This window comes from Notothenia rossii (genome assembly GCF_949606895.1).
Source record: "Notothenia rossii genome assembly, chromosome: 7".
Classification (NCBI taxonomy): Eukaryota; Metazoa; Chordata; class Actinopteri; order Perciformes; family Nototheniidae; genus Notothenia; species Notothenia rossii.
Genome location: NC_136905.1, coordinates 68,598,945 through 68,671,033, shown reverse-complemented (window position 1 = coordinate 68,671,033; position 72,089 = coordinate 68,598,945). Strand labels below are relative to the sequence as shown.

General features: G+C 42.5%; 1 protein-coding gene across 10 annotated transcripts; it reads left to right on the top strand.

Moving 5' to 3' along the window:
• The first annotated feature begins 27,691 nt into the window (after positions 1–27,691).
• On the top strand, positions 27,692–70,461 carry esrrb (estrogen-related receptor beta). 10 transcript variants are annotated; one of them, XM_079692628.1, is made up of 9 exons: positions 27,692–27,882; positions 29,544–29,801; positions 34,943–35,011; positions 43,978–44,411; positions 50,760–50,885; positions 56,814–56,924; positions 57,416–57,577; positions 66,241–66,510; positions 69,418–70,461. In XM_079692628.1, the coding sequence occupies exons 2-9, from the start codon at positions 29,794–29,796 to the stop codon at positions 69,660–69,662; spliced, it is 1,425 nt and encodes a 474-aa protein (XP_079548754.1). In that variant the 5' UTR covers positions 27,692–27,882; positions 29,544–29,793; the 3' UTR covers positions 69,663–70,461. The 10 variants fall into 10 exon arrangements, with proteins under 10 accessions (XP_079548754.1, XP_079548752.1, XP_079548760.1 ...); XM_079692626.1 differs by lacking the exon at positions 29,544–29,801 and having other exon boundaries at positions 27,692–27,877; XM_079692634.1 differs by lacking the exon at positions 29,544–29,801.
• The last annotated feature ends 1,628 nt before the right edge of the window (positions 70,462–72,089 follow it).

The following is a 72,089-nucleotide window of genomic DNA, read 5'->3' as shown; positions in this document are numbered from 1 at the left end:
ATGTCTCACTGAAATCTGGAAAAGGACCAGGAGTAAACCAAAGAAGAGACGGAGTACAGCTGGGTCCAGACAACAGAGCTTTTGGAGGAAATGAGATAAATGCCGTGTCTCCCCTCTCTAACCATGGGCACCATAAGATCACTGGCTAATAAAATGGACAAGCTAGCGGCGTTAGCTTGTCCATTTTAGACGGAATATATGGAGTGTAGTTTGTAATTTGCTTTATGGAAACATGGCTGCAGCAGGATAGACCTGACGACAACGTTTCCATTCATGGCTCCCGGACTGTTCGGGCCAACAGGGATTGCATTTCTGCACACATTTTTTTCAACTTCTTATTTTTAGAAAAAATATACATTTATTTTATTTTAAAATGGTAAAACTGTCATGGAACATAGTTTCAAAAGCCAAAACATTACAGTGTGAAGGGACACCTGGACGTCCTGGCTCCAGCTACTCAGACTGCGGTGGTATTTAGTGTAAGACTGGACAGTAGTGGATGACAGTGATCCAGCATGGAGCCTAGGGCCTATAAATGGTAATGCCCTCCACTTGCCTTCCTCATAAAGCATAATAAAAGGAGGTTATAAATCCTACCAATTAGCTGCGTCCATCAGTCGCCTTAATTGGAGTGTCGTGACTGGCTAGGGGATGACCTTGTGTGCCAGAGAGCCAAGACAGACGAGGGGGCCAGGGGGGATATCTGTGTGGATGTAGAGGACTTAGGCTTCTTTAAATCAACTGTATCTAACAGGCCATACTGTAGTTAAGGGTCAAGCCATATTGCCGTAAAACGTTTATGCTGACTCGTCGTGTTGATGTCGTCTGTGTAAATGTGTAGGTTTTTTAAACGCTTATGAATATGCTTCAGGCCAAGAGCCGGTAATGGTCAGAACAAAAAAAGGAAAAGGGAAGCTGAATAAGATAAAACAGCGAAAGAAAAAGTGAACTGGATGTTTATTCAAGTTGTGATTATACAAAGTTAATACAATAATGTTCTGACAGCAGTTTCCTTCAAGAGCTGGTTCATAAAGGCCTACATTGACTAATTATGACCTGTTTCTACAGTACTATTACTTTGTTTTCTACATACTCTTCTATGACGGGTTTTCTGAAAGTCTCAACATACTATACAATAACTTTTCAAGTATTCTCCAAAGAACTATACAATGACTTTGAAATTATTCTCCAACAAACTATACAATGACTTTTTTCTACACACTATAGTATACTTTTTACTAGATTTTAACTATTTCTTATGCTTGCATCATTACTATCTAACCTGTCCTTCACTGCAAACATCGCTGCTACAACCCGCTGCTGCAGATACACTACATCAGGAAGATACGTCCCCTCCTGACCCAGAAAGCGACGCAACTTCTGGTCCAGGCTCTCGTCATTTCATGCCTAGACTACTGCAACTCCCTCCTGGCTGGTCTACCTGCATGTGCCATCCGACCTCTGCAGCTCATCCAGAATGCAGCGGCTCGTCTGGTCTTCAACCTTCCTAAATTTTCCCACACCACGCCGCTCCTCCGCTCCCTTCACTGGCTTCCGGTAACTGCTAGAATCCACTTCAAGACACTGGTACTTGCGTACCATGCTGTGAATGGATCTGACCCTTCCTACATCCAGGACATGGTTAAACCATACACCCCAGCACGTGCACTCCGCTCTGCATCGGCCAAACAGCTCACTGCGAGGGGACCCAAGTTCCCATCAGCAAAAACACGGGGGTTTGCTATCCTGGCTCCAAAATGGTGGAATGAGCTCCCCATTGAAATCAGGACATCAAAAAGCTTACACATCTTCCGGCGGAGACTGAAAACTCCTCTTTTTCGACTCAACTTCGAGCGATAGAATTACTAACAAAGAATTACTAACAAAGCACTTATATACTAATAAAGGGCTGGCTTATCTAAAGCTAGTTGAGTAGCACTTGAAATGTTTTGGCTCTTTGAAACCTGATGTACTTATATGATTCTGTTTTCTTCAAGTTTGTATCTTCTTGGTCGAATGCACTTATTGTAAGTCGCTTTGGATAAAAGTGTCAGCTAAATGTAATGTAATGTGACACTCTATTATGATTTTTGTTCTAGTTTTGAAACTCTAATTGAATGACCCTATGTCATTAAGTTTTTATTTTTTGTCAGATCTCTCTCACCCCTTAGTGTCTGTGAGTGTGCAAGGGCTGCCTGCTGATTGGACCAGTTATCTGATTGGATGCCTGCTTCCTGATTGGAGCCCCTGGATGACATCAAGAAGTCATGGGCCGTTTCTCAATCTTGAGGATGCTGGCGTGGTAGTCGCATACTTCCAAGTCACTTCCTTCAGAAACGAAGCATGTATACTTCCAAGCCACGGCTTCGAAAAACGAAGAAGGATGGAACAGGCTAACAAGTGTGCCACTCTCTCTAACGGTTTCAACATAAACTGTACCGAAAATAAATACCACATGTCTATCTAATTATGAACTTGCTTTACTTTCACGGAACACATTTTTGGTGATAACAAATGTAACAAAGTAACATATTTACCAACAGATGTTCTACGCAACTACATACTTACATTTAAATGTGTGCTGCGTCGGTTCAGCCATTCTCCGCAAGGGTTTTTGAAATTGGTCCGTGCGCAAAGCATTGTGGGGATTTTAAGGACGCGAAGTCTACCCATGTGCAGCCTCGGAATGTCCACCAAACCAAGGACGCGGCCTCGGTGGAATTCCAAGTATGCTGGACATTGGAACAGTACTTCAGCGGCACTCAATGACGTAGCATCCTTGAAATATTGGATTGGAAGCCAGTATCCTCGGAGATTGAGAAACGGACAGTGACTGTCCTGTTCTACTTTTTGACGCATGTTGTATGTTCTGTGATCTGTGTGAGTAACCAGAATGAAAGAAATGTGTAAGTGATGTTGTGCTGTAGATCTTTTGGCAAGTGGGTTTTTGAATAAAGATTAAAGTAAATGTTTTCTGTGAAATTGTATACATTCTCTTTCAGTTAAAATGTTCTTTAACAAATCAGTAGTAAAAGTGACAAGCCCTTTTTTTTTTGTTATACTGTAAATGAGTGTTTTCTCCTGTTTTTCAAAAGTAGGAGCCCAGGTTAAAAAACGTTTCTTTCTGTACATTTTGTAAGTGGATCTCTCTGACTTATTTGATTACAGCTACTAACTGTTAACTTCAGTGGAGACAGAACTTATGAAGGTACAAATAACTTCCAAATAACTTTTTACCTAATTGAGCTTAGACAATACATAACTGTGATTATGGAAACAATATTGCTGACACTGCAATGTACCCCGGACACACATACATGGCCTTTGATCATTGTCCATTGTGTTCTGTGTTCAATAGGCTCCACTCATCCTGCCGCGCTTGTTCTTTCTTCCTCTCAGCGCAGCAGTTCAATCTACCCTCCGTCCTCCCGTGGGCCCGGCCGCCACACCTTTCCTCTCAACACCTCAGTCAAGCACTCTCTGTGGCCACTCAAACCTAAGACCTCCGCTTCCGCTCTCAATATGAACATCCACTATCTCATGACACCGCTCTCCCCCAGAGGAAACACAGTAAAGACCAGTTAACCAAGCAGCTGTCGGGGGAGAGCTTCTCTCCGGCTGACTGAGGGCTGCCGACAGTTGTTTCCTTTCCCTCTTACCGTCCGGAGATAATTCAGTCAACAGGCTTTGAACTGTAGATAAGAGAGGAAGAGGATGATCCTGGGGATGGGCCTACTTTATATGGGGCAGGGGCAAAGGAGTAGAGGGGCAGGACAGGCAGAGGGGAGCAGTGGCAGGTGTATGGGAACAGGAGAGGGCCAAAAAAGACAAGAGAGAGAGGCAACTGTCCAATGTACAGTCCACCACACAATAACCTCTTAAATGAAATGCTAATACTTTTTTTCTCATATTTATTACTACAGCGTCGTACTTGTTGGGCTAAACTTTTGATCACATGGCACACAACCCTTTCAACCGTGTAAATATAAAGTATTCAACATCAGAAATATTTATCAGGCGGGCCAGATCTTAATCACAACTTGGCTCCATTAAAAGACCAATGAGTTTTGTATTTTTCCTAACAACTTATTGCTGTTACGCAATCGTGTCTCCTGTGTCAGCACATGACTGATCGCTGCCCCACATAATCCTGTTCTTTTCCTTCCTGCGTTTTATGAATGCAAAAAGATGTGGGAGAGGAAATTAATTTCCAATAAACATTTGACAGAGTGGCTTTTGTTTTGTCTCCAGCACGTGGGTTTTGCATACCTGCCAGGTGTTGTCGACTCAAACCTTCCCCGGGGCCCCGTGCTCCGTGGCAAGGTGCACGATGAAAGGCCTCGGGTGGCCCATCAAAGGGCCCATTGAGATCCAGCCACGAGCAGGACAGAGGGCCACAGTGTGGGCCCTGGAAATGTGACACCCTCTGACAGAAGCTCCATACAGCCCACTCAGGGCCACGCTGACAGCATCGCTCGCAGGAGATCAGGCGCTCCCTCGGTCACTTCTACTGACGCGCTACCTGCTGACCCAGGGAGAGGGATGATACAGTCAGGGAGGGATTGTGCTGAGAGAACATAGATTATCTTAAAATTAAAAATGTTGTTCATTTTGGGTTAAACAATTGATGATACGTAAGATAGATATTGGAAGCAACAGGTATTTTTGGAAAATAATATTTTGTGTACTTACTTTGACATGTTACATGCAATGCAAAAGTATATCTTGTTATACGTTTTCTAAATAAGACTACTCCTACTACTTGTAAACAACGCTTAACGATAAAAAGACTCAATACAGTGACGGTGCCCAAAAGCCAACATTCACCCAGTCGTTTTACCAGGTGTAACATCTTAGTTTAGCTAGTCAGCATGCTAACTTCGGCTAATTACTATGCAAAATAGAGTTAAGGCTTAAGGTGATAATCATAAACTGAACAATGCGATAGATTTAACAGTTAGTTCAACCAAAGTTATCCACACTTGTTCTGTAGGTGGAATTTTTTTACCACCACTTCATGTCAATCCAGCAAACGGTTGAGAGACCAAAAGTGGTGGACCCAGAGAATCAAAAAGCAACTCATTGATTCTGGAATATGCTCAGTAAAAAAAAGGAACAGCACTGGGAGAAATCTACCAGACGTCTTTGCTCAACTGAGGTTTACGACTACACAGCCCACGTCAAAGTTGAGGGTCTTTCAGCAGAATGATCTTATTAACCAAGCACCTTCTGAATGTCGTTCCCACACAGATAAAAAAAAGAAGAAGTGGCTTTTAATGAACTGTAATATAATTTTAACTGTGAGTCTCTCAAATTAGCAGTGGTTGGGTCACGACTGGGCTGCTGCTCTCATCGGTGCCCTCAAATAAGCCTCACCTGTCGGGGCAGTAAAAGAGCACAGAGGGTCTTCAATCAACAGAGAGTGAGCAGGGGACAGGTCTCTGCACTGGACTGTAACCACAGGTATTAATAGACAGGCTGAGGCAAACAGAAACGTATGCTGATCAACTAATGGGTTTGATAATTTCATATTTTATCAATTTAATATCTATTTGCTATTTCTATCGAGAAAATGTAACCATGTTTTAAAAAAGGTGTTTGCTTTCTAATAAATCTTGATGAATACGAGGTGAACAAAAACGAATTAATCCAATGTATCACCCCCTCAGTTCCTGTAAACAATGCAACCAACATACAAACCCCCACCCTGATTGCACTGTCCTATCCATTGAAGCTCATCACCTTTAAAAGACACAGCCTTAAATAATAATAGGAGTTGTTCATGTTGACACCCCGGCTGATGTTTGTTGCTCAGAAATATATTGCCTCGGCAGAGCGGAGCAGTTGTCTGTGATGTGCACCTGCACCAGCCATTCAGCAGGAAGTCAATAAATCCTGCAGAGCTGAAATGTTCCACTGCCGGCTCACTGGACCCCGGGTTCGCCTCCTGTCGCACTGTGAACCCTCAGATATGTGTTTTTGTTAGTGTGCATTCATGTTAGAGTGTACATTGGATCCTTTGCAGGCGGCGGTGCTTTGATTATCTGCCCTCACCACACGAGCAGGTCCTCCCCCCGCCTTCTTCTACGCCGCCCCAACCCCCAACGCCACGTGCCAGCGGGCTGTGCATATACAAATCACTACAGCCTTGTTAGCATAGTTTAGTGAAGATGTCAGCTTTACGAGGGCCTGGGATGCTTGCTATGCGTCTCAGGGACAGCAGGGGAGGGGCTGACCCACGAGGTGGGTACAGCGGGGCACACAAGCCCTGCACTGTAAATTTAGGTCTGAGGTACGGGAGCTGTGAAACGACAGGCCCGGATCCCGGAGGAACAGCGTGAACCCACTGTGTGATTTAACAGGGACACACACAGCGGAGCAACACTGAGAATAAGATCCTCGCTTCAAATAAAAAGAGCCCCCTGTTTTCTGATATAGCATCAATAATAATTTGATCATACATCACTGAGGCCTTTTCCCGTGCTCATAATCAAAGCTACGATGAATGGACATTTGCTTATGAGTATTGTTTTGTGTGTGCGAGTGTGCGAGTGTGTGTGTGTGTGTGTGTGTGTGTGTGTGTGTGTGTGTGTGTGTGTGTGTGTGTGTGTGTGTGTGTGTGTGTGTGTGTGTGTGTGTGTGTGTGTGTGTGTGTGTGTGTGTGTGTGTGTGTGTGTGTGTGCGTGCGTGCGGGGGGAAGCTGGCATCATTAGATTGTTAATCTCATTTCCTTTCTGATGATTGAAAATGGAGAGAGGCTCTGAGTTTATCAGGCAGATAAATGGACGGCCCATCCTGTGAGGAGATCTAATCTGTCATGCGCCGAGGCTAGGGTTCACCTGCCACCGGATAATAACCATGTCGAAGGGCACAGATGATTTAGGAGAGCCCGGCTCTTTGTTTGGCTTTCCAAACACCTGATGGTTTCATCAATTAACCGGGCACAATTAGCGGCCCACGTCACGCCAGGTAGACTCCTTCAAGAGAAATATGAGATATTAAAAAGCAGGGAGGAACTCCATTAGAGCTGACCTTTTCGGTGAAATTACTGATATTTGAGATTTAATTCAGAATTCAATGAAAACTTCATCTTTATTCTTATGGCTGAGGCCCCTTCTGTCTCCAGTCTGAAATGGGGTCTCTTGCAGCCTGCTGGTCGTTAATTATGATCTTTATAAATTAAATTAAGAGGATGTCACTGCTTGATTTTTTTATCTTCCTGTCCTACAGGTTAAAGAGTAGATAAGATATTTATCACCTCTTGGCTGATCTCCTACATATTAATTATAAAACGCAGCACATTTCCAATTGGCTTTCAGAATGCTTTCAGTTATCAAGTAAACATTTATTACATATTACCAGAATACGTTGTGAGTATCCTTGTGAGTTTATTTGAACAAATGGCCTTTTCTCCCTCTGAGGCTGAAAAACAATCTCAGCTATTCACCTGATAGTTGGGTAAAATGCAGCCGCCTCTGACATGTGACAGATATGGACCCTGGGACAGAAAAGACAATGTAATTCTGAGGGTATCCATCCTGATAAAAATGCCTTTGGCAAGATGAAGCGCGGTGTGTTGTTACACAGTAACGTTTTGAGATGTGTAATAGTCCAGATTATGTTATACTCACTGAAGGAGAGTGCTGTCCCTCCTCTTTTCTCTGTCAATACATACATCACATTTCTATGTTATACTTTCCCCCCCCGCACTGTCGGTCTTTTACTTACTTTTGAACACAAACACATTAAAGCAGAGACGACCACCACACTCATCTCTCTAAGTCTCTTTCCCCCGTCTCTTACTTGCTGCTGCCGGCTCTCATCTCATTTTATCTCTCCCTCTCTCCCTTTCTTTCTCTCACACACACTTCACATACACAAAAACACACAGCCACTGCCAGCCGCATGCATTTATTTATTCGTTATATTTCCTAATTCAGTTTGACGAATGAGTGACAGCTTGACACTTCATTCGGCAAGATTAATAGAACGACACAATATTTACGTGGCAGAGACAGCCAATTATCCCACCATCTATCATCCAGATTATCTTTCTGATTGAAAACTACTCGTCCATGTAATCGGAATTATTTGGAATTAGAAGGGAATTTATGGCTTCTTGTGTCACTTTTCCTGGACGGTGGTAAATTAGAAATATTAGATACATAAAGAGAGTATAGGAAATGGGATAAATAGAGGCCCGGAATTGATGTCACACATTTCCATTTTATTTTTCTGCCAGTGTTGGCCCTCTTCAATAAACTCCATGTTACCTAACGTTTCAGAGATTATCTTCACAAATTATTGACACACATTGTGTTCTGATTATACCAATACAATGATGTAGATATGTTTGATTAAGCAATGAGCTGTTTTAATGAGAAAGCAGAATGAAATGTGTTGAACTTTGAAGACAGTAATGGATAGATCTTATCAACAGAGATAGCCTTGTGTGTATTGATCTCTGGCTATGGTTTTAAATGTCCATCTCACTCAAGGCAGAACTAACGTTAGTTTACGCCTTCAACCTCTGTCCTTCAGCCTCTGTTGATAGATTTTCCCGACTCTTTCTATCTCACCCTACAATACTTTGTATTCTGTTTTCATACATCACCTTTTTGTACCATTCTCTCGTCAAATTGTTCACCACTTGATTCATTAACATAATCTCTGAGCTCTTCCTAATGTCTTTGAGTATCTACGTTTCATACAAGAAGCCTGTTTCTATTATACTTATAATGAAAAACCTTGTGTGTGTGATGTGGTTGTCAGATCAGTTGAGACACAATGGATGGACAGGACTGACAGTAAAAGCTCCACACTGTAGATATCAATTCCCCCCCCCCCCCCGCCGAATATGGACGTTGTTTTGAATCAGCTATACTGTAAATTAAAATAGACCTCTAATGTAATCTGATGCCGAAGTGGTCAATAGCCGGACTAAAAATAAACGCACCTAATATTTGTTATGGTACATGAATTGACTGAGCATTTTTCGCTGTAGGTCTTTAGTAATGAAATTTGGAAAGTGACGTTTCATCCATTTAGTAAATCCTGGCAGTCTAAAAGCCGAGCACTCAGTCATTTTTCTTTTAGAAATGGTGAAAATTGCCACATATAACAATGTTGCTGGGGTTTGATTGTATTGGCCAGAGTGCGTTCAGACTTGTAAATGGGATTATGCCATCCCAATATAGTGCTTCAACAACTAGCTTGTTTATTTTTATCCTCTTATTAAGAGAGTTGAATCCTTAAAGGGTGCCAAAATTATCCTGCAAATCGCTGACAGGGAAAAATGAAAGGTCTCTAACGGTTATTATAAGCAATCTGTCTGCATTGAAGCACAATGTGACTGCTGCGCTTGCGATACCAACGAGGTGACCTCCGTGAGATGGGAAGAGAGACGTGTTGAAAGTCAGACACACCGTCTGGATGGGACCACTAGGAATACACACACCTCACACAGCACGTTCATACCACTGCCACCCTCAAAGACACTCAGCATGGACTGTTTTACACAAAATATAACCATAAAAGTTTTGTGTCCTACTTTATATTTTACAAATATGTGTTTAACAGTATGTGGTGCATCCAAAACGTATGCATTGTAGTATATTTAGCAGACAAGCTATACTAAAACTAAAAGTCTGTGATTTAACATTTCAAAGTAAAAATACAGAAGGATCATCACAACGTACTTAAAGTATCAAAAGTAAAAGTACTAGGCACTTTAAAAAGTGTTATGCTCTTATAGAATAATATATTATCCTGTTTATATTACAAACACATAAAGTAGATGTACAGTAGGAACATTTTGATGATGAAGGTAATCAAAGTGGAGAACATTTCAAATGCCTTTTTTACTTTTTATAGTATTATGGTAATTGCTAGTATGGAAAATGAATATTTTATAAGCCTATATGTTTTATGTGAAAAAAACAACTATAAGAATATTCCTTCTGAAATGAACTGTCGTACAAGAAAAATAAAACATACAATGGAGATAGCTAATTAAAGTTAGACAAACCCCTACTTTACTACAGTACTTCAGTCATAGTACTATATAGTTACTTTCCACCCCTGCTAGTCAGTGCTTTGTTGGTATAGAAATCGAAATATTTGAAACAGCACTTAACTGGGAAATATTGTCTTGGCAGCCACCAAATTACCACCATAGCCTAACTTTCTCTGTGGCGCAACAGGCTCAAGTTTCCATTTACCCATGTACAATACATACATTAATTTCATAGCATTCATAGTACTGTCTTTACGTTTCATGAGTTAAAAAAATCTTCTTTTAATGAACGGAAGTGAACCTAACAATAAACTCTCCACAACAGGTTGAAGGTAGTTCTCTTTCCATGTCATGGCGATGCTCTTTGTCTACTTTCTTTACCAAAGATGGCTGCAGGCTGCCGGAGGAGTTGGTATTTTGGATATATCTCAGGAGTTAACGAAGCCAGATCACTCTGCTGGTTGACTCCTTGGACCCCAGGGAGCAAATTAACAGTACTGCACTCCTGGGTTCCCCGTAACCTTTCCCCATCCTGACTGACATTTGTGTTTTTCTTTGCCTTGGGCCTGGGCGTATGGCGGCCTGTGAGAAGATGCACGGGGATGCTAAGTATGTTAAACAACTGCATGCATGTGTCCAGTCGGGTTATAATTGTGTGATGTCAACATGTGTGTGTTTGTGTGGGCTAGTCCAGCTGTGTGTGTGTGTGTGTTTGTGTGTGTGTTGGGGGGAGATTGCTCTGCTGTGAAACTGAGCACACATTCACAGCTCTAAATGTGACAAATCTGATGAAAACAAGAGCTGCTGAAGAGAGTTGGTACGTTGTTCTCAAGTTACGAAATCTCGTCATATAGTATTGTAACGTTATTGTTACACCAACAGCTGCTGTGTGTCAGGACTGTGTGTTAGCAGATCAGGCACTCTCTTCTTCTAGATGTAGAGAGACAGAGAAAGATGTTTACAGTCAGGGAGCGATGTCAACAACAGGTGACATAGATCACCAAAATATATTGTTAATCTTGTATGAAACTGATCTTTTACATTTTTAGACATGCAGCAACATTTCTGGATATTTTTAAAAGATAAGATCAGATAATATTATCATTTTGCAGTGTACTGACTTATTATCTATTAATGATATGCGAGTTGGGTGTTTTAGGACAAAATGTTGCTGAATAAATATGCACCCAGTGTTTCACTTCCCATTCTTCATCTGCCAGGACAGTGAAGAGTAATCGTGAATCAAACAAAATGTAACTACATGGTTTCCAATCTGAATGAAAAGGTAAGTGAAAAGAAAAAGTGTATATGAAAAGTTCCCCTTTCATATAACATACTTGTGTTATACAGTACTCCATGTGCTTTATACAAATCCCTGTACTATTAAGCAGTTAGTTAACATTTACTAGACGTTTTTACAATTGAACACTAACATGATCAATCAATTGTGAAAGTTTAAAAAGAAAATTATTTTAAAACTTTCACATTTGATTGCTAAATGTTTTTCATTGATTAAATCATTTTCTTTCATCTTGCTGTTGTTATCACGCCACCAATTGCAATTCATACGTTTTCTTTTGCAGCTGCGTGTAACAATGTCATGTTTTGCCTTGCTTTGTGTTGTCTCTAAGTACTAAGTATTGTACTTTAATTTTTCATTAAATACTACTACACTATTCTATTTTTGACAGGTATAGTTACTAATTAATGTGAATATAAAGATTTTATATACTAAACATAACTATGCAATAAAATATGATACGCTGTTATAGAGGTTCAAGTAAAATAGTAGAAAGGAGCTCTTCCTCAGCCAGCCATAACAATAAAATGCATCTTATACATTTATGCATCAGTAATAAAAACCCAATGATACAGTACATTATAATAATATAACAACTGACATCCCATATTCTGCTGCATTAAGAGCACTACTCCTTTGATAATTTCAGCAAATGTTCATTACTTTTGCTTACGTTTTATATTTTGAATACAGGACTTTTAATTGTTGTGGCATATTATACACAAATGGGTACTTATAAAGTCTTTAAAGACATCTAGCTCCTGTTTCTGGCGATGTTAAAGGCCCTTTTTTGAGACACAAGTATCTCTAATGAAACAAAGCCATGGATATGTTAAGTGTAATATGGTTTATAGCGCCTGGAAAAGGTTAATAAAATGCAAAATATCTGTACTGTTCTTCCAAAATCTATATTTCAATGCTTGTATTTACATTGCTGTTGAAATATAAAATGTACAATAAAGGTACAAGCCAATAGTGTGGAAAAAAATCAAATAAAAAAATTGATCGAGCTGCACTGAAACAAGTGTGATTGAACTTCTGAAGAGTGAAGTGACCGCGGACCATTTTAGTTCTCAGACCGGTAGAAGTGGTGTGGGAGAAGAGGGATGGAAATACGGTTGGGTGTATGAACCTTACAGTGGAGCTGTCATGGTGCTAATGGAAGAAGTGGAGCAGAGGGTCAGGAGTCCTCAGCACCTGTGTGGAAGATTAATGACCACAGAGCTACAGGAGGGAAAGACGGACAGAAAAAGAAAGAAACTCTAAAACGGGCCTTGGCCTATCTGACTAACCCAAAGGTCACAAATGCTTGACCCTTGCGAGGCAGCTACGATATTACCTACGTCTCTGCACTTCTGTCACTAGTGTTTGGAAAATGATATAGATCCAATTGACTTTATTTCAACAGATATCAAAACCAGCCTGAGAACATGTTACATGTAAAGTGTATGATAGAGCAGTTAGATTCATATTCAGCACAAGCTGTTGTGCCTTCAGACCATAAAAGGTGCTCTCAGGCAGTGATGACAGTGGGACCTTATGATTACCTCAGTAGCGTGTAGCGCCACAGAAAAGAGATATCATCATTATCTCGACACAAAGGCGGCCCTCACATTGTTAAAACAATTTGCCGCTTGCTAATGTAGGCTGTCAGAGCGGCGCACAGGTCTACTTCCAAGAGTTAAGTTGTAGGGCTTTTTCTTCCCCCCCCCCCACCCCCCCCTGCCCGCCTGCCTGGGGAATCACGGCGGGTACGAGGCTCATTTCCTCATCAAACACAGGACGAGTGATTTGGAATATTTATGAGGCTACCAATTTAAGTTAAACATTTAACAAAAAAGCATCCGATTAAAATGAGACAGCAGAAAGGGTTAAAGTCCCTTTGGGTAGCCAAGGCTAAAAATTAAACATGAAATGCTGGAGATGAATTAAAGTAGCAGGTCTAAGACGGATTTCAGCTCAGTGGCATTACTGTATAGAAGCGTTGGTGATATGGTATATATTGAAACAAGCTTTTCATTGACTGTGACTGGAATTCTAATTAGGTATGAAGAGATAATGCTTTGATAAAGTGACTGTGAGATCATTTTTTAAATAATTTGCATACTAATGTGACAATTTCATATAAATGAGACATCACTTGAACTATGTTAGAAATCAATTACTTAAAAACTCAAATCTACATGGATTTATCTATTGTGCAGTTCATAAATCCCTATGTGTGGGGAAAGCATGTATAGATTGCCCCCTGAGGAAAATATCAGATGATCATTGTGTGATATGGTTCAGTGGTAAACTGGTTAATAATTCTCAATCACTGCCATCAGAACATTGTTGAATGAAAAAAAATCTAATTGTGGAATACAGATACATGATGACTGTCTGCTCCAATAGCCCTGTCACAATAAAGATATCAGAGCCTGCTTAGGTCAGAGGGCATGTGTAACACAATGCTGCATTGACTTTATTGATAATCTATGGCTCCCTTTCATTCTGTCCCTCCTCTCCTCTCGTCTTTGTAGCAGCAGATCAGTGAGCGGCCGAGAAGGAGGGGTCAGCCGGCTCCTGGTCTGCTCAGTGACTCTCTCTACTTCCTGTTTAATCACCGCTCCCTCAGGGATATTCTGCCATCCATCTATCACACCGAGGAAAACTTCAGGTGCTCTATATCGCAGAGGGATAAAGAGCTTGGGTCAGGGTTGTGTACCTACTGTATGTGTCTGCACACTGCTATAAGTGTTGTAGCAATTTATCATTAAGTCTAATTTAATGATAAGTATTATTATAACTTAATTATCTGTTTAATTCCCACTGATTGAATTCCCATCTAGCCTCTGATTTCATCTTCCTTAGAACAAACCAAACTCTGTCTCTACAACCATTGGTTTGTAATTAACATGTATGTAAGTTTCAACCGTCTGGTCAACACTTCTTGTAATGTAAGTTTGCTTGCTGAAGACCTTCTCTTCCCTCCTTCTGGAGTGAATCAAGTATTGGTATTTTCTTTGGATCAAAGGTCTGGTGCTGGCTTCTTGGTGCGAGACTCTGTCCTTTCGGCTGAAATAGATTAACTCTGTTAAATGCTTTTTGACTTTTATTGACTTTATTAAATAACACAACTTTGCTTTAAACTTCTATTATTTGTTCATTTCTTGCCAACCAGGTTGTTTCTGTTTTTAATGTGGAATTTCCTCCACGATAAGGATAGCAGAACAGCTCAGGACTTAAATAAATAGTTCAGCACAAAAAAACAAACAAGCTTTTTTTAATCAACAGCTATAGATGAATAGCTAATCTTAGCATTAAGACAAGGAAAAAAGCTTCCCCATACTCTTTCCAAATATATAAATGATAGATATCAGTATGTCTAAAGTTCACTGATGCCGCACAGTTACAGTATACAGCATGGCTCTACTCGACTCAACTTCCTTTTGTGTGGTTACCTATTAGCAGAAGTTGAGAATTGTACTTGTTAAGCTACTGGTAACACCTTGCTGAATAGGCGACTTCATGTTTATATTTATGTTTTTGAAACACACGGCTCAGTCTCAAAGTAAAACCATTGAAGGCCAAGCTTCTTCATTCATTTTGTTTATGACTCATACGTTTACATGATCAGCTTCACCTGGTTCTGTTTTTCTAGGATTTCCCATGAATGACTTCCATTTAACTTTACTACAAATGTGATTACCGGTAACTAAGCCCCCTGCGATGCTTAAAGATCCACCCCACAGTTACATAATGTTAAATAACCTTAAAGATAATGCCTGTTGTATTAGTGTGAACATTTTGTATTGAATGAGTTTTCATGAATGCTTCCCAGGAGAGGAAAGCTGTTGTTTATGTTTTCACTGGCTGCCCTGAGGAAAGTGACTCATGGCTCAACCACTGAGACAGCGCCTCAGGCCATCATATGCTGCCCGCCAAGGTTCCCCGATGCAATCTTTATCTGCTAGTGTGTGTGCATGTGTGTGTTTAACTTTTTATATCTATCCATTAATATAGAGGTGGCTAATATTTTTACAGTGAAAAACATAGGTACACAAAGCCAGCATAATGTGGCTTTAATTATTAATGCAGCAGTCACAAATCAGGTAAAAGTATACACGACATTCCGACATAGAGCCAACAATTGCTAAAAGTGTTGTATATTTCAAAAAGGATAGTGTATGTCCGGAGCAGCTGAGAGTAGCCACTAATTTAGATTTCCACAACAAAACACAGTTATTTTATAGCTGCTGGTAAATGACATGCAATAAAGTTACAAGTTAACACCTGTTGTTATGCAGCAATAATATAATGTATCACAGTGTTTGATTTATTATAATGTCCCCTTGGTTGATGCAAATGGTTTTCCAGTATTATCTTGTATCCTGGAATGAAGGTCTTCCAAAGGCAGCCCCCCTATTGTGGCGGTGTGATCTCATTTTCTCAGCGGTGAAGCGAACTGCTAGCCTCCCTCTGATCCACCTGGCAGGAGGGGAGTTTGGATTGAGACAGGCTGGCTAGCCCACTGACCTCTGGGTAAAATCTCTAGCTGCGCTGGGCAGGCAGCCGGTGTGGGCCAACGATAGGGCACGAATGACTGAAGCAATAGGGCTGTGATTAGCTGACATGGCGGCTGGGTTTTGCAAGCTGTCCTATTCTTGGGCGTGGGTGGGCAAAGGGGCAGAGCAGCTAAAATGGGAATGAATGTATTGATCCTGCTGCCATTATGAGAATGACACACACAAGCTATTTTTACAGGAGGGGGAACACATTGCTGGCGAAGGCAATCTGTCGGTGACGTAGATAAGCTTCAAAAAGATAGATGGTACCAATGGACGTACGAACGATACAGGCTTGATGTAAAGGAACACTTTGCCGTTTTAGGAAATATACCTATTTCATTTCTTACCAAGAGGTCGAAGATCAATTCTGTTCCCATATAAGGTAAAGATAAAGCTAGAACCATTAGCTTATCTTAACACAAAGACTGGAAACAGCTAGCCTGGCTCTGAAGCAAATATATCAACACAGTATATATCGCAGTATTGTTTCTGTTTAAAAGCTGAAGAGTAAAAATAAAAATAATTTTACTATACTATATTTTTGTTAATACCCCACTAGTACGAGAGAGATTATCCTACTGATATGTGGTAAGTAATATAAACGTGTGTTTGCCACAGACCTTATTTTCTACACTATACTGAAATCCAATGGAAAATCCCATTGATTTTGTCGAGCGAGCTATTGCAATGCTTACTTTTGGTTTAGCACACAAAAATACATCACCACTGACAGCTCTATTATATGCTGGTGGTTTAAAGGCAACCTAAACTCTTGCAGCCAAGACATACTAGTCTAGCACGTACATTTGTGTAAAAACCACAATATGTCATTCTTTTAGATCATTAAGTGTAAAATGTGCTCCCACTGGGGCTCCCCATTAACATGAGAAAAATAACAATGAGTCTATGTAATTATGTAATATTTTACAGCAGCAGTTCTGTAAATGAATGATGGCTAGATGGGCGCTGTCATAACAAGATCCCTGTCAACAACGCTGTCCTCTGCCACCTGCCCTCCCTCCTCACCACCCTTTAGCGCTCATGGGAAGTGAGCTGGTCCTATTGGAATGCTGCAGCCTGCCAACAGCCAGAGTTCAGAGGAGGCTTATTCTCACTCACGCCACTCACTGAACACCTCCACCCTTTTTGCATAAAGTAATTGCTGTCAGGGAGTGTGCACTGCAGAGAGTTGCTTGGGCTCCATATGCACAGAGGCTGAGATTAGGGAATAAAAGAGCTAAGTCAGTGCTACTTAGGCACTCCCAGATCCAGCGTCTGTCATTGTGCTGCTGTGGATGAGGGCTGACAGTGATGAATATTGGCCAAAAGTTGGTATTCCACATGATGATTTTCCCTAATGAGAATTGATGAATGCGGGAGGGAGGGCCTCAGGATTGTGTGATGAGAGGAGGGACCGCTCATTAGAAGCCAGTCATGCTAAATTGAGCGGCTTTAAGGTGGGCAGGACTGCAGGGCTGAGCTATGCCACTCCAGCAATTCTTCAACAAAAACGTCAGCTGATATCATTGATCAATACTGCCTCACGCAGAAGAGTGTCAAATGAGAAATATCCATAAGAGGAACAAAATATCCATAAGAGGAACAAAATCAATAGGCAAACTCCTCCCTGTGCACAAATAGCATTAAGCAATACTGTCCACATAGCAGAGCTTTTATTAGTTGTGTGTCAGCGTCCACATATGTTACCAGAGATCTATAGCAATCTGAATCCATATGCATGAAGCTGGGGTGAACACCTGGGTGTGGGACAGTCGTGGGCCTCTGCTGTCCCAGCTGCAGCCACACCACCCGTGGAAGGGGAGCAGGGCCGCTGCACTAGCAGATGGCATTGTGGGCTTTGAAAAGCCGTGGCCCTGAACGAGCCCCAGGCAGCCCCAGAGGCCAGCACTCAGCCAAAGCTCCACATGTGGCAAGCCAGGAAGGACATTAAGTGGATAATAGTTAATAGCGAACCAGGTCATTTACTATCATGTGCGTACTTTATCGAGCAAAACCACCACTACTGTGTGCAGAAGGGGCTGCGGCTAAGAGAAGGTTTAACTTTTAGATGCAGATGAAAGTGCTAAATGATCACGAGGGGCCATTTGAAGACTGTCACGTTCTTGGATAAACATTGTGCAATACTTCAGGTCATTTATTGGCTTGTTGTGGGGTTTATGAAAAAGAAAATGAGTGCCCATTTTGTTCTTTCAGTCATATATGACTGACCATAGAATATGGCCTTGCGCATTTCAACATTTTCCACCCTAGATGTCATGGCCCCCTCTCCTTTACGGGGCCTATGGCCATGTGATGTGTCACTCCACTATGGTTGAGTATAGATGAAGAGATAGCCTCTTTAATATCCAGGAGCTCATTTTACAGTGGCTGGCAGGTCACAGCACGATGACAGCTAAACAAGCCAGGCTACAGACTGGAACACAAGCCACACAGGGCATGTGGACTGTGGCCTGTACAGTGGATACCGAACACTCAAGATGGACTGTTGTTAAGATACAGTTAGTGGTGAAAGCATACATGCATTTGTAATTTCCTTTTGTAAGTATGTCTGAATGATCGTATGTCTGAATGATCAAATGCATCAATTTGCAAAGAATTCAGTTTTTGGAGTCCACCAGCCAGAACAATTTGAGATTCTCCACATATAACTTAATCTTCAAGGACAGTCTGAATGTTTTCTGTTTCTTACCAGCAGTGATAGACTTTGTCATTGGCAGATGCAAAGCAGGGATATCTAGGGACACATAATAGGATTGCCTTGTCTACATTATATTTTCTCTCAAAAGTGAATTAGGATATCTTAATATTTTTCGTCACAAAGAGAAATAATGTATCCTATAGGTGCATTCAAAACCATTTAACCATTTCCTTCTGTTTTCATAATTGGTTTTAACTGCAAGTTCCTTCAAACATCTAGCCATCACCATCTCCAGTATTGGATTTTTCTAATATTTCTATTCATGAAGCCCTCTCTTTATTCCCTTCCTGTTGAAATGACATGGTTTCTAATCAGCCAATGCAATGTCTGACTGCACTGGAGTCATTAAACCTGCCTCTACACAGACACACATCCCACTGTCTGCATAGACTATTAGAGAGATGGAAGATTATGGCCTAAATGAAGCAATTAGTTACGCAAACCTAATGATCATCTTATTTGTGTGTATGAGTCAGATGCATTTCCCCCTTGCTCAAGTCAAGTATTGCTTCCTCTCAAATGATTTTGTAGCAATTGAGTAAAAACAACAGCAGCATCAACAACAAAAACAACATCAGGAGCCATAATGAAAGGAGTGCAGGCAAAGGCACTCAGGCGATTGCATCCATTACCCCTCTCCTCTATATGGACCCCTTCATAGGGATTACCCCTGGATCCAGAGAGGTTGATTATTAGACGCTCGCAAAGGTTTCGTTTGAATCGCCCCAGTTAAACGAGAAATTGCAGGCTGAGGAGAGAGGCTAATAACAGTTATTAACCCCGTGCAGGCGGCAGTGTATAAGAGCGCCACAATAACGAGGTGCACCACCAAGGTTTGAGGCGCAGCGCAGCTAGCACACCCCCGAGGAGAAGCTAACTTATTAAAATAATGAATTAGCCGACCAGATTACTGCAGCCTGCGGCAAAGGCAATTATCCCCCTTCAAATCCCTGGACAGGGCTCCCTAGCGCCACCATAAAACAAGTGCTCGGAAAGCAGGAGCCCTCCGCTCCACACAAATGAATAGGCTGTTAATTAGGATCTCTCCCGCTGCGGGTAGCCTTCCCACTGCCATAACAGAAACCACTTCCACGACAGGGAGGGGAGGAGGGGGAAGATACACGGAGGATACACTGAATGAGTGGGATTGCAAAAGATAATGAAACATGTAAAGAGTGAGGAAAAGTGAGGCTGCTAATAGTTTAAGTAGAAAGAAAAATGCAAAGAATGACAACGCAAGAGCTAGTTTGACTGATACAGAGATGTCAGGAAACAATGGTGGCCCGGACTGAGAGCTGTGTGAATTCCCTGCACATTGTTGTGTTCTCTGCTAAACATTTGATGGCTTTATTGTGCAAGGCCAGGTCCAGTAGAGCTGGTGCCGTAGAATAAGTGCCTTCCTTCATCAATTACACCTGCATAAGATATGTTTTACAGAATGGCAATTCAAGGACCAAACTGTGATCTTAGAAAGCATTCTATAAATCAACATTTTTTAATAATTGTAAAAACTATTGAAGATCACCTCAAAGTGGGAGTGTTCTTGTCATACAGGTTTGGAAGTGAAGTAGGCCAATGTCCACCCTAAAAAAGAGCCTGCTGTACTTCATGACTTATATACAGCCCATAATGGTTATAAATACTAAAGCATCACACAGTTGACATCATGAACCAAATCTGGCCACCTTCTGCGATCACCTTCCAAATCCACACCATTAGAAATCACAAAGTTTTGAAGGCTGGACTCACCTTGTCCTGTATAGCTCCACTTATAGAGAGCAGGGAGATTTCTAAAGTGTCAAAGTGGAAACTGTGCCAAAGGGATACCTGCTACACACATTAAAGTTCAGCTACACATTTAGATCTTTCTTGTGCATTTCAGTTACAAATCCCATGTGAAAGAGCCATTTATATACTTGATAAGTCTCTTTCTTTCCACTATTGGTAAATATTAGCGGATGTATCTGGTTTACATTTGATTTATTTGATAATTTGCTTGTGAAGTCTTCTCCTTGTATGGCACATGTTGTCTTTATATGCATTGATTACCATTGACTTGTGGTTTTCAGAAGGAATATTAAGTCCTGAAGAAGAAACAACATTTAGTTTGTTATGGAAATATTCCATAATGTCAGTTTCTCTTGGGTATATTATGCCACTAATTTTAATTAGCAAAGACGTCTATATTTACCTTACAGTGAACTGAAATGCATTTCAATGAAATCACACAGTGCTGTATTTACTGTATATATGTATATAGTCATTTGAAAAAATAAACATTCTGTATTAATAGTTTAAAGCATACTCTTTATAGTGCAATTTGCTCCCAAGAGGACTATTATATAGTCACACGATATGCAGGGCACAAAACAAGACATTATGCCAGTGTACTGTATGAATATGCCTGCAAGGCTCGACATGAATGCAATTTCATGTAATTTGAATGCCTTTCATGAGGCAAGGACTCTTTTGAACTGTCTTAAAAAGCTCATCCACCATGGTAGCTGCCAGTGGCCCTGGATACAGAGGAGTCATGTCGACAGGCCCAATTAATGATGGGCGTCTGAGAGTGAATGAATGAGGAGCTTGGAGAGGATTCCTCCACCTTAAATCCCCCTGTGCTGCTGCTCCCAGACTGCCTGTGAAGAACAATCAAACGGCAGCAACCCCCTCCTATTTATCACTTTAAGACATTAGCCAGACATGGGCCTGAATATTAACCAGCTCCTTTTCCAGGAGAGTTCCACACCAAAGGCTGCGTGTGGCAACATACATTTTTAATCACAGGGGAAAACGAGGCCTCTCAATCGCTCTCATCTATTACTGTGTGCTTAACTCGCTGCATGTCTTTTTCTCCAAGGCTCTCAAAACAGGAACTAGCCACCATTGTCGTTGCTCTTTTCTTGAGGTTATTGGTTTTAACATTTATACATTCCTCAAAGATGATGATTTTAGACTCAATTTCATTCTGCCCTTTCTTGATAGAGTCTTTTTCTCGTGCAAATTGTTTGTGAAGCAGAATATGACTCTATCTTGACTATGCTGACAGAGTTGACTTCCCTGGGTTGACTGTGTGTCATCCTGTGTAGGACAACTGGGCCGAGGCAGTGGAGCGTGAGTCGGACGTCCACAGCTTAATTGGAGTCATGTTCTCCAGAGCCTGGAGCTGCTCCTCTCCCTGCTCCAGCCTCTCTGCTGCTGGGCCTGTGGTGGAGCAGGAGGGTAGCGCGGGGGTACCAGGCATGCAGGGAGATGATCTGTTCACCCGACCCTCTCCCTCTGGGTCCCCCCACTGTGACACATGGCACCCTGGTGACAAGGTCACTCTACTGTTGTGGCACCACAGGGGGCCTTATTATCAGGAGAGAAGACATCCTTAAGAAGAATCTAAAGCGATATGATCTCCAATCACATGTATCCATGCACGACAAGGTTTTTTACATCCAGGAGCTTTCTTTGGAAGTTTTTTAAGGGTAAAAATGTACTAATTATGAATAAAATATCTTTAACAGAATCCAAATATATTCAAATTTCTGTTTAAAAAAAAATTATATATTATTTTACTAATGTTATACTTTATTCAAAATAGCATAGATCATGAAGACGTCATCGATGATAGCTTCCAACTGAATTGTGTTCGGTGAAGGCATGAACCGTTATTCTATCAAATGAGAAGTTAATAAGACAAGCTATGCACTAAAGTTTCGCTCTAGAAGTTAAAAAGCTTTCTTAGCAATATTTTTTTCAGTCTATGTCCCATTTGTTTAGGTAACCATTTATTAATCACTGTTTTGTGAGGAAATTACAGAAATCAGTTAAATGAGGTACAGCATGCATGGGCTGGCTCTGCACTGCCAGCATTTATCAATCTCAATCTCTCTCATAGGGGGAGAAAGTGAAATCTAAGGAAAGTAATTTTGTGCCCAATGAAAGTTTTCCTTTGGAAATTTTGCTTTCCATTAAGAATTAAATTAAGCACTGGACCAGTGCTTTCTGAAAAGACCAACCGCTCCAAATACACACACTTCTAATTTGTGATTTATTATGTTCTTGATGTGTTAGGAGCATTGGTTTTCTGTTGAATGAGTGGCGGCTTATCCGCTCCAGAATGTCTACAGTATGTGTGTGTGCATGCATTTATGTGCATTTACCAGTGCATGTGTGTCACGGAGGGGGGTGAGGCAGAGTGTGCAGCCATCACTCACTGCTGCAGGTCAGCCCTCACACGTGACAGCAGGTGACCAGTGTCAGACAGGAAAGGTCACAGGCCTGCAGTCACCACTCTCACAGTTTCCACAGCTTAAAAATGCAGAAATCCATTCAAAATTTGAAAACACGCCGTCAAGGTATCGTCTGAGTTTTGGGTCATCGTTTGGTATCTATTGGCTAAGCAGCTAAACGTGCAAGCTCACTTAGCTGGATGTCTTTTGCCTTATCTGTTTTCTCTGTCCCGCTCTCCTCTCACTATTTCCTCAGAACTTAGACGACACGTAGCCTTTCTTCCAGGCTCGTCTGTCTGCACGGACCCTGATGACAGTGAAGTCTGGAGGCAGTGTTTTTGAACCACTTTCAGCCTTGCTTCTCTCAGTGGGAGTCCTCTGACTTGAAGGTACTACCTTATTTGTCTAATGTTTGACGCACATTTGACATTCACCTGTGTGTGTGTGTGTTTGCATGTGTGTTGGTGTGGACCTCGTTCACAGGCCCATTAGTTAAATATATAAAATGTATTTATTTTTCATCTCTGTATCGCCTAAGGGGTGTTTTTCCTTGATTGCATTACAAGTAAGCTTTCCCTCATTAGTGGTAAGAATATTTAAAATGTCTTATTATAGACAGGGGACTCCAGAAAATGCACGTGAATATTTGTATCTTTCTTGTGAGTGCAAGCCAATTGTTATGTTTTCCTGAGTAAAATGTTCATTGTTTAGGTTTTAATTTTCAGGGAGGATAAAATCTGCCGGATGAAGATTAGCTGTGAAGTTTTACGTAGAGAACCTTTGTACTAGCCCCTCCATTGTGGGAAAAGGGCATTGATAGGAAGGCAGATATAACTGATCAATAAGTAGTGCAGTTTTCTCCCCGGGCGTTCTTTCATATCTCTCTCTTGTTTGTGTTTTGAAGGGGTCGGGGGTAGGGTCTGGTAAAGTGGTGGGGTGGGCGGGCTTGTGCCCCTTTATCAATCAGGATTTTAATTACACACGTCTAGGGCGACAGCTAGATTAGAAACCAATCGACGCTATCGGCCACAAAATCTAATTACTGTTTATTGACAGATAAGGGCAGGCCCCCTTCACTTTTTCCAAATAAGATAAACCTCCCCCTCATACACAATGAAGAGCAGCTCATACTGTCCATGAAAGACTCTATGATAAGTAAACCCCCACCGGAGAATTCCTCTATGCTTATGCAGAGACATTACCTCTATGGACTTCTCTGTTATAGATGACACAGGATCAGTGTGAGGGAGCCAAATTACACCTCTACTTTAAAGTGCATGGGCTTTGTAATAGTAGAAGCCTTTTGCTAATACAGTACATGTGTGCTGAGGATGTCTTTCATCTTAGTAACCTTAAACCCCATGTTTCATAAACTTTAGTTACTCCTTTTTTTTGTGCAAGTTTCTCATAAATGAATGGAGTCTTAATGAGGAGTAATGAGTGACCCTTAACCCCGCCGAGTGCACACAGGTGACCCATCCTGCCTCCTGTGGACACACATCTCCCCTGAGGACAGTCCATCCTCACCCTCCTCCCTTCTCTCTAAGCTAGAAACTCCCCCCCCCCCAGCCCCAACACCCTACGCACCCTAAGCCCGTATCGGCCGCTTTACAGCCTCCGTCACTGCACTCTGCCTTTAAAGCCGAGAATCTGCCTCAGGTAAATATGGAGTAAATGATTGGATTATTGTTCTTTCATTTGGCTGTGTAGTAATGGCTGGATTATAAACATTGCAGAGTATAGATTTCCTGTCAGATCCTATGAATCAGACATCCTTATCTCATTTCCAGACTGCCGCTCCACCCAGCACTGCCTTCTCCCAGCCAGGGAGTCTGGGGGGAGCGTGGGGAAGCCATGGACGTGCGTGACACACACACACAGACACATGCAGATATAAACATAAACAGACAGAAAACAGGACACGGTTGCACACACAAGGGTTAGAGAGAGAGAGAGAGACTGTTGTCACCCAGCAGAGCACAGGCACTCCAAAGTCCATTCGAAGATTTCAAAAACCACTTAGGCCCCCTGTCCATATTTGTTAAGCAAGTAAATCTAAGGGCTACGGCGCACTGAATTCAAAGAGAGAGAAGAAACGGCGATGTGGAGAGCATGAGAGAGAGGGGGAAAGGGAGATAGATGTCTCCCAAATGAAATTTAGGCGAGGGTGGGATGGAGGGTGGCCGACAGCAGGTGGAGGGAAAGAGGCTTTGGACTCTCTGATTTGGTTTGAATCGCGCAGAGAAAAATGTTTGGGTTTGAATTATGCAGCAGTTTTGACCATGGCTGGAGATTGATGCCTGATTCATCTGATGCTTGGACATCATATCAGTAGTTGGGTCTGATATGTTTCATGTTTTTCTCTCCCAGCCTGCCTTTCTGCCTCTTGGTTGAATTTCTTTTCACTGGATTACCAACACTGTAATTGAGTTAAGGGGCTGTGTGGACCAGTAACCGCCGCACAAGCGTGCTTTTGTTGCAATCCATAAAAACTCACCGCAGAACTATGGGTAGTCAACAAAACCACACACGCAGAAATTGTATTACAAAGATGTAGGGTGCATGTACACAACTATGCAAGTGCTGAGATTCTAAAGCCTAGAAGAACAAACACAAATGTGAATCGTTTAAAGCTTTCATTCTTCCTTATTTAAACGTGCCATTCCAATTGTACATTAAAGTGCAAGAGAAGGCAGGAGAAATGTGCCCTTATCATAGGCAACAGTAATGTTCGCCTACATCCTAATTTTTTTGAGGCCGACATTCAGATAACCATAAGAAAACCCCATGAAATCACATTTTATTCAAACCACTCAAAATTATGTATATGTTTTGTGGATAATATTGCAAAGGCAGAAAGGACCAGCTCTTCTGTACAGAAACCAGCATTGATCAAGTATAACTAAGAATTTTCTTTTTTGAGTTAATCTGCCACTTATATTCATGGTAATCAACATATTGTTAAGCCTAAAACATGTCAGAAAATGTGTTGTCACAAAACCACAAATTGACGTCCTGACCAAAAGTTATCCAGTTTGGAATGATACAAAGCAAAGAAAGCCAAAAAAACTAAATGTTGGATTAAAAGGCGAATCAATAATTTAAACAGTTTCACATTAACCATTATAAAAACCTTTGTTATATAAACTGAATAGAAGATTGTACGACATCATAAAATCTTCTTTTTATTAGGAATGATAGATCCTGGCGATATCTCAATGACAATACATATTACAGCCATCTATCTTGTGGCTCCTACTTTAAATTTGGATTGTTTATGTTGGCCAATAAAAAAATAAAAAAATAAAACCACACATGAATTCATAAATTAAGCGATATTCTGCTTCACAGTCTGGATGATCTGTCTATGGGTGGTTGAGAGCCGCTCACTGGTAGTTAATATGCCTAACAGAGGGAACTGAACAGGACCGCTGTTGTCATTCCTTAGTGCTGAAGCGCTGTGCCATTACATTTATAGATTTCCTCTTTGATGGGATAATTTGGTCTTTATATCTCTCACAAATGAAGTGATCCTCAGTGCTCCTTGCGCAGCTCAATGTGCAGGTCCCATTTTCAAATACAGTTAATTGCATTCGAAAAGAATCAATGATACTTTCACGGTGACAATATCATTCTTTTAATGTCACTTAATTTCCTTAGCGAAATGATTACATCAATAGCCTGGAACCCATTTCTATCTTTCAGCATGAATTAATCTATTAAGGACAATAATTACACGTTTGTAATGGATAGGTTTTTGTGCTCAGAAGTAAATGCAGTCGAGTCTCCATTGTGCGCCTGGTTGTTGGCACTATCCTGACTGTCATTCAGTTTATGAATTACACTATCACCCTGGGAAAATAAATAAATAAAGGGTACCTCTGCTGCAGCTCCATGGTGGCCTTGTCGTGAGATAGCCCTCCCTCTAGTGGAGATGATAGAGTTGGTTAGTGCTGTCAGCTGGCTTCATGCTCTGCTCCACAGCTGAGGCAGTCAGGCAGTGATGAACAATGTAAAACGTGTGGAGGAAAAACCTTTCACGAGACAGGGAAATATAAAAAAAAAACTATATCAATCACTTCATAGAGAAATAAAAAATCACAATTCAAATCAAAATGATACAGAGGTTGTACAGTTAGATATACTGAATTGGAAATTGTATTTTAAATATGTTTTACATATCGATGTTTCTGGTATATATTGAATTTTGATATAATACTGATGGTGCGTGGGAAACAACAAATAGGACTCGAGGACCAAATGCAGTCATGAGGTACTATTTGGGCTAGTGGTAAGCTTACATTTACTATAATGTATGCATTGTTCTTTCAAATTGTGGCCTTCACAGTTTGAACCTACAAAACATTTTCATACCAAACTACACTGAAAAACATACATATTTATATCCACCCCCCATAGAAGAGTTTGTGAATACCTGGGATATGTGATACAGCTGTGATCCCTGCAACATACACTGCTATTATCCTCTTATTTATTCATCAATAGGAGAAAGAAAACGACTGCTGTGGTGTTCAACCTTTTAACGTTTGCTGTCATCTGACTTTTGCTCATGAAAATGTATCCAGCCCACCACAGGGGTTATGAGTACTAGAGAGGCGAAATATACACATTTGATAGAATTCAAAACTTGAATTAGGTGTTTGGGAACTATACCAAGTGACTAAAATGACTTTTCCTTACCTGCTGGGTGCAAAGGAATTCACGAAACGGTCAAATACAATTAAAACGGTCAATATTATAAAAATTCTGCAGTGTTTTTTTAACTTCTACAATAGAATTAAAAGTGGGAGTTGAAGTCACGAGACAATCAGGTGGAACGGTTACATTTCCTTGTTCTCTGAATCACATTTGACCCCGCTCACCCCGGGGCTGCAGCCGGTGAAGGTGTTTGTTTAGCCACAGGGTGCGCGCCGGAGGAGGGGTTGATAGTGAGGCTGCGGTGTGTGACAGTAACACGGCGCGCTCAGACACAGACAAACCACCAGCACAACCACAACCTGGAGCCACGGTGCGCAGTGCTCAGCCGGGGAGGTGACAACATGACTTGTCCGAGTAAGGTACACTATACATTCATCAACGTTTATTTTTCCTGTTTCACATTCGCACCACAGCGTTTTGTTTTTTCCCAGTTCTGAGTAGTTTTTTAATTAAAAGAGAGTAAACATGTGTATGCATTTTCAATGTTAGCATCGACGCACCTGTAGCTAAATTACATTAGTGTGCACGCGGGTTAGCTCTAATTGAAACGTGTGTAGTCCGCACACTGTACCTTTTCCTCTGGGAATGGTGACTGAGTTACGTTATTGATTTTACCATTACTGTATGCATGAAAAGGTTACATATGGATACTTTGCGAGGCCTAGCTGTCTGTTTATTTCCAGAGAAATGTGGAGGTACAGTGTTAAATGCAAACCATTATCAATGCAGATTTATATACTAGTTTTTGCAAATGTATTTTTATACATGCTAATTTATATTATGTAGTATTATGCCCTGTCTCACAGCAGAAACGAGTTGATATCCACAGACTTTAATGACTTACTTCTGTATAAAAAACGAAATAAAGTCATTATTAATTTGTGACTTTATCAAATTACATTAGCTGGCAAGACTGCTTAAAGTTACTTTATTTTCTAATGTTACCTATTGTCAAGTAAATCTGACAAGTTAATTTACTGTTTACCTATTGCACCTTATATCTACATGTAATACAACATATACACAAGCAAGCATGAGCTAAACAGTGAATACATGCAGATATCTCAGATTTTATAAAAATGATTAAGAAAAATGGAAGTCAAAATCATTTAATAAGAAAAATAAATATCTTGTTAGATTATCAACTCTGCTCCTGGTTGTAATACTGCACTAACTTTGTCATGCCATGTGGGATGGAGTGTTTGCCTAGTGCAGCTCTATTCTTTATGTGTATCAGATCCCTTCCTGTCAAATCAACTGTCACATGCCGTGACTTTTTTTCATAAGAGCTGATAAGAGGCAACGATAGCAGCAGCAGGGCTTTCATAGCTCACACTGCATGACAAAAGTCAGTGTGGTGTCAGTGGAAAGGCTTGGGAGGCCAGAGGAAAATATGCACAAATATGATTTATCAAGTGAAGGCTTTTATCAACTTGAAAGACAAAACGCAGGATAGATGCCAGGATAATGTTGCTGTCAGTCATAAGAAAGGACCACCTCTTTTGAGTAGTTACTAAGTCTCTCGATTTAAAATGTTGCAGGATCAGCTATTTGCTCTACTGGAATGATGTTGTGTTCTAGTGATTTGACTCAAAATTAAGGATGTTTTGACAGTTTTGGTAGCATGCAATATATACAAATAGTTTTTACAATCCGAAAGAGATGGATTAGAATGCCACAACTTTTAAAGTAAATGATAGTTTTAGTTGATCATTGTGTATCTTGTTTGTGCTTTGTGAGGAGAACAGTTATTTTCATTTTGTTCTTTTCATTATAAGTACATTGTCTTATTGAAGAACTGTTTGATGGTGATTGTATTCCTCTTTAAAGGAACTAAACTGACAGGTGTTTGATTTGGCATCAATCTTAATTGGGTTTTCATTTATTTAGTCATTTGTTTTTGTTACAAAAAGAGAGCAGATGCTGTGTGATCTGTGCCACTATGGAGGCACTCTTGCTGCACATCAATAGGCCTGTGATGATCAATAGGGATTGCGTGTTATTTTTGCATTGATTATAGAAACGTGAGCCGATGAATGGAACTGGATTCCTCTCCAAGGGTTACACTGGTCCTGTTCAGGAGAGACAACGCAGCAGAGCGACCTAACACACCTTTTCGCATGAACCTGCTGGTAGATCTCAACTCCTCCTCACTCACCTCCTGAGGACTGTTGTCAGACACCTCGTGAGTTCTTGAGAAGTGCTGCTTCTTTTCTGCTTGACTCATCCAAGTGTCCGCCATTGCCGGACTGCTAATTTCTCCAAAAAAGATGCCATGGTAAGCTCTGCTCTTATAAAGTGGGGATACAGTAACATAGAGACCCTCACCGACTGTGAAATGTTATCTGCATTCTCTGCATTCTTATGGAGCTTGATTAACAGTGAAACACAGGCGTTCCTAAAGCTGGGGTTAGAGAAGACAGAGCTGGATTTTCCGCTGCGTTAGAAGTTGATGGGCTTCCAGAATATGAGTTATGGCTTGAGATCATCTCTCACAGGCGGTGAAAGGTTTCACAATGGTACCTCACATGTAACACTCGCAAATGGAGCTACACAGCTCAATAAATACATTTACTGTCCTTAGTGGGTTGAAAGCTATTGCTTTATGAAAGTGAAGTGCAGATGCACTCCACTGCTGGAGCTTCTATGCTGTGGTTTAGGCTGCTGTCAGCTTTGACTTTATTATGTGTTGTATAACAGTACAGCCTACTTTTTAAAATTTTACAAAATACACGAAAACTATTTTTTTTATTAAGCTGAGACATCATAGCTGCTTGGTAAAGTTTTCTGTTGTTGTCGAGTGAAGTCATTGTGCTTTGGCTTTCTTTTTGCCTTTGTGTGATCTCATCGTAATGAATATTATAATTATATATAATTGTTGGCATATAAAGAAATATGGACACTGAGAAAAAATGCTTTTCATTTCAAATTCATCAAGTATGAATTACAAAAAAATGGAGATGCTTTACTATTAAATACAATAATTGTTGAAATTGTACGAGTACAATACAGAAAGAAAGCTTTTTCTATTAGATATTCCACACATGCTTGGTGCATGCACTGACCCAGACTTCTATTGAATATCTCCATTCATATTTCAATGTGGACATCATAGGACATCCAGAATTACACAACTATTTTTTACTAAATTCAGATAAAAACGTTGCATGTTTACTTTGCGTCTCTGTTGTGTGATCAGGTGTTTTGTCTGTGTGTGTGTGTGTTGTATCTGAGCAGAGCGGAGTGTGTGAGTGAGCGTTTGGATCCCTCCTCCCCAGTGCTCCGCCGGCCCCTCTGTCGCTTTAAGTCCTGCCCCTCGGAGCCAGCCAACAGCAGCTGTTCCATATTCATCAAGCCCTTGAGTCTTAAAGAGCCCTATCCCGAGCAGGCAAAGAGTCATTCCCCTCGCTCGCGCTCTCATGCTCTCTCCATCTTAGCGCTCATCCCGCTGCTGCCTGCGCTTCTCTCTCTGTCTCACCCCCCTTTACCTCTCCGTCTATCTGTCCCTCCCCCTGCACACGCTCCCTCTCTCTTTCTGACACATACACACACTTTCACTTACATACACTCAGACACACTCTCTCTACAACACATATATACATAATCACGCACTCACTCCACACACATGCTCACGCACACACGCCGGTCCAACATACCTGTGCAGGCTGGGGGGAGCGTGCTGGAGGGGGCTTTTCTGCAGCGTTGTCTCTGAGGGTGCTGTGCCATCATTTGGGGAAGAAGCGGGTCTCAATTGTTTTCTCTTTCCTCTTCCTCTCATTCCTGGAATGCTAAAACTGGACTGATGGACATTTCAGAACTTTGTCTTCCCGACCCTCTCAGCTATCATAACCAGTAGGTGCACCTTCTTTCCTTCCTTCACTTTTAACATCTTTGTTGTAATGCAGTTTTTATTTATTTTCTGTCTTTTTTAACTTCTCATTTGTAACAGTGCCTGCTCTAGTTTTGTTTCCTAAACCCCACCAGTTTCAGCCCTGAACCTTTTCCTTTCTTTAGCAGTGATTTAGTTTTTCCTGAATTCCTTCTTCTTGCTGTATTCCCTTTTCATTTCTACTCACACTCTTAAAAATGCACTTTCTCTTGTTCATTGTTTTAAGGGATCCTAAATCATGTAGGACTTGACAGTGTAGAGCAACAGGGCAGGTGCGCAGTGTATGTGTGTGTGCGAGTGTGTAGATTTATTGTGTGAGCACATCATGTATGCCAGTCTTTATAAATGTCACCCCGAGCATGGCTGATCGATTTAGCGTGCCATTCAGCAAAGTATGTGTTTTATTCCTAAAGAATTTGGGGTACCTGTCCGGTTGGGTTAGGAGGTTGTTTGCTGATGGCTTTGTTCCTGCATCGGGTCGCCCAGGGGGAGTAATATTTTAAGGACATGCGATTAACGTGAAGCCGTGGAATCGGCGAGGATAAATTACACAGTTTAATATTTGTTGCCAGAGAAAGAAATGAAAGGACCCTTTAACCTCAGCGTGTCCCAGCCAGCGGCACGAGGCGCGCTGCGTGTGGACTGCTCCTGCTGGGACAGCTCCTTCACACTCTTAACTTTGCAAATCCCTCCATAGCTTACATTTTAAACAAAGTCAATCTCAAGCTAGGGAACATATTTATTTGTCGAATTTAAAAAATGTTCATGGTACGAATTTAATGAAATAACTTCAACATATCCCTGTTAATGTCTCAACCAAATTCAGGCATTAGGTGTGTGTTGAGATTTGTTAAGATGAATAGATCATTTAATCTATCGTTATTATATGATATACAATGTTTGATAGACATTATTGATGAAGTAGCATATGTGCAAAAGTGGGGTATTGTGGAAGACCAATCAGATGTTTAAAGACGTTTAATTCACAGTTTCCTTTTAACTGAGCATATTGAGACAATTTACATTTCATTCGGTTTCTTTTCAGTTGTCCTAAACATTTCAGCTTACATTCTTAAATTCAGTATTTTGTAACTGATCTTTTAATGTACTGAACATTATTTATTGATATCATGATTGAGGAGTTTAGTCTTTTTAAATGATATGTTAAAGCAATGAAAATAATGTGTAAATGTAAAGTAAAAAGACACATTGCTTCACTTGACCTATTTGTTCACTGGTGTTTTTTGGACTTTCAGTCAAATAGTTATTTAAAAAAGAATATCTTAAACATACATTAAATAATTGCCTTGGTTTTTCCTCTAAAACAAATTATTTCAACGTATTGCTACACCTTTTTAAAAATGACACCAACAGCAGTAACAGATTTGTATCAAATATTGAAGTGTATTTATATTTGTATTGTAGCTTTCCCTGCATGAATTTCCTAAATTGGAAAGCAAAACTAATATTGATATTTGAAAGCAGGTTTTCACAACACCCCACAATACAATATTTTTATATTTTCAATAAATGATGATCCTGAAATCTGAGGAGGTTTTCATTTTCAAATATTATTTCTACAAATGCACTTCCCAACACATTTGGATCATATTCATTGCAACAAGCAGAAACCATATAAACCTTAATACATCAAAAAAAGTATTCAATCATGTTGGAAATAATTAGTTTAGAATGTTTTTAGTATCAGTGACTTTAATTGACCTTATCTCTTTTTTAGGTTATCCGACACAATTAAGACATGTGTTTCAATTGACTCTTAATTGTTAGTCAATGTATCAAATGTAAAACAATAAGTCCCTTCATTTGAACACGCTAGAACGTGCAATTAATCTTTACATTTAATTAGTTTTCTTCCTAAAAACATAAAACATGTAGTAGGAGGGTTATTGATTTAGATATTGTGTATTTAATAAAAGAAAGTACTGATTCATATTTAATGAAACTGCAGAAGAAAGGAGTTGCATTTCTGTGTGCCATGTTAAAACATTTGATTAATGTATACATTCAAATGAACAGTGCACCGTGCAAAGCTGAGTAGTGAACAGGTGTTTGATGTATAAATAACTTTAGTGAAGACGTGTTTGGAAATTGTTGGTGGTAAAATGGGGATGCCATTTATTATCCCTCAGCTTAAAAATCTGTCACAGTGACTTATGAAGAAATGATGAGAGTACATCAACATTTTCCCCACCAACAGTTAGTTATTTGTGGGCTCTCTCCAGCGTTGGCCTGAGTGTTGCTAGTCACTTTGTTCCAGCAGTGTGTGTCTCTCTGCTAATTGTGCAGCGGTATTTGCACCCCTCACTGTGGGCTGTGTGTCCGTGATGCTTGGGTGAGAGGATTAGTGGGACGTATGTGCTCCATGTAATTAGCACAGCACTGTTGTGGAATCACTGTAGTTTACTCTATAGATTGACCCGAGGGCACTGCCTGGGAATAACATAGAAACAGAGTTTAGCCTTCAGAAGAGAGTGACACGCTATTCAGCACACTGGAGATATATTGTTTTTAGATTCACATATTTTACTAAAAGTGAAATACTCTATAAATGTAATTACTCAAATGGTATTCTTACATTGCTGCTGGTACGCACTCCCCCTGTTATGTACATTAGCTTGAGTCAAAATATGTCATGGCCCCTGCAGAGAGATGAGCCATTTACTGTTAGAGTCTGACAGGCTTATTGTTGATGTTGTTTTGCAGTGGCAGTTCGCGCCACTCAGAAATCAGCCAATGCTGAGGATTGTCAGTTTGAGTTTCTCTGTGCTCGCTAGAAATCACACACACGCGGTCTGAGCGGCAGTGAATTGAGATGTGACTCCTCTCTGCTTCTAAATGTTCCATCAACACCCTGGCTTTCCTTAAGGGCATTGCCACTGCTAAAAACCAACTAGGCTATTGAATTTCCTTTCATGAAATAAGAGCTTTTTAATGTATTTTGTAGAGAAAGCAAAAACAAGTTGGCACACAATGATGAATTAGATTTCAATTTATTTGACTTAATTCCCAGCTTGCTGCATTAGAGCCTGCAAACATCTCCAGCAGTCCGTCTGCTTGATTCTTATTAGGTTTCGGAAAACAAGGCGAGGGAATTGCATTAGTGTATCTTAAGTTAAAAGCTCTTTGCTCTTTGACCAAGTGTTTCATTGTTATTGGGTTAATCAGATTGTTGCTGTCTTCATGGAGATGCTATCGCAGGCTAGAGGCAGTGGTGGGTAACCAAAGCAGCCGTGCACAGACACTATCCAGATGGGATCAGCTTACGGTAATTTGGTTTCAGAATACATTACCAGAAGAGGCTCCTGGCCGAGAATGGCCACCGCGCTATGAGCCAGGAGCCGTGGCCTCTGTAGCTGCAGCTGACCAACCAACCCACCTGTCCCTCTCCCACCCTCCTCCTCCTCTCCCAGAGCTTTTAGGGGCTGTGGGGATGCGTGCCTGTTTTAAAGTAATGTTTTAAAAATTCCGTTTGTCACCCCATTCTAAATACTTCTTCCTTGTACCAACAGGGCTTTGTTGTCCAATTCATTAGAGAGATTCCTGAGTCCACTGGCCACGCTGGAGCCCTCTCATTTCTGGTATCTAGTATCATTACTTTCACTGTAAATATGTCACTCAGCTCAGGCTGAGTGGGGGGAGGGTGGAGCATGTTGTCCCTCTTCAGGCCAAATGGGGATGCAGAGTATATTGACCCTCTGGATGTTCACTGTTCTGTAGCTTCATACTTCTTAGTGCTTTCACTGTCTTTTAAATCACCTAATTATTTGTAGTAAATGTGTCTTATTTTTGGGTGATCTAGTATGTAGGTAATTGAGGAAAATTATAGACAGAGCATGCAACATCCATACTTATTCTGTTCTAAAATATGATAATTTGTTTTCAATACCATGCATACAAATCTGTCAAATTGGTCATATTGGGAGTGTAGCGGCCAAAATCTGATACAGGGAGTGCACTTTTTCAGTGTACACATAAAAGGAAGTCTACAGAAAGTATCAAATAGTTTTTTTCAGTTCATGTTATTCTAACATGCTGTCCTCTGAGACCCCATCTGATATTTGGCCTTTACACCTCTCAGTGATTAGCCACCATGCCTCTTTGGCTATTTCACAACATTAACCTGCACAGAAAACCACCAGCCGTCACCGCACGCGTCCCTCCTGATTTCTGATCCATGGTAACCTTGGACACCTCCACCGCAGTGTGAGAATCTGTTTAAAAATAACTAGGTCCATTAGTCGAGAAGCATAATGCTAGCCTACGTGGGCTCTCATGCCCTTGTGGCAGCAGAGTGCTATCACTGACACGGTTTGTCAGCACTTCTTCCTGTTGCTCCAACACTGAAGGGCTCCTCTTCATCTACACCATACAGTATGGAGCAAACACTTACACACACAAAACATCTAGAATGCAGAAGTTCAGAAAGAATAAGTGCAATTTTTCTGCAATACACTCGAATACAGAGAACCCTAATTTGAAGATTTCTGTGTTTGCCATGTTTCCTACGGTATTCACCATTAGTAGTGTTTTAGAGCTGACTAAAACGCTTCTGTTTTTCTATGTCCACTAATTCGTACTTGGTAAGGAAATGTGATGTAAGGTGCATAACTATATGGGTGTTTATCAGTGAAGGCTATTGGTATTGAACGGCCAGTTGTTTGAAGGTTATGTTTCAGAGCAGTAATTGAAATGCAAAATAACATTAGGATCGATGGTTAGCTTTGTTTATTTATGAAATCAATATTGAAACCGTCCGTCACGGTAGCCGCTCTGATTCTCTCTGACAGCTTCACCAAGTCTCCTCTTCATGGTCGGGGCGAGCCTTGCACCCATTACAGCTCTTAGGCCGACCTCTTTTTTTTCTCTCACTCTATGTAAAGCTATGATTTAACGTTCAGGCTTAAGTTAAAAAACGCAGTCTGTCGTTTGAAGGAAAAACTGTGTGACTTGGCATTACCATCCGTTAAATAAAAAAGACTGATGCAGTGTGCACACCTATAGCAGCTATGTTATGGGTGTGTCATCCAGAGACAGAGAGTACTACTATCACTCATCCCTGATTTGCCCCAGGGAAGAAAATGGGACCAATAACCAGCCATTAACAGGGCAGTGTGCAAAAAGGCCAGCCACTACAGGCCTAGTTTCTCTGTGCTGAACAAGAAATTCTATTGACGTATCTGATTCTTTTGACCCATGTCAAATACGCATTTGCTTATATTACAGGAAATAACAAGGACCCTTTTTTCTCAAATGTAAATATTCTATAATATCCTGTTTCTATAAATTGGATAGTTTTCAGAACTAAACATTCATAATTATTTACAAATACATTCATACTTTATATTATTATTATTTTTAACTTTTTAAAGAGATGCTTCATATTTAAATGTAGGTCAATCTGATTATCAGGCCGGGTTCTGCCTCTCCGTCCCAAAAAACGTTATTCATTACAGGTTGCATTTGTTTGTCTCATGTCTCGTAAAACCCCTTGTTTACAACATCACTATCGTAACACTATTATTCATCTGATCACTGACACATTTGTTAGTGTAAAAATGTGAGTGTGTGTGTGTGTTTGCCTCTCAGTGTGTATTCTTCCCCGAATTATACAACTGTGTGTCTTTTTCCCTGCTGGTCACAAAACATGTTCACATTAAAACACCTCCTTATGAGACCACCCCCACAGTGCTAAGTGCAATCGAATGGCCGCATTGAGAGGCTGGTTGTTGAACCTGCCACTCGCAGAGCCCCTCCCTCGCAGTACATCCGCTGACACCAGACGTGGTGAGCGCTGAAATGTTTAGATTGCCCCCCAGAGGAGACGCATTAATTCAGGAAATATCCCCAAAGTTTAATTATTCCTGAATGGTGTGGTGGTGGACTTTACCGTATAAATCAGTTAGGCCCGCCCGTCTTTTTATTACCAGCACTATTTATGGGGAATGTGTGGCAGCTGGTAGAGATGAGCCTGTAAAAAGCTAGAGGCTATTGCTATGACTATGTCTGCTGCGGTGGCAGACACTCACAGCAGTAGTGTTTAAAGCAGCATCAATTCATTGTGGCTCTGGTGGAAGTGTGTGCTACAAACCACCATTTCAATATGAGAAGTAAAATTCCTGTTGGGCTGTTGTTTTACCATGGACAGGATCACACATTTAACTGTGAAGAGCTGAGCAAACATTTACATATTTGATTTGATTTAAATCATCCTGGATACCTGAACGAATGTTCTAGTATTCATTTAGCCTTGCATGTGTATGTGTATGTATGTATGTGTGTTTGTCTGTTAGTATTTGTCTCTTCTTCTTATGAAGAGGACAATTTATGATGGAGTCAGGTTCTTTGTTTTATCAAGGTAGAGGTCCCCCCTAAACAAGGACGGCCTATCAGAAGAAGATTAATGAAGTAATTTCATGCATGGCTCTATGCCTCCGTCCTCCTGTACGCACAGTCACTGTGTCTAAACCTGTGATTTACACTGGACTGTGTTAAATAGCCTTAACCCTTTAGAATAATATGTATTTCTGTTTGTGACACATGCACACAAACACAGTGCAAAAAAACATTCAACCAAATGAGACATATCCTTTACCTCTAGGATAAAGTGAACCAGTCTCTTCGATTGGACCTTTTGCTCAAATTTCCATCATTCATATTTTATAATCCCCCCTCTTTATTTGACATAAGAAACCCTACTGAGCGTACGTGAGAGGTGTGCTGTGGTTGATATCGGCTGGCTTTCCACATCATTTATGGCAGTTAAACAAAACCTGGCCTTAAAAGGCTTTTGGCGCAAGAAACTGCATTTTTATGACTTATTTTTTCAATATAAGTCTGGACAGGTCAGTGATAGCAGCATATTACCATACTTAATCTTTTTCTCTGACTTTATCGATTAATTATAATATTCATTTGTAATATTAGGATCTGCTGAACCTATTCGGTTGATACCATCAAGATGTAAGAGGTTATGTGAGAAAACAATAACTTGCAAAACAATAATTTACAGTTTATTACAGCATTTCCGTCACTGAAGAGGAGAAACACTGTTCCACTTAAATGTCAAGAAAATAAAAAAGCTCTATTTTTGACTTTAGATTTTTAGCAATATATTTCATCCTTCAGTTTTACACAGTCATGAAAGACAAAGAGCTGAACTGCTGTCAAACAGAATAGCTTACAGTTAATACACATTTTGAAAAGGAATGGTCTACCTATGCCTCAGTATTACAAAGAGTGTATGATGGTATTGGTATCAGTGTATCATGTGTTTAGTCTGATGTCACTACCCACACCAGCTTTGGAGTCTTTCAATATACACAACGTTATTATAAGTGGACTATAATTACTTTTTCTAGTTATCACGAGCCATTGTACATTTATGTTGTTAAATTATACCATGGCCATGCCACTTAATGGATGTAATGGAAACTAATCTTTTCTAATGAAAAGGCCGAATTAGAAATTTGATCCCAAATGTACTCCATGGCAGACTAGACTTATCATGAACTTCTTTTTTTACATACAGTATGATGAGCTGTTCAATTCAGCAGGGAGCTTCCCCACTGGGTCCGCATGGAAGTCTGTTAACTCTTCGCTCCCCACAGTGGGGAGTTCAGACAACTCCCTCACATCCCCCACTGACAGTAGCTCTGTCATTATCCATTTTCTTCTCTCAACATCCTGAACTCAGCCCCTTATAAGAACCAGATCTGCCCAGTGCGGCCCAGACAGTTTACGTCAGACAAACAGCAGCGCCTGTATCACAAGAGGCCCTCTCTTTCCTGCCAGCAGCATCTTTAGAACAGGAAGCAGCGAGAGGGGGGGATCAATAGATGTGATCTGCTTCTTGGCCAGCGCTATCTTGTGGTGCCGCTGGAGCATGGGGCTCATTTTGTCGTAGTGGAGTGAGCTCATAGCTCTATAAAGACTACAGTGACATCGCTGTGGAGCAGCTAAATATAATCCTCTGCTGGAGATTGAAAAACTTAATTGCCCGGGCCACAGAGCAGCATGGTTCCCCCCCCCCCCACCCCCCAGCGGTAACCCTGCACGAGCCCCCAGCCTACGGACTATTGATCCAGGGCTCGCTCTCCATCGGTACCATAAACACCGCTCTCTCTCTCTCCATCTCTGCCTCTGCCCCTCACGTATCGCTTACTTTCTCTTTTCCTGTTTTTCCGTCTCCTCCACTTCCCTTTTGTTTGCCTCCATAGATCTGCACATCATAAATCTCTGTCAGCTTCTCCAGAGTGTCTGACATATCCGTTAATAAAGAGGCCCCTCCCCTCCCTTCAGGTCCTCCCCCTGCGCTCCATCCTTCTCCCTGCCAGTGCAGGACTAATGAATGAGAAACTCCAAAATTAGGGGCCTCTCCCTCGTAGATTAGAATGTGTCCCTGTGGAGTGTCGGGCTAGCCTCCAACCAAACCACAGCAGTCCACCTCCCCCACTCCCTATTTTTCATATTCTGTCTGCAACAGAAACACACTCAGACCTATGAGCACATGGGCCCATGCAACGGTGGTACCGACACCCCTAGAGTCTTTTGGCCCCTTACTCCCCTGATGGTCCTTAACCTGGAACCAGACAGGGAGGCATCCTCAATATTTCAACTAAGTGTGTTTTGGAATCTCCATTCCCTTCCTTTCTCCCAAAGGGCCGCCCTAACCCGTCCCTAGGCCCTTTTTTCTATTTCTATTTTTGCCCGCCGAGAACACACACCGAGCAAACTTGGTGGCATTCACACCTCTCCGCACATTTCTGTGACTTTAGTCAGGCTGTGCAGAATTTCAGCGTGGTGTCCGCTCTCTCAGAAATGAATCCCTGGCTGTGTGTTAGAGCGGTAAAAGGTGGCAGTGGCCCCTGGAGGAGAGGTCAGCGTGGCAGCTGCCAGTGGGTTCTGGCGGTGGCGGGAGGCTGAGCCGGGCTGAGAGGGGGTCTGTCAGGAGCTAATTGAGTTCGTCCTACCAGCGCCGACTCTGGGGCCAGTGGCTTATCAGGCCACATCGCCTGGGGCCCTCCAGACAGATCTGCCCCTACCAGGGCATCTGATATCACCATCACCCGGCCTGCACATGTCAACCCCCGCCTCCTCTACCACACACACCCCTTCCCCTCCACTTACCCAGTCTGATCAGGTAGCAAGGATGTGACACTTTGGGATGAGGTTAGCAAATGTTATGGAATGGTGTTTTTGGCATCTGGTGGCCTTGGGAGTGAAAAAGGACATCAGGAATATATTCAATGTTTGAGTAGAGCCTCTAGGTTCGTACTGTGTGCTTGTGATTTACACATGAAACGGGGACAGAGCTTAAATCGCCCCGAGAACAGTGGAGGATGTCAGTGTCTTCCACATGTGAGCAGGAAGCTCTCAGCAGGAATACTTACAAATTGGCTCAATTAGATCCCGAATGTTCTGCGTTCTTACGACAGTGTCAGCCGACGTTCAGAGTGTCGCTTTCGGGCGAAGGAAGTGTCGAGACGTGAGAAAATGAGCGCTCTTCTGTTCTCCTCTCGGAAGACGGGGAACAGAGAGTGCGAGACGAGCCGCCAGATCATTAGGCCAGCTAATCCTGGTCACAGCAGCACCAGTGGAATGATATTAGGGATCTGAAATACTGTTAGGAGGGCCAGGTGGAATCAGATTAAAACCAAACTGCGCAGTGTGCGTTTGCGGGCCCATAACCCACTACTCAGCATGAATTTTGATCAGTACAAAGGGAACAAAAGGAGGAGGAATAGAGAGAGAAAAAGAGAGGGGGAGAGATACTGTATCTTAGCCGAGCGCTGCTCCTTTGGGCAGCCAGGCAGCAGAATTTGAAATGCTCTTACCTTGAGGAAGGAAGGAAGCCAGAACTATAGATTTTACAGCATCAGGTCTCAGTGAGTTCAGCAGACCCTTTCCTGTCTGCCCCGTCTGTGTAGCACACAAGCTAATTAGCACCTGCCCCACATATTGAATTATTTATCACAACTATTGCTGCTGTCAAACTATTTAAAACTCATAATTCATTTTTCCATACAATGGTATTTATAGATTTAAATTGGTCCTGTGCCATTAGAGATTACGAATATTTATAGAAATATTTTAGACTATTTGATTAATACGCCAGGTTCAAGTGGTTAGTATTCCCTCAGTATCATTAATCAATATATGGCTTGTTAAAAACATAAGCATAGCAGTGGTATAATGTGTCATAGCAGAATGAGTTAAGGGGATTCTACCCAGCACATTTATTATAAATGACCACATTGAGCTGGAGGGGAAACAGTTAAGACACTTATGCAATTATGCTAAGTGTCACCCTGAAGATGGCCTTTGAACCGGGGTTAAGCTTACTCTGAATTTGTGAAATAAAAGTTAAATGGAGCCATCTTGTGCTCCTGCGTTTTAATATATAGCCTTTAATAAGCCAAGTGCAGGTGCCCTATCGCGCAGGTGCACATATCCATCTGAAACCGAGAACATAAAGCAGATGAACACAGAGCCGTGCATTAATTTATGGGGATGCAATCTGCATTTATTATCAAGAGCGGCAAGTTCTATTTTAGAAAGGCATGAAATGGATTCATTTTTTCAATTTCTTCCTGCAAGGACATTAAAGAGTACAAGTGGGTAATTTTTTAAACCGCAAATCTGAATAACTGCCCCGCATGCCATCAGCAGTATTAAATGTATTTTTTCTATTCTAAGAGTAGTTAAAGGAAAAAATGTGCATTGGGCACGTGCTCTTCAGCAGAATGGTAGTTGTGTATCAGTTTTAGATAGCTCAGGCTTTATATTGCAAGAAGAATTCCAGGAGTACTCAAGCAAAGGGCTTATTCCACAAGGTCAACGGTTTTAACAGGGGGCATTTTTTATTATTTATTTTAGCAGTTAACCTTTTTGTGAATTTCCAGAAGTGGTAGGCACCTGGAGCTCCGATGAATATACATGACAGCAGGGAGTAAAACCTGGGAATGAGATTTAATTTGACACGCTGACCCCCATCTCCACGGGCCCAGGAAACCAGGGTGAGAAAATAAGGTTGACCCACTGACCCCCGGGCCTGAACCCCTCCGTCACCCACCCTCACAATTAAATCAGCCTCAGAGAGCAAGAGGCAGTCCGGCGGACCGAGAGGGGACACAGCAGAGGCCTTCTCGTTTCCTGTTTCCTCTGAAGCACTCTGAGACAGACAGCTATCGTCCAATCAGGCTGATAGAGCCCCCCCCCCCTCCTCACCCCGTGCTGATGGTAAACTGACATGTCAAATATGTAAACATTGCCATTAGTTGGCAATATGCTAATGGTACTAATGTGCTAAGGCACAACTTCGGGCTGTCTAGCTGCCACTCACTAGGAACCCCTGTGTCTGAATTTGCATAAGCCATGCAAGGCTCAATTTTGTTAATGCAGGCAAGTGCAGGTGACCTCTCACCCCTTCCGTGGTTCCTAATGCAAAGGGGTGTGTGTGTATGTAAGTGTGTGACCTCGCCTTGACCCTAAGAGGTCACTATGTCTACACAGCATCCCCAATACATTGAGTTATCCATCTCTTCCACCGGTCCACCCCTTCAGTTCACTCCATTTGCGGAGGGAAAAACGAGTTGAACATGTCCAGGCTAAGTTTTTTCCCCCATTGTTCTCCCAGTGCAATATCAAGTTAAAGGTTATAGAGCGAGACTGAAATAGATTTATATGGGCAAGGAAGGCTTCAGAGTGCATTTTGTGGCCACAGCCAAAAGGCTGCACTTTAGTCTGCACACGTTACAGCATCATATTGCGTGTACTCCAAAATACAGTTATTAGGTAGACAGTGAAAAAGTCAATATCTTGCCATCATGTTTCCTTTTGGTTGACTGCTGACTCAAGGAGACAAGCCAAGGTCCACTCTGCTCTCTAAACTATGGAGATGCCCCACACTAGATGTGCTCTGTGTGTGTGTGTGTGTGTGTGTGTGTGTGTGTGTGTGTGTGTGTGTGTGTGTGTGTGTGTGTGTGTGTGTGTGTGTGTTTATGCACTTGTGTGTTAAGTTATTTGAGTGCTCCATCTCTCCCTCTTGTTCATCCTCCATGTGTCCCTCTTTCACTTTCCTTTCTCTCTGTGTGTTTGTGTTGTTTGGGACTGTGTGCCACTGTGTGCTGATGTAAAGACTGTAGTTTTACGCTGCAGCACTTTTTCAGCTGCCGTTTTGTTTGGCTAATGAAGCACATAGAATCCCCCATTTGGTTTCATCACATAAAATCGACATAACGCATCATCTCCCACCTTTTCTACCTCCCGTTAAAGCAGTGGCACTGTGTAGTAGAGTTACAAGCAGTGTGATTGATTAACTATAAACTTGACGTAACTTCTAGTTAAAGCAAAAGAGCATTTGTGTTGTAATTGTCATGTGTCCACAGAATCATGATACTAAATGTCAATCAAATATTTACCTGTTTAGTTATTGATGTCACTCCACTGGTTGATTAGATAAATGTATGCTCTCCTCTGCTAATAATCTCTTCTCCTCCTCTCTTTCCCACCAACCCTCCCCCTCCTCCCCTCACCCTTCCTTCAGGCTGCTGAATAGAATGGCCGCTGATGACCGGCACCTACCCTCCAGTTGTGGGTCCTACATCAAGACGGAGCCATCCAGTCCCTCCTCAGTCATTGACACGGTCAGTCACCACAGCCCCAGCGGGAACTCAGACGCCAGTGGCGGCTATGTCAGCACGATGAACAGCCACTCCAACAGCCACTCCAATAGCCACTCCAACGGCCTGGACTCTCCACCTATGTTCACCCCCGGCGGGCTCGGGGCCGGCACCTGCCGCAAGCGCTACGACGACTGCTCCAGCACCATCATGGAGGACTCGTCCATAAAGTGCGAATACATGTTGAACTCCCTCCCCAAGAGGCTGTGCCTGGTCTGTGGAGATATAGCCTCGGGGTATCACTATGGGGTGGCCTCTTGTGAGGCCTGCAAAGCCTTTTTTAAAAGGACAATACAAGGTATTTTTCTCCTCTCACCTCCCCCCTTAACTCAAGACAAGTTATTTCATCCCATGTTGCTGCATCACAGCACATAAAAACACCCTCCTTACAAGAGACCTTTGCCCTCACAACAACACTGAAACATACTCAGTCCACGCAATTCACTATGTAAAAAAAAAAAAAGGAAAAATCACTGGAGTGTGAAAGATGTTTTCCCCCCCACCTCTGAGACCAGCAACCTCTATAACAAATATTTGTTGCTTAACTGTACAATACAGTACATAACTACTATATGATAACATTAAAACCCTGCAAATGTATTAAATGTTGTTAAATTATTATTTATCAGTTAGAACATCGATATAAAATAAAGTGATATTTTTTATTGAATTTCTTTTAGAAAATTCTCCTATGCATTTCGTGCCTTCACTATTTTTATAACAGCTCCCTGTACTTTAAGAATCTGAGATAGATTTTTTTTTATCCTATTTTTATAATTTCTATAGATGAATTGAATAATCAGTAGAATATATAATGAAAATATCCCTTGCAGTGTACAGACTTCTCAGAAACTGAGATGATAAGAGTATTTGACCTGGGACAGGAGTATAGGTATGATTACAGCATCTGGTCACATTTGGTGGAGTGTAGGTTTATTTTGCGTAGATGCCTCGCAGAACGTGCTTTATTATTCCTGTTTTGTTTGTGTGTGCATGAGTGTGTGTATTTGTTTGTTTGTGTGTGTGTGTGTGTGCCTGGGGGCTAGGGTGCGATTGGCTAACTGCAAGGCATGATGTATCACAGCTTCTCATTAGAGAGGCAATGAAAGGCCCCCCCACTGTGAATCTGTGTGCTCCGCTCCAGATTAATCAGGAAGACGGAGATATTGTTGAGCCTGGAAAACATGTGCACAACAGGCACAGCTGTCCAGGTCTAAGCCCTGCCGGCTTAGTAGAGCAACAGATATAGTGGAAGAAATAGTTCAAATGAGCCAAACGGTTGGAGTATGGTGAAATGAAATAATTAAGAGTGGAATAGTCTGATCTCTAAACTAAAGGCTATGGCTTTCTGTTCATTTTCAACAATAAAATGATTGCCGGCACTATGAGAATCCGGCGGCCTGTCTGGTTGTTGATTTTGGACCTTACAGCCCTATCAGCTTTAGACAGTCTATGTACCTTTAGCAGGCAAACAAAAGCATTACGCCAAATCCTCATGTTTACCCATGCTGCCATCAGCAATCCTGTCTATTGACAAAAGATGAACATTTTTTCTCAAGTAACATAACTAGGCTTTTGTCCCCTCACTAAAAGTACATAGACGGCAACACAATGGAACAGAAAAAGGCATCGGGGAAGAAAGAGACGTCTTAAGTGGAGCAACGGCCCAAACAATTAAGAGGAAGGTACATGGACAAAAATTGAAAGCTCCTCTTTTTCCCCCGCTCACTTTGCATTGTCGATTTGAAATCCCTCTCTTTCTCTTCTTGGAGGGCTGCCTGTAATGGAGCTAATCTGCCGTCGTTTGTCCGAGCCACAGGAGTTTTGTCAATAACAATCAGCGTTTGGAAAGTGTAATTAAGGCCGAGGCTTTTCATTAGGAAGAAGGGAGGGGGCCGTCTCCAGGGACGGGCATGCCAATTAGAAACTCAGGCACGCGTCGCCGGGTAATTTCAGGGAAAGGAGGGGGAAAAAACCCAGGACTTCTTTAGATTGGAGAGGGACCCTGCTGCTCTTTCAGAGGAGAGGAGGAGAGGCTTAATGGCATAATAATCAGACAGGGGTCCCAGGCAGAGGAGGCAGGAGGACGCAGGGACTTTTTGGGGGAGGAGTAAGCCTTTCCGAAATGATAAAAGAAACACATGCAGGACTGCCGGAGGAAAATGGAGGCGGTAAAAAGCGGGATGTAGAGCCCTTGAAAGAATGATAAGGTGCCGTTGATGAGAACTGATTAATTAAAGGAATAACGAGGCAGTCAAGGGTGGAGTGTGAGACGGCCCTCTCTAATGAGAGCGAAACAAAGGAGCTGTCTTTTCCAGCCCTTTATCACATTGTTCTATAGCACTTAGGGCAAACAACAAGCTAAGTTAACGTTAACCATGTACATGACAGTTTCTTTATCACCTTGTGCTCACCTTGCAGCTCTGCGTACATACTCTTTCATTTTAGTTGTTTAACATATTAATTTGCAAATGAAGGCATTTATATACGAGTAGCTTACTATTCTTGCTCAATTTCTTGCTCAAGCTTAACTTCTTTAGCTTATGCCTTTACTTTTCCTTACAAGAGCGGAAGAAGAATCCATCTTCTGTCACCTATACATCCAGTGAAAAGCCCCTTGAACTCTTACGTGCAGATAGTTACATTAGTCAAGGCCAGGCCCAAATTAATGTCAACCTAAATCTCCATCCATCCCAGAAATACGGTTGTTCTCATTGCTCCCTAATCATCCCGCCATATCTGAACCCCACGTGCCCCACCAATCAAAAACATAAATCTCTTATTGAACCCTGTTTTCTTCCCATTTTGAACCCAAGTGTAAAATTGCTTGAAAACCGACTGAACTCAGTGGCCCCCTTTTTGTATGAAGTAATAGACCTTGACAGTAAGCCTGTAAAAGTCAGTTTAGATTTTGATGAGAAATACCTGCCATTTTACTGTAATTTACTTACAAGACCTGACTTTCCCCTCTGTGCCCTGGCATGGGTCCTGAAAAGCCATAAAATAGATTGAGACAGATACTTATCAAGAGAAGAAGGGGGGAAATCTTTTCTTCTCCCTTCACTCTGTAATGTTATTGGTAACCATACCATAACCTCTCTAAAGACAGATAAACCAGAGCATGGCCCCGGGGTTAAAGGGGTTCCCGCCAGTATGCTTCATTTCTGAAAGTGAAACTGGCCATGCTTTTACTCTAAACCCACGATTTCCAGACATCATGTCTGACTGACAGGGTTATTGCAAAGCATTTGATTTTTTTTAAACTACTGAAAACACAAATTCCCAAACTGAATCAGGCACTTTGTTTAACTACTGTTCATATTCAGTCATTCTGGTCAATCCTGTAACCTTTGTTACATTAATTGGTTCAGTTGTATTCTGGTAAAAAAGGTTTAATCATTCATTGAGTGGAACATTTTGGTCAACAAACTAAAGATTGCTATGAAAAAAGAAACAATAATCAACACAAAAACAAGAGACATAATAATGTCTATATCTTACAGTAATAATACCAATTATGTTGGAAGTTAAAGTTAAATGCTTGAACATAAATATCTATATTTGCATTTGTTATTATGTCACAGTTATAATCAAGACGAAATCTAAACCCTAAATTGTAGGTATATTTTACAAATAGTGTAAATGAAAATGTTAGCATAATGAATTTGAATTAAAAGGCTTACCCCTCTGGTTACAAAAATTACTGATAAAAACAAACATTTACCAGCATGAGAGATTATCATTTCTTAAATCAAATATATTCGTAACCAGTTCTGATCTATAAATAATGCCCTATCCATTTGAATATAAACATTTGACTTTATATTACTGACTATGAAATTAAATAAGTATTCCCAAAGGGGTCGGAGCTTATTGTAATTTAGCTCAGCTAAAAGACGTCAGGCTGGTTTTGAAATGGGAATTCAAATACTGATACTGAAACCTCTCCTAAATATAAACCCAACATAGGGATGAGAACTGAGTTAATCCAGCCTTCGCTCTGCATTGAGCTACGAGAAGCCCTCTCTCACAGACAGGGGGACACGGTAGCACAGCAGTGTGTGAGCGTGTGTTTGTTTCTGGAGTGTGAGATAATAAAGCCCTAACTCTTAGTTAACCGCCAGGTGTGGTTTCAGCACGTTTCCCTGGGACCCCTGAGACTGGGTGGGGAGGAGAGAGGGAGAGTGGGAGAAAAATAACCCCATAAACAAAGAGTCCTCGGGGACACTCGGGGTTAACTGTGCCGGGTTAGGCGGTGAAAGCAAACCTGCGACACAGCGAAGTGAGAAGTAAAGATTTTTCAGATTTGCAATCAAAATGTTTCTTTTATGCATTTAGTCCCTTCAAATTGCTGATTGGTTAGTGTATAATGGGAACGCAAACTAAAAAGACCTCCAAGAGTTGATTCCAGCACAGGGTGGCACTGATTGCCTCCTCCCAGCATATGGGAAATGGATAGGATTATTATGGTCTGGGTCTGCTATGACAACAGAGAAAACAGACAGAGGAAAGACAATCAGAGCTAATCAGCCGCCTTCCCTCACACCTTTATTTACCCCAATCCCAAAGAGATGAGGAGAATTAGCATAATGATTTCTAACCCAGATATAAGGAGGAATTTCTAATTATTTATAACATCTTGGGACCCTCCACTTGATCTGTCCAATAATGTTAACATAATTGCATAAGTTGTCAAAGGATGTTGGAGGGGCTAGTGGAGGAACGCATGTGGAATATTACACAGCTTTCTGTTAGTCTGTACAGAAAATACAGAGTGAGGGTCAGAGCTGAGAGCAGCTGCAATCCTGATCGGCCCCTGCCCAATTTAAAAAAAAAAAAAAGCTTCATCTGTAAAAGCGTTGCTGTACAACATGAGTATATTTACTACTTTAAACTGAAAGGGTATTTGCTGACATTGTTACTGGCATGTATTTTAGTGGATAAGAAAGGCTATCATAATAATTAAATTAGATTTTTACTCAACCATTTTTTTTACTATACTGACAAAGACATAAACCCCAGGTTAAAAGAAAAGTTTAGAAACATCCCAATGTCAAACGCTTTAAAGCTGAATGCCCATTCAAAACGAGGATAATTCAAATTCCTAGGCTGAGGCAACCATTATATTGAAACCCTTTATTGAAAACCCCTGAATACAGTAAAATGTAGGGAATCAGACAGAAGCGGAGGCATTGCCTCACATATGCTGCCCTTCCTATCGCTAATGCTAGAGTAGAGCAGAGCCGGCTCTTTTATTGTGCAGCAGTGAAACTCTTTTTCATTGCTCCGTCCTGGAATCAGACGCTGCAGTTGAATAATGCATAAGGCCTCTTGCCTGTACACTATGTAAATAGTCAACAATGGAAACAGTGGTAACAACAGGTTTGGGTCTGCTGGAGTATTATGTAAAGTGGTCAGGGGCAGCGTGTCTGGCTCTCTTGCCTGCTATTGAGGCGGTGGCAGGCCCCTCTGAGCGCGGGGGACACGGCCCGGGGCCCGGAGGGGACACGTACAGAATTAATGAGGCCAATTTAGTGTTGGACCTGGGTGGCGTCTACTGATGGGTCCTAAAGGACTGTTGTAGCTTTACCTCCACCCCCACATCCCCCCTTTACCTCTTACTCCAGCTCCTCCTGCTGCCGGGACCCTCAGTGCTGCAAGGCTCTGCCCTCACAGGAGAACACCTGAGCCACCTGCACCACAGAAACGGATCCTATAGGAATCCATATGGTAAAAAGTGCCCATGCCTGGTTGGCAAAAGATGATTTATTGTAGAGCATAGAGTGCACACTGGTGTTTATTACATCAGTAGCAGCAACCTGTTTACCATTAGGTTCTCTTTAGGTGCGACACTTTTTATACACTGGTCCATTTTGTGAGGCTATTTTGCTTCCATTATAGTGGGGGGAAAAATCCAAATTACACATTTCATTTTTTTATGAATTAAGTTAACATTAGATCATGCCTCATTTGCATATTTAAACATAACATATCAGAGAACGTGTAATTAAAAAATTGTGTTTGCCTTTGTGTAAGTAATCAACTCTTGAAGATTCCTGATCATATCTTTTATTTGAATCTTAACCCTATATTTCTAAAGTGTCTTGCTAAATGTTTGGCATTTTACAATGCATGTCTTTTAAGTTTGTTTTTTTTAATTATCAGAGACAGAAATGTCCACTTCAATAGCACTAACATAGACCAAACATTCCAGTTCCATTCTTATCTATATTATAATGTCATTCATAGCCTAATTTATGTAATATGTATTCCCAAAAACATGTTGAAAATCGATTATTTTACTGTTTTTTTTTATAATTTAGTAAAAATTACCCTTATAAAATGTACTTTAACTCCAATTTATCAACACAATCAATGACTTTGAACCAGGCTTCATCCAATGTTCACGTTTTTTTCTCCCAGATCTGTATTCAGATGAGCATATAACATTTCAGAAAACATAAAATACTATTATGTTGTCTTGTTATAAAACAACCAGGACATTTGTGTACATTACTGCTCACCTCATATTCTACCTATTCTGTTCATTTGTTCACAATCATTAAGTTAAAAATGAGAATTCATAGGCCCTGTATAAACCCTGATTGTGTTTGTTTTAACATGGTCTTCTCCTCGTTCTCCTCAGGTAACATAGAATACAGCTGTCCTGCCACAAATGAGTGTGAGATCACAAAACGGAGACGCAAGTCATGTCAGGCTTGTCGCTTCATGAAATGCCTCAAAGTGGGGATGCTCAAAGAAGGTAAGAAGAGTAAGAGCATTTTTATTATTCTTACACCCACAAATACACACACTCCAGCTGTTTTAGCTTATAATGTTTACATAAGATTCATGCAAATAAAGAAACCACCATTGATCTGATAAAGGAGCTGCTAGTGGAACATTACATTATCACATATTAGCTCTCATGGTACGTGTTTAATGAAGTCCCAGAATGCTTCAGCAATGAGTCCCACAGTATTTCTCATCTACAAGCCCTGAGCGAGAGCTGCATACAACAGTCAGGCTTGGACAACAGTTCCCAGCCTCCCCCTGTCCTCCCCCTACCTACACAGCAGTAAATAATGTGCAGTTGAGCCGGGGACAGAAATATGCTGAATAGGTTGATCCTGCCGTCTGAGTAATAGAAATGTAACAGTATTCCGCCTGGGAAGGCTCTGTCCGGGTCCCTGAGCACACACTGGCCACAGCCTCAGCTCTCCCCGGCTTATTGATCCACTAAATGTTTTCCGAACATCTCAGCTCTCTTCCTGCGGATGGCTTTTTAAAGTCACGCCAGCAGGGAATTCAGTGACGATTAAACATGCTTCCGATGGATTTGTCTGGCTGGGTTTCCCCCCCCCCCCCCCACACTCTGTGGCCCTGAGTGATCCCCCTGAGACCCCAGGACTTGGTTGCTCTTCCTTGGGGAGGCACCTATCCGATCTCCCCCTTGCATTAGCCGATGCATTCTCACCTGCCTCTCTCTTTCTCTTTCTCACTTGTTGGTCCAAAAGAGCCAGACAAATGAATAATGAAAGATATGTGGCTCGGGGTGAAGTGGCGGTGTTATATTTATTCAAGCCTCCTCTGGGAGTAGCTCAGGGGCTCTGTAAGGAAACATGTTTTCCTCGAGTGCTGATGAGTGCGGGTCAGGTAGCACTTAAGTACGACTGTCCCTCATGTTTATACAGTGGTATAAATACTGCCAGATAGTCGCTCTGATGAATGAAACTGTGCAAACTTCCACTTTTAAGTCCTCTGTCAGACTCTGTGCAGTGTATATATATCACACCATTATTCATTCCATTATTCATCGGAGAGCAGGATTTATAGATGCATATATATCCGGTCGCCACCTGAAGCCAGAGTCGTAGCCCATATGGATCTCCACACAGTAACAGAATCCCCTGGACTGCATGCAGCCAGATAAAGCCTCAGTGCCAGAAAGACAGAGTAATCGCATTACTATCTGATGAAAAATGTATGCCAATATATCATCTTGGAGAATAAGAGACTACAAAAATATGTAGCCGTGGCTATAAATGAATGACCAGTGTCAAGTCGGAGTAAAAAGAGTGTAAAATTCAAATATGCAGACTTCGGCTAAGCCCGAGCTTCTAATGCTGCACACTTCTGTGTATTCAGCACATTCCCAGAATAAGAATGACCCTCATCTTTTAAACAGTGGATGTCATCACCACACGGCAACTATTATCACAGGCTGATTGAAGTCTTGCTCAGGTGTTATCGTCATAGATAGTCAAATAAAAAGCCATAAAAAACGTTTTCCTTCAAAATATGATCACAAAAACAACACATCTATCATGATTAACAGAGAGATGTGGGGTGCATTTTTTTCCACGATAGCTCTGCCTTGAGGCCAGGCAATTAAAAGCGTTACCAAGACTAAATGGAAAGAGGCACAGGGTCTCTGTCCACTGTAAGCTCTATGAAGCCATCAGCTCAACGCCGTGTTCAGGCCCGGGGTGTGGAGATGGTCACCGCTCATGTGACTGAGGTTGCCACTTACTTTCATTACTGCAGAAAGGTCACATTGTGTCTCAATGGAAAATCTACTAATTATAACTTTACAGCTCCAACAAAGTACACTGCCGCCACCCAATGAGAACAGACGTTTAAATCCATCAATGTCTCTGGATAAGTAAGAATACTCGAAGTCTTCTTAGAAAGTTAGATATTTCTGTTTATATTCTCAGTAGTAAAAGTCCTTTAATATCTACCGCACAAGCGTATAAGCTGTAGCATTCATATCTCAAAGTGTGGTGATAGGTGTTGGGAAAATGGTCTTTTGAAGATCAGAAGTCCGATTACAGGAGAGCTGCTTAAACCCTGTGTCGCTGTACTTTCCCTTGACTGTATAAAGGAGGATGTGATCAATAGAATAATCAAATGTCAGTGGCAACAGGTTTTTCCTCTGATCAATGGAAACGGATCAGAGCTTAGAGCGAGAGAGAAGACGAGATGCTATTGAGAGATTACATTGACATCATTCAGTGGCAGTTGCTCTCTTCACTGACTTCCTTTCTCCATCCTTTAAACTGACAGATCCCTCCACACATACACACAAGTGCAGAACAAATAATTCTGTGAAGTTCTATATATTTTGATCTGCAGCGTTGAGCCAAGACAATAGTACTTGTTACATAGTCTTCACTGTGTGACAGCACTAAGCTTTAAAGTAGAAGTATCCTGTCTCACTGTAAGAGGACAGTCGTGAACATTGGCCGAACAAAGGACTAAAGTGTGGCTCAGCTGATGTACTATAACCTCTCATTGTTCAGCAGACTGGCACGCAAAGGACAACCACATCCCACAATAGCCCCGTCATAGCAACATACAGAACATACACACAAACCACCTCACATGTATAGTGCCTGAAATACAAGACACGTAAATGTCCCCATGTGTTCAAGACTAGTAAGACAAATGCAGTCTGCGTCCAATATGTATTATTGGCATATACTAAAGTAAGCAACAGAAGAAAAAAGAGCGGGGGAGAAAGCTCACCAACATTTTTTTGTATTCAATTTGTTTTCAATGCTGTAATTCAGAGTAATCTAAAATGTAGTTTAAGTACCATTTAGTCTTTTCAATTAGCAGAGCGAGCAGGGATGTCAGCTCACTGGGGATATTGAAGCTAACCTGTAAATGGACTTTGTGACAAGGAGTGTCAGTATGGCAGCCCCCGGGGTCAGCAGAAGGGGAGGAGGGCAATGCGTGACATTTTTTCCGCTACCCTTGCTCATCACCACTCGTGATTAAAAATGCTGCAACACACTTACAAGCATGCAAAGCTGGCAACAGGGGTCCTTTGAAATAGTGCTGACGGCAGTTTAGTGTGGCGGCTTCCTTGAAAGGCAAGGTTCACCATGCCTTACCATGTGGCCTTCTGATTTTCCCAGCTAAAATAGGGTCCGCCTAAGCCCCCCTTGGCATTGCCAACCATCCCAGACATCCTGACACTGTCCCCAGGGAGAGACACCCAGAACAGGTGAGGGACTCAAAATAAGGGCCCCTAGCACGGCCGTCCACACAAAGTGAGTGAAGACAGGCCTTTTGTAGGAGTGTACTCGGAAGGGGATTATTATTGTTTTTGGAGAGAAAGAAGAGCCCCAGGTCAGCTGGCCTCAGCCCCCACCCCAGAGGCCTGTGCTAATCCGTGCACAAATGCCAGCCGCCTCGGCCAAAAGCCCTCTCCCCCTGCACCCTGCACCCTGCTTTGAAGAGATGATACCCGAGATCACCCGCTGCTACCCTCACTAGACTGTGGTGGGCCATAAAACAGTGAGATGTCTCTGGATGAGGCAGTGCTCAACTCTTTTCACACATTTATAACGCTCCGACTGTTTACTTTGGAGGGAACACAACAGAGCGGTCAGAGACTGAAGCTGCTGGTGCCACCAAAGGGACATATGAACCTCACGAAGGCCCCAATAAAGTCCCGACCACAGTGAATGAATCCGTCTAGCTGCTTTTAATTACTCTGTCTTCCTCTCGGACTGTATCTGGCCCTGTTGGACAGTAAAATGAGACAGGTTATTGCCGAGCTTTAATTCCTGTCAGCATCTGTTAATTATGGCCAGGACTGTTCTAATTAAAAGAGGCACCCATCTACCTCCATGGCTGGCTTTACACAGCCACATGACTCAACCGGCAGAGAGGATCATGGAGAGCAGAAAGCAGCCGACTAGCAGCTCATTGGTGGAGCCGGAAGAAACTGTAGAAACTAGAAAATCTGAACAATTTGAGCTGCAAGTAGAGGGTCTTTGAAGACTTTTCTCAAGACACCTTCACAGAAAAAACAAACGTTCTTTATATGTTACACATAAAAAGGAAAATGTGTACGAGTGTGTGTAAAGCGCAGGTAGTTGCCAGCAGATGATTCCCTGGTGCTTGCTGGGAAGTAAGAGGCTCTGTTGGGAATTGGGGTAATTAGGTTAGTGGGTTGTCAGTGTCAGGAAATTGAAAGACAATTCTAATCAGATTTGTGTTTCTAGGGAATCAAATAATTTATATAAGTAGAAGAAATCTCTATTCTACAGTCGCATGATATTACCGTTTACTGGACCCCTCACCATGCATTCAATGTGAGTGTGATGAGGCTATGGCCACAAAAGATAAGCGGCAAAAATAAAGAAGATATTTTGCATAAATCCACCGTTGAATTCCTCTTTGTTAAATGAAGACCACCTTCCATCTTGCATTATCTGATTTTCCACCCGACCTCCAATCACCGTGCATGGGACACATCCAAACTCATCCCCTCCAAGAGCACTTGCTGATGGGCAAATTGTATTAGGCTCATTTGCAGGGGCCACACAATGCCCAGGTTTGACACTGTCCTCCCTGTTATAAAGTGATGAAATCATCAAGGAAGTGCTCTGGCTGCGGGTGTTGTTCGCTCAGAGGACGCGGGCGACTGACAAATTAACTCCTCCTCCACCGCAAGCATTTCATTGAGCCTTCTCTCATCCACCCTTTAGTATTACATTTGTTTGGGGGTTGGTTACATTATGCACACAACGTAAATTGAAGGGATTCTCCCTCTTGACAGGATTAAGATATCAGGGATATTTAGTCTGCGGTGACATGCTGCTCCAAATATAGGGATGCAGGATATAAATGTTTGCATGCACTCGCATTAAATAACCAAATACCTGCCCGGTGGTATCAAATAAATACAACAGCATAGATGAAATATTTTAACTATATTGAAAATGAATAGAAAAGACATCCAAATGGAAACATTCTTATCAAATAATGAGATAATAAATAACTTATGTTATGATGAGGCCGGCTTGACATTTACAGTATCAGTGTGCAACCTGGCCCCCTAGGTGTGGCTGGGGGTGATAAGGCCTCAGTGCTACTCCAGTGAAAGAGGGGTGAAATAAGGGTCTTTTATGGGAAAGCAATACCTAGTTATCTATCTGCAGTATGACAGCGGATATTTTGTACAGTGTGTGCGGGACTGTGTCTTTGCTTGTAGGCTGGTTTAAGTTTCTTTTTCTGGATACCAAAGAGCGCACACCTGAGCTCTCACACACCCACGCGAGCATGTTGGCTGGCAGCTAATTAGTATGCAGTCTGCCTCACCCCAAAAGCTAAATAATTAGAGGGCCAGTCTGTGAGATCATTGACCCTGCGTTAAATATTCATATGTTTAGACCTGCTCTGGGCTCAGCTGTGTCACAGTAGACCAGCCAGGCATGGACCACATATGGGAAGGCAGCCGTGCCTCTGACACACACACACACACACACACACACACACACACACACACACACACACACACACACACACACACACACACACACACACACACACACACACACACACACACACACACACACACACACACACACACACACACACACACACACACACACACACACACACACACACACACACACACACACACACACACACACACACACACACACAGTCCTTTTACAGTACCACTTTAACACATGATCTAATACAGAATATGTTAGGGTGTCATCTCTGATCATCACCCTACACTTTTGTTCTTTGTTGTAAAACTTGGATTTAGCCAATGCATGTATTACCCATTTTTGACCTATTTGATTATCATGTATTTTAATTCCCCTAAAATGCATTGTGGAAAAACGACACACTCTTAATCTCATGTCCCTTTTGTTGTTTCTGACCCAAGGGGTTCGTCTGGACCGCGTGCGCGGGGGAAGACAGAAGTACAAGCGGAGGTTGGACGCAGAAAACAACCCCTACCTGGGCTTGACGCTGCCCCCTCCCACCAAAAAGCCTCGTGAGTACTGATCCATCACTTTCCCATTGTCTCTGTCCTGCACCTGCATGTAAATCTGATATTCTAGCCCAGTTTCAAGTTCCTGTTTCTGCCATGTTCGGGCAATTAAGGAATCATTGGTCATAAAAATAGGCCAGGTATATTTCTGTTCTGTATTTTGATTAATCTCTGAGTAGAGGATATTTAAGAACAGAGTGCTAGAGGACTCTTATATTTTCACATATGCATTTTCATCCACTCGCATGCATTCTGTAGGGATAAGAGCTTTCAGTGCCTTAATTTTACTTTTCACATTCAAGCTCCATCCATTAGTTTGCATAATGGGACAGAGAAAGAATCTGTGAAAGTGAGGCCGCCATTCGACTGCCTGTTACATTTTCACAGATGTTTATCAGGGCAGTGCATCTTCATGCCTCGCTGAGCTTTACAGTGATACAACCTTTGACTTCTGCTTTGCTTTGACATCCCCCCCCCCCCTCCTCTATCCACAGTCACAAAGATAGTGTCTCACCTGTTGGTGGCGGAGCCAGAGAAGATCTATGCCATGCCTGACCCCACCATGCCGGAGAGCGACATCAAGGCTCTGACCACGCTGTGCGACCTGGCTGACCGCGAGCTGGTGGTCATCATCGGCTGGGCCAAGCACATCCCAGGTATAAAACAAATGTATTTCTGCTTCCTTTTTATCTTATTTTCCCACTTTTAACTCTCTCTGTATGAATAAACATGTTTACCCACACACGGAGGCAATTAATGGCAGCAGCTCACACAGCCTCCGGGTGTGTGGAGGACGGAGCGGCTGCAAAACGGACAAAGCTGCGCAAGAAACAAATCAATAGAGTGCATCTAAAACCACTGCTTTGAACGGTGAAGGGGGGGGGGGGGGGAGACACACACCCAGTGCCAATGCATGTTGTAATCACCAGGGAGATTTATATCAAAGTTGGGGACCTGCCCAACCAAACAAGACATCATATCGCACACACGCACACACACATACGAATGCACACAAGTGCAACCACACACGCATTGAATTATTGATGGGCATAATCATGTTTCTTCCTTGCCCCATAGACATTCTGATAGACGAGGTGTTATAAGAGGCTGTTGAATTAAGGATACAGCACCTCACGTCAGCAGAGATTTTGCTTCCTTCGAGAGTTTTCCTCAGATTTTGACAGAGAACACATAGTTTAGCCGCTCTATTTTTTTTTTTGCAACCGAGGCAGATTCTCCTTGATCTTGAGCTTGACCCCCATAACTCTATAACATTACAGCGCTGTAGGCATGGAGGGGTAACAAACTAAATGAATGTGTCCCTCAGCGGCACCTCCATAACCTCTTGTTCTCATCAGCATAACTTGGACAGGCACGGAGCTGTCAGCATGCAGGAAATGTGTGACATCACTACAGCACTGACACACACACGGTCTGCCTCACACACACATAAAAAGTGTGTGGATTGAATCATATCAGTTAATTCAGCAGATACATATGAATCCCAATTCATAGATTAAGACGGTTCATTTATTTTCAGTGATGTGAAATGGACTCCAGCTGACCTCGGGCAGGTTCATTTTGTACTGAAAAGGTATTAGAGATCTTCTCAGAAGGAGGGGTATTAATCAGGTACACATCTGATAGTAAGGAGATTAGAGATGGATATGCTGCCAGCCCATGGCCTCAGCCCCGGCCCCTTACGCTTCTAAACTGTTTGGATCACTCCCGACGGGCCCTGCATGGTCAGCACACTGAGAGTTTAACAAGGAGCTTAGGCAGGACTGGATCACAACTGACCCGATAACACACTCTCATCGTCATGCCCAAAAACGTACACCAACGTCATAGACAAAGCACAGAAAACATCAACATTCCTGTGCTGGCTGTGGAGTACAGATACTGCAGCATGGTGGCTTCACTCAGTAAGACACACATTGAGAGGGTCTTTTATATTTTACTGTGGAAAAAAATACTACAGTTTTCACAGGTAATTTGAGGCCAAGGTGTACTTAATATAGCCTCCACAGAAAAACATGGTTGTAATTTATAATAATACAAATACAAGAAGTACTTTCACTCAGGTTTTAAAGTGCATATGAGGGCAGTCTATCTGGGATTTTTGAGTCATAGTGTTGAAGCTCTGCTAATCAGATTACACCGGCACATATTGTACAGAGGATAGATTCTGAATGGTAATGGGATTTGCTGCAGATTGTTTCAGAGGATTTGTCAGTCCAACTGCGTCAATAATGATCATTTAACCCAAAACCTGACGCAGTAATCCTCAGTGTCTGAGCGGGTACCTGGGACAGTGCGTCCAGCACCTGGGAGATGGGAGACTTTAAGTAGATTATCTGTCTCTGTATAATTACATACAGCCAAATGAATTGCTATGTTGTCGTTTTTTTCAGATCTATTTATTATCTTTTATTGAAAAATCAAACATATTTTTAGATAATAAAATATATATCTATTTGGCTAAATAAAGACTTTAGCCGAGTGTTCGTCCTGTGACCGTCCCTCTGGTGGTGTCTGTATTAGGACAGTGGGTGTCCTCTGGCCATGAAATGGCTGCATAATTGAGTTGTACATGGCTGAACCTGATCAGAGACGGTTCACTGGTTGAGCGAGACTCCATGCACTAACACTCCACGCAACAACGGCACCCCAGGGCAGCCTACCATGCTCGGCTCCTACCACATCTCTCTCTCCCTCTGCTCCGGGACAAGAAAGGAACAAGAGGGGAAGAAAGTGCTGATTGCATTCTGATGGATTTTTGCAGCCTAAGGCAATGGAATTAAAAAGATTAACAGTTCATTATGAAGTAGACCACATTGATTAGGCCATTGACAGATGGGCCAATAACTAAAGTCCAAATGTAACAATTTAAATGTCGCGAAAATTGGCACTTACCTTCTCTCGATTGATTTTTAATTCCTTCTATTCTCAGGCTAACATTTGAAAAGGCGTTTGAAAAGTGGCATAATGTGGAGTAGAGTGGGCCTATTGAGTTTTAATTGGAGGGCAATCAGAGGATATCAAAGCGCCATCATTAGTGTAGATGGTATCTTTGCCTGACGGGGTCCAATGTCATCCCTGCTCTATTTAGCACACCATGAAAGGTCCATTGGCATACATGACGTGCTTTCAGGTTTTACAGGTTTTTAGTCTACGATTTCAGATGAAACAATCAATCCGATCGGGTGGACTTGTTATCTCAGTTCAATAAGGGAGATATTGAAAGGCTGGTGTAACATATCTAGAGTCTTTTCACAGGTCTGCCAGTGCCAGACTGCAGCCTTGCCCTCATTCTGAATCTGCCTTTGATTAATTGATAATCACTGCGGAGCTTTTGGACACTAGTGTCACTGCTCCAAATAGCCGCATGAAGCAGAGTCTAACACGGCTGTTGCCTGGGGGGGGTAGGGTCATTAGGACCAGTGTTAGGGGGATGCTGACAGATGGCTTGTTGCTCCTAAGGTGCTAACAATCTTTGACACACATAGCGGTCCACCGTCCACCGCCCTGGCCCCCTTCCATACCGTAAAGCGCCATTTCACTCCGTACCCGAGGTTTAGGGATGTACTGTATACTGACAGCTTCAGTACACGTGGACCTGTTTATCACCTTGACATTGTTGCCTTCTTCAGGAGTGACGGAATACCAGCTTGACCCCTCATGCCACCCCACATTGCTTCCCACCCGCAGTGGGAATGTCATGTGTTTATATGTAAAAACGGCCCTGCATTCTGCTTATACAACAGGTACTGGTTGTTTGGTTCCCAGGCCGCAGTGTTTTCAGTGGGGAATTCTCTGAAGGCTAAAGGGCCAAGCAAACATTGACTTTCTGCTGCTGCTGCTGCTGCTTTGCTCATACACAATAACGCTTTTGTTTTGCACTGGCATTTACCCCTAAAATGTAAAATATTAAAACAGCGTTTACAGGCTTAACATGTATTCGATTCTCTTGAATGCTACTTTTAAAATAATAAACATCTTCGTCATGTGTTAGTGCATTTTTCGGTATTAGATTCAGACCAGATTAATCTAATGGAATTGTCTTGTTGGCATTGTTCTTTTCATTACTGGTGTTTTGGGAATATTCATCATCTGGGCTTTATTGGATTCCAGCTCATCAGCTCTGATTTGACAGACAGCCGCCTAGCGGGTTAGTTGTTAGCATGGAGGCAGCGATGTTAAAAAGGGATCGCGCCTCTTGTATGTTGTCGTGTTTGTGTCAGCTCAACCCTCCACCGTAATCACCCACCCACCCATCAGCCCACCCTACTCCAGCCCCCTCTGGGCTCCTGTTTTCTCTTTGCCATTAAATTGTGAAATCTACTTACTGTGTTGCCAGCCTGATCCCACTCAAGCTGCGTAATCTCCTTGTAATAGAGTGTGAATACTGCCCGGCAATAAATCAGCACCTCATCAGTGCACTTTATTAAATATAGACACCAACAGACAGCTCTTAGTATATTCAATTTACCCTCTGACGTAGGCTTCAACACAAGAGATAAAGATAGATTGAGCAATCAGGTGGATGCTGAGGCCTGAACCCCGGCAGGAGAGCGGGAGGAAGGCGGAAAAGCTGCGGGGAGATTGAGATGGGGGCGTATTGGAGGCAGACAGGCAGTCAGGAGTCTGCAGGGCCAGGAAAGGGACATCTGCCAGGCAGGGTGGGGGAGGGATTTGTTTAGCTACTGTGACACATGAGCAGGTACATCCAGCATCCCAATTATGTGTGTGCACTGTTCACAATGTCACCAAGTTGAATCTGCGTAAAATCTGAAAGTGTAGAACTGGAGGTAAAATGTTCTACATAACACTTTGTATGAAATCTTCTTTACTGGTGCCTTTAAGTGATTGTCTGCAGAGCGCCATCCCTCATTAAGCAATGTTGCTTGACGGCGGAGGAGATAAATTATGTGTAATTATAGCAATGATTAAAGCCTGATTCGTCCTGGTCTTTGGGGCTTAACAGAGATATGTAACGTCAGTGTTGGGCAGTGGGACCCTAGGGAGGGCTAAGGACCTCTCTGTTAGGGTCAGCAGGTCATGGGGTGAAGATTAAAACAAGGGGATTACTGTATTTAACGTTCTTCAACCTCATAACGTTCACAGGCTACTGGTCAAATCGCCCATTCCCCAGCTACTTACCACGGGATAATGGGCTGGTTATCACTCTGAAAGAAGGCAGATAGCGGACGCTCCTGAAAGTCAGGGCTAGAGCTGCTAAGAAAAAAAGACAAGATACATGTTCAGTCATCCACTTCCTTTTTTTAGTGTGTATCGACATGATCTCTTCTGTATAAAAACAGCCTTTGAGTCATCAAATCAGTGTCCAGGGAGGCTCGCCGCAAACTGAGCTGTTTGTGTTGTACATGTGGCTGGACTGCAGGTCAAATTATTTATGTCAAGCACAGCAATTTACTACCAAGCTGCTATTGATTGGGTTCTCCTGACGCTGTCATGCAAATTCAAGAAGAATCATGGTCCACACACACACACACACACACACACACACACACACACACACACACACACACACACACACACACACACACACACACACACACACACACACACACACACACACACACACACACACACACACACACACACACACACACACACACACACACACACACACACACACACACACACACACACACACACACACACACACACACCATTATAAAGCTGCTTAAAATTGCCCCTCAATCCTGCATTGGTGACACATTGTACACCTTAGTGTGTCACTCTGCCACATCAGATGAAACTATAACAATCAAGAGGTGCATACATTTTCTCTTTGTCCTTTTTATATCGAATAAGCTTATGGCAGCATGATCATTCAGCTCAGAGTTTTGAGGTTTGATCAAAAAAAGCCGTGCTGGACCTCTGGGGCCCTGTTAGGGGCAGTTTGACTCCGACTGGAGCCCAGAGAGCACTTGACTTGGCTGAGGTGAGCTTGCCGCTGGGCAGAAGTCTTCAGGGCCTGCTTGTCCTTCTGATATTTTGCCATGATAGATCAGCTGCTGTCCGGCTCAGAATGACTCCCTTTCTATCTCCCTCTTCCTCTCCCTCTCATGCCCCGGTCCTTTTCGCTGCCTGCTGCTGCTTTCTTTCCCTCTCCCTTATCTCCCTCCTCTCTGGCCCATATCTTCTCCTCTCTTTTATCCTCCATTTCTCTCACCATTTTTTTTCTCCTTCCTTTTCTCTCCCTCCCTCTGTCTGCTCTGTTGTCTGATTTGAGGGTGAGTTACGAGGGGGCTGCAGCTGGAGGGGGCCACCGTGCCTCGTAATTACATCTCTTTTTATTACCCGCGCTAATGGCCCTCGGGGAGAGGGAAACAATAATAAATTAATAGAATATGAACTCCAGCTCAACAGAAATCTACAGCATTTCATTTTGGACCGTCCTGTGCTCTGGCAGATGAAACGGTGCTCAGATTAATCTCTGCGAGGGGGTTTCAAGCAGCCGTCTGCGGGTTTGGGCTGCCCCCTCCTGCCCACAGCCGAGTGCTTTTGGGGAGATAAAGGGAGAGGTGATGGTTTTGGCTTCTGTTGTTGGTCTTTAGCGGTCTTGTTTCAGCCTTTGAGCTATGATTGATGGAGTTAGTGGTCATTTGGGCTGCTTTGTAGTGTAGTTTCTTTTGCCTACATTTATTCTTGTCCCCTTTTTGTAGATTGAGCTGAATTCCAGCCGTGGCCATGCAGGATAAAATATGTCACATCTAACCATTTTGAAAGTGAAAATCCATTTGACGCATATGATCGCTATATGAGCAGGGTGCTTAAGTCAAAGTGAACAAAGAAAAGCGCTGCATGGTCATTATCTCTGTATACCTGCCATAAAGATTTCCAGACAGAAATCTGCTGGAGCACTCAGCAGTGGAGTGGAAAAGGCCCTTCAAGCGCGCAGACAGGCCTCTCTGATTTGGTCAATATTGTGTCATGTTTGGTCAAACCCCGCCAAGGCAGTGGGCTGGAAATGAAGATGTAAATATTGATATTTCATTAGAGGAAATCACCCACTCCGACGGCACTTAACCGGGCCACCTTCAGAGTGCGGCGGCCGGAGCGCCGTGTGACCTGCGGAGTCGGGAAGTCACTTCATTACTCGATTAAATTGAGTGGAAAAAGGCGAGGCAACGACACGAGATCCCATTTGGAGCGATAATTTAGGCTCTGAAGAGAGGGGATGGAGCAGGGGAAAAACACCACCTCTCCATCTCACAACACTGGATTAAATTCAAGGACTTTTAGCGTCAAAGGTAATTGCAGGCTGCTGGGCTGCATGTGTTCATATGGCTGAGAGGTGTCTGCTGTATCAGAACAACTCTAAAGCCTCTCCGACAAACCCTGAACAAGGCCTTCACACGGGCTGTCACATTGGGAGCAGCGCTTTAGTTCCGCTTCAGCCCTCCTTGGCATTAAAAGGCTAGACAAAGCCTCGCCTGTGATTGTGATGCCAACCTGATGCGGCAATCAAGACCACGTCCACGCTTGCATGACAATCTCCCTCCGGCCATGTCCACCGTCTGTACAACTTAATGGCTACGTATGCAGACAAGGAAATAACACAACTTTTAAGAGGCAGACCGGATACGTGTAATGGCACAGGCCTTTTCAAAATATGGCTTATTGCCTCCGACGATAATAGCCGAGTATTTTGAGTGCTTTCGGCAGTTTGCTTTGTTGGGTCTAATTTGGGCTCTTCAGACCTCTGACCAGAGCGGCCGGGCAGCAGCACCTTTCTGTTAGCACTCTATTCTACTGACTATTGATTCCCCTTCAAAATGTGAAGGCCCTCACATTCTGATCACAATCTGTTAATTAATGTATCCTCCAACTCTTCCCCTGCGGTGGTCATCACCACGATAAGGGAAATTGAACACTCGGGTACTACTCTCCCTGGCTCTTCTTTTCTCTCCACCTGTCTCTTTCTCTCTTCCCGTCCCTTTTGCTCTCACGCTTCCTCATCATGCCTCTTGTTCTTCTCCACCTGTGTGTGTGTGTGTGTGTGTGTGTGTGTGTGTGTGTGTGTGTGTGTGTGTGTGTGTGTGTGTGTGTGTGTGTGTGTGTGTGTGTGTGTGTGTGTGTGTGTGTGTGTGTGTGTGTGTGTGTGTGTGTGTGTGTGTGTGTGTGTGTGTGTGTGTGTGTGTGTGTGTGTGTGTGGCAGCAGATACACATCAGGCTGGTGGCTGCACCCCCGGTGAGATCATTTATATTTAAGAGAAAACTTGGGGAATAGGTGCGGTGAAGCCCTGGTCAATACTGTAATCTATCGCCTCTTAATCACACTGTGGCAGGTAGCGTGGCAACAGCAACTTGTAAAAGCAATCATATTAATCAGGGGCGGAGCTGAAGAGCCTAATATGCTGTCAGAATGAGCCGCCTGCAGGCAGGAGGGGAGATGGAAGATGGAGGGGAGAGAGCGCAGGGTTTATTGACAGCTGAAGGGAAGTACGAAGGAAAAAGGGATGAGATGGTTATCTGGCTATCTGCTCCTCACTCTCTCTTCCTTTCTCTTTTTGCCCGTTTTAATTTGTTTGAGTTTCTCACAGCTCATCTTTCGGGGATCTAGCCGTTGTATTTAATGTTCTATTCTGAGCATATGTAGAGGTGTTGAAGGGGAAATGACAGTGGTTTGATGCGGCCGAGCCAATTTCAGCTCGTCCAGCTGCCGTTGGAGAATGAGGCTCTGGGTTTAAAGCAGGTCTTCAGGTCGGGCTTGAACCATGTGACCCCTGTGCTCTGGGTATGTGTGTGTACTTCTACGTGTATGGATTTATGTGCATACGTATGGGTGTCATGATCCGCGGGTGCACATGTGTCAGTTTTGTTTTCCTCGTTGACACAAGTTTGTGTGTCTGTCCCCCTCGACACCTCCTCCTGCGACACAGTGCATGTCATGTCCTCAACCCCTCCAATGAGAATGTGTCTCAGTGCTAATCCCCCACACACCAATAGAGGTGTGACAGGATACAAGGGGTAACCACCTGGCTTTGTGTCTCCTGGACCTTTGCACCGATTTACTGTTCTCACTTACAGTAAAGCCCTCTCAAGTGCTCTGACACCGGCTTCAAAGAGGACCTTCCACCGTGCATTTAAAATTAAACACCGCTCGCTAACATGTGCCTCGGCATGTACTCCAAGCTACCAGGGCTTGACAAGTCGTGTTTGGTTTACTGATCAAGTGTCAACTTTTACTTTGAAATACTTTCTTCCAACTCTCCTATGAAAAAGGACTTGTATTTCCCATGATGTCCTCCTGTCCCTCATACAGTTTCCTTCTCCGTCCCTCCAGGCTTCTCCTCCCTCTCTCTGGGAGACCAGATGAGTTTGCTGCAGAGCGCCTGGATGGAGATCCTCATCCTCAGCATCGTGTTCCGCTCGCTGCCGTACGAGGACGAGCTGGTGTACGCGGAGGACTACATTATGGACGAGGAGCACTCGCGGCTGACGGGGCTGCTCGACCTCTACGTCTCCATCCTGCAGCTCGTGCGCAAATACAAGAAGCTCAAAGTGGAGAAGGAGGAGTTTGTCACCCTCAAGGCAATCGCTCTCGCCAACTCAGGTGAGGGGCCTTCTGCGCGCTCACACACCCACTTCGGTGTCAGGATTTTTCTTTGAATTAAAACTACGTTTGAAACAAGCATTACCAAAATGAGTGGGTGATCTTAATAAAAAGAGGTATTATTTGTTCAATTGAATTTATAAAGCACTTGCCTTATAACAAAAAGTATTTCAAAGCATGATAGTAAATCATAATAACAAAATAATTGTTTTAAAATATGAAATCATCTTACAACCATATGCTCAATATAAATAAATGTGTTTATAATGTATAACATTCACAAATTATAATTACTTTTAGAGGATTAACATCTTTTTTGTTTTAAAAATATCTTATTATTCCTGCTTAATTTGTTTTAATCACATTGCAAAAGCATTATTGCCTTAGGTTGAATATAACACAAAACTGGGGAAGATTAACATGTTGTAGATTTTCTTTTTCTGAAAATAAAGATAAATGCAAATAAATAAATGAAAACGCTTACTCTGAAATAACAGTATAATTAAAATGCATGTGTATCATTTTCTAACCGATATCTAATAATAACAACTTAATAACATCTAGCCACATGCATTCACATTTTTCCTGACTGGACCTTTGAGTAATGCACACTCAGTGTAATATCCAGGAACCCTAAAGTATTGTCTGACACAGATTCAGAAATGACATTTCTTAGTTTTTCAGGAGTTTTTCAGGGTAACCTTTAGTTTAGAGCGTGAGATGGAGAGATGGAGAGCAGATAAGGGCATTGTACGGGAAAGAGGGATGGAGAAGGGATTTTTTTTAATTGAACACCTTCCGTGTTGTGGTATTTCACGAGCACTCCCTCACCCCTCTCTTTTTCTATCTCCATAACAGTAGCTGCAGGGCACAGCAGCCACGGGAGATACATTTAGCATTTCATTAGGAGCACAGGGGCTGTCAATAAAATGTGTTAAGTCGAATGGAATGAGTATCAGGCAGTGATGGGTCTCGTTTGTTCGAATGCGAGGACGGCACAGCGCTATTGACAGGCTCCTTTTGAGGAGGCAGGACCTGTCCCGCTCTGATCAATGCACGCTGGGTCACTGGGCCGCTTCCCCTTGTTTTGTCCGGGGCTGAAAAATGAAAAATGCTGATGGTGAGCCTTTGCTTTCAGACAGAGCTTTAGTGGGGAGGAGGAGGAGGAGGAGGGTGTCCCGAATGTTAGAACAAGGTCTCTGGGAGATCGCTCTGCCCGGAGCCCCCCTGCTCTGACAGCTGTGAAAATTCATAGCGATTGATTTTGTAATTAGCAGTTTATCAATCGGATCGACGTGGGCTCACTGATGGATTGCGAGGAAATTGTTTCTTCAAAGTTTTTTTTTTTTTTTAAGTCTGCCCCTCCTCCAAGGCTTACAGGCTGCATGTCTCCTGCCCATCTGTTGAGATGTCTCTATCACTCTTTTTATTTTCTCCTTTTTATTTCCCCCTCGCTGCAAAACATTCAATTATAATAGGTTCAAATCAGGTTTATTGCTTAAACGTGTTTGTGCGTGTGGAAAATAGAGGAGTTTGATTTGTAAAAAATGCAGCTTGTTAGGTTGTGAATCCAGCCTCTGTGACAGGAACAAGAGATAATTATGTCACACCACATCCTCATCGGAGATTTTTTTTTTCTTTTTTGCCTTTTGTTCTTCCAGCTTCCCCGCACCCTCCCCCCTCCCCTCCCGCATTCACTTTACAAAACGACCTACTTCATTTTACCACTGTGGATTTGAAAACCGTCAGGGTGAGAAATGTCTCAAGGTCTTGGGAATACAGTTGTTCCAGTCAATGAATTTGGGGCGAAGTCTGAAATCTGTTTTGCGTTTTTATTGTCCCGTGTGGTAAAATATGCACCGCCAAGGTGAGACGAGTCAGGCAGCCAATGACATGCCGCCACCAGAGTGCCAGACACCGGTTAACCAGTGAGAGAAAGTGCGACCCCTGACTGTCCCTGAGAGAGGCTGCGAGATAGAAAGACAAAGGCGAGAATGAGAGGAGAGCTGTAACATGATGTACAGTAGGATCAGTAAAAAACGGTGGCAGTGTAGCGAAACGTTATAGGAGCAAAGAACACCGGAGAGAAGCCAGACTGAAACTGTAGACCGCTCTAAAACTGGCCTCGAGGTGAGGGGGTTCTGGGCCGGTCTAAATATCAGAGGCACAGTCTTTGTTCAGTAGAAGCTAGACATAATATAGACAAATAAGAAATGAGCATCTACAGGGAAACAAATATTTGCAATTTCTTCAGTGCTATATTTAGACGGCTGGTTTTGTTCTTGCATCTAGCTGCGAAACAAACCCATTAGTATTTGTTTTCCCTCTACTCTGATGGTCCGAAACTCCTTTGAGGGAAAGGAAAGGAAATTAATTGAAAGGAAGTGTTGCATTCATCTCACGCTTGTTTATAGCGTCCAATTCTCTAATGGAGCCCCTTTCTTTTCCTTGTTGTTTTTTGTCCGTAAACAATCTGTCCTTTGGAACAGTGAGGTGTTTAATGTGTACTCGCTCAGAACAGATTGGGTGCTATTCATGCCATTGTTACTGCAGGATAACATTGATTTTCAGTCTCGCTGGTCAAGGGCCGTATGAATATCCCACCCAGTCCTCCCAAGACTAAATAAAGAAATAAAGCAGATGTTGTTAAATTCTTTTTTATGATCTATTCTTTATCTTGTCACGGTGTGAGTTATACTGATAATGTGTTCCCTACCTTACTGCTTCGGACAGAGCAGTAAAGATCAATCATGAGATTTAATTTTTTGAAAAATCCATTTACTATCATTCTTTTTATATTACCAGTGTCTCCAAGTGCAAACAACACTACAAGTTACTTTTCTCCTCTTGTCAAATTTCAAAAAATGCCATCAATCTTCATGCTCCTTTCTCTTCCTGTCCCGTCAGACTCCATGCACATAGAGGACATGGAGGCGGTGCAGAAGCTGCAGGACGCCCTGCACGAGGCCCTGCAGGACTACGAGGGAGCCCAGCACCCGGAGGACCCTCGGCGGGCCGGCAAACTGCTCATGACCCTCCCTCTGCTGCGGCAGACGGCCACCAAGGCGGTGCAGCACTTTTACAGCATCAAGGTGCAGGGGAAGGTGCCCATGCACAAACTGTTCCTGGAGATGCTGGAGGCCAAGGTCTGATCGGAGGCCAAGGTCTGATCGGAGGGAGGCTGGTGGGCCACGGCGACAGCAGAGGGCTGCGTTAGCGATACAGAAAGTGACTTGAACCAAGGCTGAGGGTCCCCAGGAGAAGGAGACCCCCACTGACTGTGCTCAGCAGCAGAGAGACTGACCTTCTCTCATCCCTCCCCCTGGAACCCTGGGACACTAAAGAAAAAAAATGCAAAACTTGGTTATTAGTATAAATATAAAAATGATGCAGATTAATTTAAAAATATATAAGAAATACTATGTACAGTAATACTTTTTGTTGGTTTTTGTTAATTGTCAGTGGTCATGCTGTATATGATGAAGGACCCCTCTGTATCTTCAGAATAAGTAGTTGCCAGTTCTTGAGAGCAAGAAGGTTTTCTTTCCGGAGAACTAAAAGTTCCTTAAGTTGATCTGAAGACAGCGGAGGTGTCAACAACCATAAACAGACTCACTTGTCTCAGTTGTGATTTTTTTTCCTGGACTTGACCAGGATGTGTATATATTTATTAATGGAAGACTGAGTGTACAGTTTAAAGTCTGTTGAACTTGGTGGCCATTTTCTCTAGTTCTCCTGGGATTAAAAAAAAAGAATTAAAATGGTTACCTAAATGTGAACTCTTATCAGTTTAAATGTCCTTGGATATACCTCTCCAGAGCTGTGTGATCTTTGTGGATCTGTCTCATACTGGAAGACTTGCTGGTCCCATGTTTAACCGAACTAGCATAGGCAGGTACAATTAGTCGTCTTATTCTGTATTAACTCAGCAATAAAATGAGCTGTGGAGAAGTCAGGCTTAACCTCCTATCCTTCATGTGTTCACGTGCTTTTCAATGCTGCTGTTCCTATACCATGCCTGTGTATCTCAGTCCCACCAGTGGGACACACCGCTGCACACTAGTGTTCCTCCTACCCTTGTAGCGGCTTGTGTCACGTAACCCATTGAACCCCAAATTTGGTCATTGTTTAAGCCCATGGAAATTGCCACTTGGCATGCAAATAGATGACCTGATTCGGGCTAGGTGAAAGATGATCAGCGTGTTTGGTGTGGCAGTATCAAAGGATTTATGCCGAGTGGCAGAAGTCCAGGAGATTCCTTGTTCAAACAATCAGAGGCCCATATGTCAACCGCTCTATTTTGGGCCCCTTTAAGCCTGTGGCAGAGTCATCCCACACACAGGGAGCAAGGTGCCCAGCATCTGCTCTCACCATTTTAGACACCTCTCGTCTTTTAATAGCTGTGCCTGCATTTATAGAGCTCCGACCAAACAGAGGTAAATGGCAGGTGCAGAGCGGGAGTGGTTGCACTTCACACTGGGTTTATTTTAACCCCAGCGGGAGGTTGTTGTCTGCGCGGCCGTACTGTAGACACACTTCTTCTTGACCTCATGTTGACACACCAGCCAGTGCAGAGTAACACTCCTCCACCCGGCCAAGAGGCAGGCAGGCATCTGCGAGGAGACGTCCGGATGCCTGAGCACGCACATGTGAATAGCTATGTAAGAAAACAAAGTGTCAGCACGCTCCTAAGGGTAACAGCAACCCAACAGTGTGTCAGTACAAGGTGTGATCCGCAGTGGGGGGGAGATCTGGGCCTCCCTTCTCCCTGTGTTTAGTCCGTTCCACTGGGTGTGAGTAATGCTGGAGTCCAGTCCAGCAGGGCCATGCCTCTCCTCTCAATATGAGAGAATGTGCTGGAGGTGAATGCTTATACTACTGAAGGATTTTATGTGATGTGATAAATTGTGGCACTGTCACAATAATATGATACTGTGATCAAAGGAATCCCTGACATTGCAGTAGGGTAGAGTTGCAGCCATGCTTGCGATATCAATGGCCAGCACTGATCTAGTGGCCGGCATGCCTTTTATATAGCAGCCTGATTGGCCACGTAATGCAGGAAGAAGACCCACTCCAGCACCCAATCACCCCAACTTGAACCAGCTGCTGTCCAGCTCAAAAGCTCCACAGTAGAGGGTGGCAATATAACCTGAGTTATTTTACTGTTGTGCAATGCACCAGGGACCAATTCTGACTGGAACCATGCTAAAAGCATGCTTTTACTTGGACTTGGCAGAATCTGTTCGTTATTAAGTGACATATTCTAAATCCCTCGGATCAGAAACATGTAAACTGTACAGCAGAAGAACTATATTTGATTTGCTCCACTGATAAAATACTTTTGTGCTTGTTTCAATAAAAGTGCAATATAAATGAAAACTTTTGCAGAAAATCTTTACAACTAGAATTTTGTAGTGGCCCAAGATGATCAGCCAAAAGAATAATTTTAACGGGAGTTCTCTCATCTCCCTTTCTTTCTTTTTACCTTGCAATATGGCACTGTGTTAAGTAAAAAAAGAACATGTCTTACATTACAAACTGTGTCTAAGTGTGTAAATATATCAGCGTCAGTACAG

Coding starts and splice junctions, on each gene's coding strand:
- esrrb (XM_079692625.1), top strand. CDS start 31,326: ATGGACATTTCAGAACTTTGTCTTCCCGACCCTCTCAGCTATCATAAC. Junction 31,376..34,942: donor CCTCTCAGCTATCATAACCA/GTAGGTGCACCT, acceptor TTGTACCAACAG/GGCTTTGTTGTCCAATTCAT. Junction 57,578..66,240: donor CTGGGCCAAGCACATCCCAG/GTATAAAACAAA, acceptor CCGTCCCTCCAG/GCTTCTCCTCCCTCTCTCTG.